This window comes from Mangifera indica, chromosome 16 (assembly GCF_011075055.1).
Source record: "Mangifera indica cultivar Alphonso chromosome 16, CATAS_Mindica_2.1, whole genome shotgun sequence".
NCBI classification, from domain to species: domain Eukaryota; kingdom Viridiplantae; phylum Streptophyta; class Magnoliopsida; order Sapindales; family Anacardiaceae; genus Mangifera; species Mangifera indica.
The window spans coordinates 4,022,088-4,094,176 of record NC_058152.1 but is presented as its reverse complement, the minus strand read 5'-3'; the positions used below and the strand labels follow the sequence as shown (position 1 = coordinate 4,094,176).

The 72,089-nt window shown below is 30.2% G+C and overlaps 3 protein-coding genes across 3 annotated transcripts; all 3 read left to right on the top strand.

Annotated features, from left to right (window-relative positions):
- Window positions 1-25,796: 25,796 nt before the first annotated feature.
- Window positions 25,797-27,201, top strand: LOC123198838 (homeobox-leucine zipper protein HAT22-like). The gene is made up of 3 exons (XM_044613626.1): window positions 25,797-26,373; window positions 26,482-26,561; window positions 26,726-27,201. The coding sequence occupies exons 1-3, from the start codon at window positions 25,924-25,926 to the stop codon at window positions 27,012-27,014; spliced, it is 819 nt and encodes a 272-aa protein (XP_044469561.1). The 5' UTR covers window positions 25,797-25,923; the 3' UTR covers window positions 27,015-27,201.
- Window positions 27,202-41,723: 14,522 nt separating this feature from the next.
- Window positions 41,724-48,257, top strand: LOC123199604 (branched-chain-amino-acid aminotransferase 3, chloroplastic-like). Its single transcript, XM_044614633.1, has 10 exons — window positions 41,724-41,917; window positions 41,998-42,086; window positions 42,271-42,448; window positions 43,616-43,792; window positions 43,897-44,028; window positions 44,825-44,923; window positions 45,539-45,643; window positions 47,041-47,136; window positions 47,551-47,663; window positions 47,997-48,257. The coding sequence occupies exons 1-10, from the start codon at window positions 41,786-41,788 to the stop codon at window positions 48,148-48,150; spliced, it is 1,275 nt and encodes a 424-aa protein (XP_044470568.1). The 5' UTR covers window positions 41,724-41,785; the 3' UTR covers window positions 48,151-48,257.
- A 7,296-nt stretch (window positions 48,258-55,553) lies between these two features.
- LOC123199763 (transcription factor RAX3-like) lies at window positions 55,554-57,068 on the top strand. Its single transcript, XM_044614815.1, has 3 exons — window positions 55,554-55,819; window positions 55,910-56,039; window positions 56,133-57,068. The coding sequence occupies exons 1-3, from the start codon at window positions 55,684-55,686 to the stop codon at window positions 56,899-56,901; spliced, it is 1,035 nt and encodes a 344-aa protein (XP_044470750.1). The 5' UTR covers window positions 55,554-55,683; the 3' UTR covers window positions 56,902-57,068.
- The last annotated feature ends 15,021 nt before the right edge of the window (window positions 57,069-72,089 follow it).

Here is a 72,089-nt window from a genome sequence, read left to right as displayed (position 1 = left end):
ATATAAATCATATGCACCAAGCTTGTTACAAATATAATTAATTCGTGGCCTTCGAAGTGATTTTGTTAGGATGTCAGCAAGTTGATCATTTGAATTAACATGACTTGTGCCAATAATGCCAGATATAACTTTCTCTCGAACAAAGTGACAATCAATTTCTATATACTTTATCCTTTCATGAAAAATTGGATTGGAAGAGATGTGAAGAGCAGCCTGGTTAACACAAAATAATGTCATTTGTGGAACATCTGCAAACTTTAATTCTTGAATTAACTGCTTCAACCAAACAAGTTCATAGGTAACTAATGTCATAGCACGATACTCAGCTTCGACACTTGATCCAACCACAACATCTTGTTTCTTGCTTTTCCACAATATAAGATTTCCTCCAACTAAGACACAATACCCAGAAGTAGATCGTTTATTTGAAGGTAAACCTGTCTAATCAGTATCAGAATATCCAACTATCTGTGTATGACCCTTATTCTCATAGAGGAGACCTTTTCCTGGTACTCCTTTGATATACCGTAGAATCCGAACAACAGCATCCCAATGATGGGTACATGGCCACTGAAAAAACTGACTAACAACACTGACTGAAAATGAAATGTCAGGTCGTGTTATGGTGAGATAATTGAGCTTACCAACCAATCTGCGATACCTTACAGATCATTAAGAGGTTTCCCCTGTCTAGGTAAGAGTTTAGTATTAAGATCCATGGGAGAGTTTATGGGTTTACAGTCTAACATCCATATTTCTTCCAAAATATCCAAAGCATACTTTCTTTGTGAGATAACAATTCTAGATTTAGATTGTGCTACTTCTATGCCGAGAAAATACTTGAGTGGCCCCAAATCTTTAGTCTGAAAATGTCTAAACAGATGTTGCTTTAATTGCATAATGTCATCTTGATCATTTCCTGTTATAACAATGTCATCCACATAAACAACCAAATAGATACTTTGTCCTTGTGAGGTATGTCTATAGAACACCGAATGATCAGACTCGCTTCTACTCATGCCAAATTCCTAAATTACTGTACTAAAACGCCCAAACCAAGCACGAGGAGATTGTTTTAAGCCATATAAAGAGCGTCAGAGTTTACAAACCAATCTAGACTCCCCCTGAGCAACAAAACCAAGTGGTTGCTCTATATAAATCTCCTCCTGAAGTTCACCATAGAGAAAAGCATTTTTGATATCCAACTGATGTAGAGGCCAATGCCTAATGGCAGCCACAGAGAGAAACAGACAAACATATGACATTTTAGCCACTGGAGAGAATGTTTCATAATAGTTCAGGCCATATGTTTGGGTGTACCCTTTCGTAACCAACCGAGCTTTCAATCTATCAACCTTGCCATCCGAACCAACTTTAACAGTATAGATCCATCGACAACCAACAGTGGTGTGTTCAGGAGGTAATGGAACTAAATCCCAAGTATCATTGGCATGTAAAACAGACATCTCATCTAGCATTGCTTGTCACCATCCAGGGTCAGAAAGGGTCTTATAAATATTGTTAAGAATAGAAATAGAAGACAATGTAGACATAAATGCATAATATGGCAGTGATAAGCGATGATAACTAAGGAAATTATAAATAGGATGAGGATTATGAGTGGAACGCATACCTTTGCGAATGGCAATGGGAAACTGATCAGCAGAAGACAAGACCTCAGTACTAGAGGAGGTTGGTGCAAAAAGTAGAGGCACATGAATCTCAAGAGTTACCTCATGAACATCTTCACCAGTAGGACCCGTACTTGGCTGAAGAGACTCCTCAGTGAGAGGAGTAGACTCAGACGGAGAATTAGGAAAGGAGATAATAGAAGACAATGAAAGAGTTTCTGTGATAGGTGAACCACCTGGAGAAGAAAAATAAGGAGAAGACTCGAAAAAGGTAACATCCACAAAAATACAATATCAACGTGTTTTAGGAGAATAACACCGATATCCTTTCTGAAGACGAGAGTACCCAAGAAAGACACATTTGAGAGTACGAGCGATTAACTTGTCTTGACCAGAAGATAGGTTATGAATAAAAGTACACCCAAAAATACGAGGAGAAAGAGAATATAGAGGTTGTTCAGGATATAAAATAGAGTGAGATACCTGATGTTGTAAAACTGAAGACGACATTCGATTTATTAGAAAGCAAGCAGTGAGGACTGTCTCAGCCTAAAATTGAGAGGGGACATTATTATGTATAAAAAGAGTACGAGCAGTTTCAAGAAGGTGTCGATTTTTTCATTCAACAACCCCATTTTGCTGAGGGGTATAAACACAAGATGACTGATGTAAAATACCTTGAGAAGACATAAACTTGGTAAAAGGAGTAGAGAAATATTCAGTAGCATTATCACTACGAAGGATACGTATAGTGGTAGAAAATTGAGTTTTTATTTCAGCACAAAAAGTCTCAAAAATAGAAAATAACTCAAATCGATTTTTCATTAAAAACAACCAAGTGTAACGAGAATAATCATCAATAAAAGTAACAAAGTATTTAAATCCTAAACCGGACGCGACTTTACTAGGACCCCAAACATCTGAATGAACTAACTCAAAAGGGGATGCAGCCTAATTATTGACTCACTTGGGAAATATTTTTCTAGTATGTTTTCCAAGCTGACACGACTCACATTGAAGAAATGATAAAGAAGACAAACTAGGTACTATTTTTTATAGTTTGGACATACTAGGATGTCCGAGGCGGTTGTGAAGAACTGTTGAAGACTCAGTAACTGGGCAGGCTACAGACGCAGATGGTAGATGTAAGTGGTAGAGACCCTGTGACTCACGTCTTGTGCCAATCGTTCGTCTCGTACTGCGGTCCTGTATAACAAAAGAATCTTTAGTAAAGATAATGACACAGTCTAAAGAATGAGTGAATTTACTTACAGAGATGAGATTAAAAGGGCATTCAGGTATATAAAGGACCAAGTTTAAAGGTAAAGAAGGAATAGGAAGTGCACGACCTAAGATTGTTGCTTGAGCTACAGAACCATTGGCTAACGTGACAGTGGGTAGAGACTGAGATTTAGTACAATGAGAAAGTAAATTAAGGTTACCAGAGATGTGGTCAGAAGCATTAGAATCGAGAACCCAAGGTCCATAAGAAGAGGACTGAGTGAAGCATACGACTAGGTGACCTAGATGTGCACTAGAAGCAATGTTGGATGAGGACTACTTCGATGTTTGATACTTGAGATATTCTTCGTAATCAGCACTTGTGAGAGTCAATGATGGTTGAGATTGATTATTAGAAGAGTGTGGAACATCCATCTTAGTAGAAGCATTGAAAAGCTCCTGAAGATGAAGCCGGTAGAGAATCAGTCTGAAGAGAAGAGAAATACCAGCAGAAACTGATTTCTAATGATAACAGTGATAGATGATGACAAAACAGAGCGTGGATGGTCAGAGGAGGATCACCGAAGCTTTCTGTAATTAACAGTGCCAATAGTGAGACAGCACGCTCTTCGGAGAAATATATCAGAGGTCATAGCCTGAGTAAGAACAATAGCTAGCGCGTGCAAGATATTCTGGCGTCGGATGATGACGGAGTTTCCATGGATGGAATCGTCGATGTCGTCTGAGTCCAATAAAGAGGGCGGTGTCATTCCATAATCGCCAGAACAGGAGATCGATGACGGAGAATACTGAAAGGACAAGCCACGCATGTAGGCACGTGCAATAGTGAACGACAACGGGACTTCGATCGGTTTGACGGCGAGACTATTCCGATCCCTCCAGTGTGAGCATAATCATCGAAAAATGATACAATCACGGTGATCAGAGAAACAACCGAAAATGGGCTTTTTATCATCGGAATCTGAATAAAGGATGCCGAAAAAATTCAAATTCTTATTCTTAGGCTCTGATACCATGAAAATATAATTTTCTATATATATCATATTCAATAGAATTACAATTATATAGGAGATTAGGATAGCTAATTTAGGAAGACTATTAACTACTCTTATCTACGTTTATGAAGGATATTATAGCATTCCTATTCTATATGATTCTCTATGATTCACTATTTATACAAATATCTCAACATATCTCAACACTTCCAAATCTAAGTGAAGGAAGAAGATATCGTGAAGATTGCATTTAAGACACTCCAAGGGCACTATAACTTTTTAGTAATGCCCTTCGGATTGATGAATGCACCAACGACATTCCAAGAGATAATGACCGAGATTTCTAGGCCTTATTTAAGAAGATTTGTGCTCGTGTTCTTTAATGATATACTAATGTATAGCAAAAGGTTCAAGGATCATTTATGGCACCTCCTAGTAGTCTTAAATCTGCTTCGTGGCTATCATTTAGTGGTTAATCAAAAAAAAATGTAACTTTGGCACCTCCTAGTAGTCTTAAATCTGCTTCGTGGCTATCATTTAGTGGTTAATCAGAAAAAAAATGTAACTTTGGGTAGGAAGAAGTGGAATGTATGGGGCATATAGTATCAAAGAGAGGTATGGAAACTAACCTTCACAAAATTTGAGACATGAAGTTATGGCTTATACCGAGAGATATCAAAGAACTCAGAGCCCTTGACTCATTTGTTGAAAAAGAATACTTTCAGTTAGAGTGAGGAATCAAAATAGGCATTTGAAGCGCTTAAGACAATAATGATCATAGTACCTATTTTGGCAATGCTAGATTTCACCAAGGAATTTGTAATAGAAATAGATACTTCAAGAACTAAATTGGGGGTGGTTTTGGTGCTCAATGGTCGACCAATTGTCTTCCTCAATAATGTTTTATCTATGCGCAATCAAAATAAATTAGTATATGATAGAGAGTTAATGGTGATAGTTCTAGCATTCCAAAAATGGTGACATTATCTTTTGGGGAGGCATTTCAAAGTCTAAACGAATCAACAAAGCTTGAAGTTTCTCACAGAGAAATTGGTTATAGGCCACGATCAACAGTGATGGTTGGTGAAAATGCTCAGCTACGACTTTGAAATCATCTATCGACTAGGTTATGAGAATAAAGCAATGGACATTCTATCTAGAAATCCTAAGTTTTCAGAGGAATTACAATCCTTTTGAGGGAAAACTTATGGGAGAGGAAGGACTTCAACAAGAAATAGAAGCAAATGAGAAGTTACAGAAGTTGACACAAGAATTGCTTTGTAACCCACTAGTGTACACCAATTATTCATTAAAAAGAGATATGTTGGTCATTCCTAAAGGATCCAAGTTCATCTCTTCTCTACCAAAAGAATTTCATTCGACTCCCTATGGAGGCCATTTGGGTTAGTTTAGAACCTACAAAAGAATAACAGCGGTGTTATACTAAGATGGCATGAAAAACAATATAAAACAGTTCATGTAGAATGCGAAGTCTATCAATCTATGAAATACAAAGCTCTCTCACCTATAAGGTTGTTACAACCACTACCTGTTTTGGAACAAATATGGAGACATTTATCCATGGATTTCATCATGGGATTTTCGAAGGTTAAGGGAATCGACACCATTTTGGTAGTCATTGATAGGTTATCGATGCATAGGCATTTTTTGATGATTCAACACCCGTTTACAACTAAAAATGTCACTGAACTTTTTATTAGAGAGATAGTTCGCTTTTATGGCTTCCCACATTTGATAGTGACTGATCAAGACAACAGTTTCATGAGTCATTTATGAAAGAAACTATTCAAAGCTATTAGATTTTCATTAAAATTAAGTTCAATGTACCATCCCAAAACAAATAGGCAAATGAAGGTGGTCAATTGAAACTTGGAAACATATTTTTGTTGTTTCTGTAGTGGATAACTGAGAAATCGACCTAAGTGGGTTTCCTGGGCAAAGTACTGGTATAATACTTCATTTCATGGTTCAATGGCATGGCACCTTTCAAGGCAGTCTATAGATATGATCCACCACCACTTCTTCGTTAGGTAGAGGAAAGTTTCAGGCTAGCCGAAGTAAATGATCTTGTATGAGAATGAAATTTAGTCTTGGATGAACTTAAGAGTAATTTACATAAGGCATAAGAATGAATGAAGATGCTGGCCAATAAGCATTGTAGAGAGGTCGAATTCAATGTTGATGATTATGTCTTCCTCAAGTTACAACCCTACTATTTTTGCTCGTTAGCAACTAGACTAAATGAAAAGCTAAGTCCCCATTTTTATGGTCCACATAAAGTACTAGAAAGGATTAGACAGGTGGCCTATAAATTGAAACTTCTAGAATTAGCAAAAATACACCTTATGTTTCATGTTTCTCAACTTAAGAAATAATTGGATACTGCAGTGAATACTCAACAATTTCCAACAAGGTTGAGTGAAGTAGTTTGAGTGGTAAACGAGGAAGATACACACATACATATACACACGAACACTCATGTGTGAGTGCGTGTGTTTTTATTTTTTTGGCCAAAACACTTATTCCTACCCAAGGTATAGTAAAATCCTAAACTCTCACCTTTCAACTTTCAAAAACTCAAACTCTCATCCATAAGTAAATTTATATTAAGAATCTCGGTTAAAGTTAGGAGAAAAACCGTTATTTACTAAAAAATTTAAAGTTTTATCACATTTTCTTTCCCAGGTTTAAAAAATTTACAATTTCCCGCCAACCTAAAGTTCGAAAACTAACAAATACCTTCCCAAGGTTTGTTCCTCTTCTCTTCGGAGTTAATTTGTCGTTTTTGACCGTCAATCGTCCTTATTCTCATCTTATCTCTCCTTTCAGTCACTTTCTCTTCCTTCTCCGACTGTCTTCAATCGAGACGAAGACAAAGTATCTTTTTCTGAGAAATGAAGACAAAGTGTCTTGTTCTGAGAGATGAAGACGGTGCGTCTTTATCTTAGGCAAAGATCATTCATCTTCGGCTCAATAGAAGATGGTCAAAGAAGGAATAAAGAGTGATTGAAGGGAGAGATAAGACAGAAGGGAGGACGACCAACGTCGGAGATAGTGAATCAATGTTGGAGAGAAAATAAACAAACTTTAGAGGGATATTTGTCAATTTTCAAACTTTAGGTTGTGGGAGAATGTATGATTTCTAATCCTAGGGAGAAAAATATGATAAAACATTAACTTTTAAAATTTTTTAATAAATAATAATTTTACTCCTAGTCCTAATTGAGATTTTTAATAAAAATTTATTTATAGGTGGATATTTAGATTTTGAAAGTTAGAGAATGAGAGTTTGAGATTTCACTATATCTTAGTTGAGAATAAGTCTTTTGACCTTTTTCCTTTTTTAAGTAATACAACTTCTTTGATTCCATAGTTGTACTAGTAGAGTCACTAGTCTTTGAAATTTTTTAGAGAGTATACATTTAAAACTGTTGGAAAAGAAAAAAATGGTTAAGTTCTATCAAATCTCATGTCAAAATTTTGAAAGAAAAAAGACGAATAATATTTTTGAAAGAGTGTGTAATGGGCCAATCAAAGTTGTCACACTTCTAGTGTTTACCTACTTGAGTTGACGCACGGTTATTGAAAAATGGACATAATAATAACATATTAGAAATATCATAGAATTATTCATTATTTCTTAGAACATAAAAATTGTGAAGAACCATTTTCCAGTGTTAAAAGTTGTATGACTTCTTATTGACAGTTAATTAAAATCTATACAATCCTTATTTTAGGGATATTGAGTGGTTAAAAAAGAAGGTACATATATAAAATATGTATTTAAATCTCTTTTAATAATATATTAAAATAAAAATCTTAACCTACTTTATTTAATGATTGTGAAATATATTATTAGACTCAAAGTTTAACATGTTTGATGTAATCGATTCAATCTAAAAGAGATAATCTAATTTGAATAGAATTCTTCGTTATCAAAAGAAAAATAAAATATAAACAAATAGGATGATTCGCACATAAATTACACCTCTCCACTAAATTGATTGCTACCTCCATATTCGTATTTAAATACAACTAATTTTTCAATCACAATCTTAGGAAAACAACATAATGGAACTTGAAACTAAGACCCACTAAAACGTGGGTGTCTATTTCAATGTTTACATAGGCTGAGGCCCAAAAATATGGTTTAACCCTAGATCAAGCCTAGACTAGGGCAAATCCGAATCAAATAGATATAAACTTATAATTATATATCAAAACTAAGGGATATTAATTAAAATCGGCAAAAAATTTTTCGCTTAAACCTTTTTAGGCAAATGTACAGCAGTTTTACCTTTATAGACAAATTTAGTTTTAATTTCAAAAATACCCTCTCCTGATTTATTAGATAACCATCATGTTTAATTACATTAGACAGAAAAACTTTTTTCTGACAAGCTTTTAGCATCGTATATCTATTACATTATCATTCAAAGATTCGAAGATTCAAAAACTTATTCAAAAATCAATTTATCAGTCGAATTGAAAATATTAGTAAAGTGAGAAGTTCGGTGAATTAGGGTGCGTAAGGTGCGTATGGGTGCGATTTAAGTGCGTAGGTTATTCAGTTGCCATTTTTGACCTACCTGCGTTGTATGCCGAAAACACGAACAACCAACCCATCTATTGTCTTGTTATCCTTCTATTCACATTGGCATTACGGACGTCGATATTGTGATTGAGAATGTCATCTGACTTGTTTGAGAATCATTGGATGCTATTGTTAAGACTGAAATTGTGATTGAGATGATTGTCTTAGTGTTAGGTTTATATAGGATATTTTTAGTTTAGAGTTTTTTAGGTTTGCATTATATTATATATTTTTACTGTATCTGTATTTGGTTGTGTTGCCGATGACGAAGAAGAAAGGGTTTGGCTCATTTCGCACACATGTATGCATCGAGTACGCACCCTACACGCACTTGTTAGGCACCCTTCACATACCAACGCACCTATTACACACCTTTCACGCACCCACGCAATTGTTACTCACCTTTGACACACTTACGCATCCTTTACACACCTGTTCATTGTATATGAACCTGCTCACTATATACGCACCCTTTACGTACCCATTCACTGTATGCATACCATGTATGCACCTGCTCATTGTATATGCACCCTTTACACACCTTTTATGCACCTGCTAACTGTATACGCACCCACACACTTTATACGAATTCTATGCACACTTAATCATGTTGTACTCACCCCATACACACCCAATTATCATAAATGCAACCTTAGCTATATTGCAAATCTCTGTTTTCAGGGGTCTTTTCAGGGAATTTCAATTAATAATGAGCCTGGTGAATGGCGTTACAATGATGCCCATAATTTTATAGTTATAATCAAAGTTAGAAGTAATGTAGAAACAATTAAGCATATCAGGACTGCACTTACTCCTTAACAAAAAGAAATGTTCAGAGAATACTGTTTAGGGAAATTTCTAAGTTTATAAATTTTGAAACATAATTCTCCTCTGATGCATTCTATATTGTTTCGATAGATTGATAAAGGAGTATTAGGTAAGGAATTTTGATTCTGCCTGAATGGAGTAGATTGCAGATTTGGTCTTGTTGAATTTGCTCTGATAACATGGTTAAAATTTAGTGAAGAGATGGATAGAAGTGATACGGTAATAGGAGATTCAAAGCTAAGAAATAAGCATTTTTCAGGGGTTAAGCATATAATTTATAGTAATTTGGTAAAAGTTTTTAATGAAAAAGCATGGGGGAGTAATGATGAGGATATTGTAAAAATAACTATTTTGTATTTACTTCACTATGGGTTAATGACAACAGATAATAGAAAGACTATATCATAACGTACATTCAGTATTGTTGATTATTAGAATGCTTTTAATATGTATCTATAAGGGACACCTATTTGGAAGATGACTGCAAAATATGAGTCAGATTATAGAGAAACAATATGATGAACTTTAAAAAACATATCCTCCATTTTTAGAGGATATCTCAGTCATATCATATTTGATAATGGGATATGCAATGGCATTTCAAGTAATATAATGTTAAATTTATTTTATATTTACGTTGAATATGTATTTATATTAAAAATATATCTAATATGACATTGTTAATAATGTAGATTTGGATATATGAAATGTTGCATAATTTAGGGCACTTTATAGTTTGTAAGTCTAGGGAAAGTATTCCTCGAATGTTAAGATAGAAAAGTTTAGAAGGTTCAAATTGGGAGGATGTTTACCCAATTTTTGAAGCTTTGGAAGTTTGTTATTATAACAACATATCTAATTTTATAAATTTAAATATCCATTTTTAGAAATTTTGTGACTAACTAATTGATCACAATTTGTAGGATGTTGTGACTTCTATTTTGATTCCATCAGTAACTGAGCAATAGTTATTGTGCTACAAAGATGTTATAGAGTATGTTGGTGAAAGCAAATAGTATGATAATGCTCGTGTTCCTATAAGATCTTCTCCAAAAATCCAATCTCCATACTCAAATCTTCATAGGCATCGAAGCACACTTATTTGTAGTCCTATCATATCAGCTCCGTTTATGCATAGCCCCATCATGGCATCATTTCAATCAACTAAAGAAATAGTCCCCCAAGTCACTACCCCTGCACCCACATCAAATGTTGAAGATAAACTCGATTAACTTTAGCATCTTATTGAAGGGTTTATGCAAAGAGTTGATGAGCGATTTGGAAATATTAAAGAGCGACAAATGACACTAGAAGCACGTTATTGTGTGAAGATAATCAGTGGTTGATGGATCAAGTAGGTAACAACCAATCACTGATTATTTGTTTATTTATTCATTCTATTATTATTATATTATTAATGGTATCACTATATATTTATATATGTTTATTTCAGCATATTCATTCTTACTTAGTGGTGTCACGACATGCATTTCCATCAACTAAATGGACTTATGTTGAGACTTCCTTCAATGGGTAGTTGTCACGTGAAATCAAGAATTTGCAAGAGGTTGGACTTGATAATTACCAATGGCCATGGTTACTATTAGACCCGATCAAAGGAATAACTGATCTAGTGAGAAACCATCTCATATAACAAACCATCTCATGGGCTCATGTGGATATGGTTTGTTATATTTTAATCTTATTGATTAATAAATTATGTGATTGGTAAATTTTTTGATTAACTTATTGTTATTTTTACAGGTTTACATTCCAATCAATTTTGATTGTCAGCATTGGGCATGGGCTCATATGGAATAAATGATCTGAATGCATAAGTTCTAACCATTTACAACTCATCAGCAACTTTCTTTGGTTCTACTGAGAGCTTTTCTTAGGCGATGGCACGTTATCTTTACCTTCTATCCATTATCAGTGCAACGAGTTATTGGCAGGTTAGAGGTGTAGAGCCTCAGAGGGAGCCACTGACAATCAAAAGATGCACGAATGTACCTTAATAGGGTACAAGCTCGGGTGATTGTGGGATATTCACTATTTATATTTTGGAATATCTTGCAACTAGACGCGAATTTAATTTTAATGCTAAAAACGTATCCTTTATGCATTGTATTGTAGCATCGAAGATATGGAAATGTGGAAGGAACTCATATTCATAGTTGCATTATTTGAATTATGATTTACATTATTATTTTATTTATATTATTTTTGCCACTTTTTAAGTTGTTCTTGTTAGATTGTGATTGATGTTGATATGAACTTTTTGCATAAATTTGGTTAATGTTTGGATGCAGTGATGTTAGAAGTAACTGAAGTCTTGGTTGATTACATGTATATATTGGAGTGTTTGATTTGGATACAGGTTGGGAAATATTAAATATATAGGGGAAATGCTGTCAAATTTTTTTTTTTTTTTAATAAAAAGATGTGAAAATATAATTCTGCAAGTAAATATACAACAATTTAAGATAATTTATGCAATAAATATAAGGTAATTTATGTTTTTCTAACAAGATACAAAAAATCTCATAATATTATAAATAAAGTCAAATAGATTAGAGAAGAAGAGGAAAACACTCAAAAAGTGTAAATATAGCTAATTATATTTCAAAAGCATAAAAAGAAACAACAAAACATAGAAGAAGCAAGCTCTCTCATTTTAGAGTCTTCTTGCAAACCCAACACCTAATAAAGGATTCGTACAAACCAATCGTGTATGACCTTTCTCATGACATCGATTGCATTCAACTTGACGGGTTTCTTTCCCTTATGATAACCTTCTATTATGTTTTGAAGGATGGCCAGAACGTCGATATTCCATCTGAGGTGGATGGACTATATATATTTCTTTTGATTGCACCCATTTAGATGGATCTTCCAATGGTTTAACACTCTGCTTATATACCACTTTCCAATAGTTGGTTGAATAATACTTATTCACCCAAGAATAACAATGCAAAAGGTTTTGGAATCTGGTAATTATTACGTGTGTGCATACTATTTGTGATAATTGAAATTTCTTACAGGTGCATTCCTTTGTAGAAAGATCAACCATAGCAATAGATTTACTCGAACTATGCACTTCATATCGGTTAATAGTTATTTGCTTGACAATCATATTGGCTGATTTTCAGATATGACTAGCCACATTTACTTCAACCCATGGAGTCAGACGATGAGTACAAGCATTTGCCTAATCAAATGAATACAAAAATATTAGTAATTTATACATTCAGACAAGTATTAAATATTAAACACAAAATTATTCCAACCCGTCATATTGCGATGAGTACAAAACTATTTCTATAAGGTTGAACATCAAAATTCAAGGAGCATCATCACTGGCAACTTTCGTGTGTGTCGTGCCAAAACATTAAATGATTTAACAATATTTGTAGTCATGATATTATATCGAATGTCGGGAAAGTAAGCGCAAGCCCATCATTGATAATCAATACCTTTCAAATAAGCTGCTGCTATTGGAATTTCAACTTTGACCATCCTCAAAGCCTCAAAATCTTTTATTCGATATGTTTTTACAGCTCTCTAAAATAATTCTTCTATATGTTTTGTTTGTTTATACCGACTTCGCATATTTCCCTTGATATGGTGGTTGCACCAATTGTGATATGTATTTGGAAACACTTCTTTCACATAACGAATGATAGCATGGTATCTATCTGAAATGATTGCTAAATTAGCGAGATCCCCAATACACCTATATAATGCTCGAAGGAACAAGCTCCAAGTTATTGTTTCCTCATTTCCTCTAATACCAAACGCTAATGAATAAATTTGATTATTTCTATCCTTACCTACTACAATAAAAAGTATACCCCAATATCAACTTTTCAAGAATGCCCCATTAATACAGATAACAAGATGACAATAATCACGAAATGCTCTAATAAAGCATCCTAAAGCCATAAAGAAGAAATGAAATCGATTATTCCCATCAATGTCTATTTATGTAATGGTGTCAGGGTTTCGTTGTTCAAAGTTATAACAAAATATCGATAATAATCTAAATGACTCTTCTAACAAACCTCTTATCTCATTCAAAGCTCAATTCTTAACACACCAAGCCTGCGTATAAGAGATATTAATTTGATATCTATCTACTATATCTATAATGATATCTTTCAGCCTATAGATATGGTCACCTATAGTAAATAATGTTTGTAATATTTTTCTTAGTGTCCTTTTACCTGCTTGTCTATGATGAGGTCACGAGGACAAGTGTGTGTTTCTAACTTGTGCAACATAAAAATATCATTGTTGCTTAACTTCACTCCTCTAGTTTTCCATTTGCACTGTTGATGCATATACTTTATATCTCATCTTTTTTTATTAGAACTCGATACTTTGAATCACCATTTTTCAGTGCATCTTTACATGAGGTATCTATTAAAACTTATTTAGAAGCAAATTGATCTTTGACTTTGAATCTGCCATCGTGTGGTGTAGTTGCGTGAATTTGACTTACCTCATTTTCTATATCTCTATATGGCTTTGGACCACCAAAAAAAGGATTCAAACCGTGATGTATAGAACTTTCATGCACTAACCCTGATGGACCAATCCCTACATCATCAACAACATCATCACCTCCTTCAAGACCATCAATATCATTGCCACAATTACAATCAATACCACTATCATCATGACCACGATATTCATCTTCTTCGTTAGAATAAAAATTATTTATTAGTAAGTTACCCATTTGATAACATCCTTCGGATGGATCTCTTCCGTCATGTACCCAATCTTAAGAAGAGTTCCAACTAACACCAATCTCAATATTATCACGGTTAAAGTTTACATTTATTCTGCTTCTTTCGAATGTACTTTCTCGTTGCTTATATATATTATCTACGGAGTGAACTTTCGTGGATGGGAAAGGGTTTTGATGAACCACTTGGTGAATCCCTTGTTTTGTTTCTGGATGTTGTTGTTCTTTGTTAGCTTGTACTTCTTCAATATGTTGTTGATCGATTAGGTTTGTCACCACTTCAAGAAATAAGGAAAACTTTCTCTATGACCTAGATAGCTTCATCATCATCTGAATATCATAATCATCTTTTAATAAATATGGCAAATCACTAAACTCTGTTGGATTTGGCATATAAATTTTTATCTTAGAAGAACTTTTATTGATACTTAAACGAGAAGATACTTGTAACATTCCTCCCCATAATTACTACCCTCCGAAGAAGAAATGTTACAAATTAATATCCGGAACATCTATTTTATTTTGTTTTTTAAAACTACTTTAAACAAAAGATGTATATATTTCATATAAAAACTCATATGAAAGCATCTGAAGACATGAAGTAATCATATACAACTGTACAACTATCTCAAGAAGGTCAAAAGTTAACAAAACATGCGACTATATGTATGTAACATAAACCAAAGATAACCTGCTCCAGTCGAATCTATCTTTGATGACCTAACCCTACCTCACAGCTACCACGATCACATGTACCTGCAATCATGAAAGAAAAGGAAGTGAGAGATAAGAACACTTAGTAAGGGGAAAGAATTAAGTAAACTATCTCCTTTCCTATTATAACTCATTCTCAAGACTCAATCTCACATCATAACCTTTATAAGAAATCGAGGGAATAATCTAGTTCATTCTTTACTATTTGGATCATACTTTGTTCCATCTGTTGTCTATTTGATACTTTCGGGAAGCTGACTATAAGGATTTGACACTTTTCTAAACTCAAGCTCTTTTCTTTTCTTTCACTACACCATTTATGAATCTGAATTAAACTCTACTGTTAGCGGACCCTACTGTGGGTCTATGTCCTACTATAGACATGCCCTACTACAGGTGGTATAGTGTAAAGTGCCCCCTCATACTTCATAGCATGCATGTATGCGTTATATCTTACTAATCTTGCTTCCATCTAAAATTATCCATAAGCCACTAGACCATACTCTCAAGATGACCCCTGAATCTTGAGCCTCAAATTCTTTTTCTTGCTTTTCTTTCTTTTCTTCTTCTTTTCTTTTTCTCTCCTTTCTTTCCTTTCTCCCTTTTCTTTTTCTCCTCCTTTTCTTTCTTTATTTCTTTCCAAAACTGTAAATCACTGTTCACAAGACTGTTCACTTAATAGAGCAATCTTTTTCTTCATGCAATTTAACAGTACAATGGTCTCTAATTCATACAAGTTATATATCATTGAAACGAGGATTCAAAGAGCTTTCCAACAAGCTATAATAGCACTCATGATTGATCAAATAAGGCAGTCAAAACATAGGATGAAATTAGTGACAAAAAATTGTATTCACTATTTATTTGGTAAGATAGTCTTTTTGTTCATGCAATTTAAAAGTTCGAACGGTCTCTAATTCATACAAGTTATATATCATTGAAAAGAGGATTCAAAAAGCTTTCCAACAAGCTATAATAGCACTCATGATTCATCAAATAAGGCAATCAAAACGTGGGATGAAGTTAGTGGCAAAAAACTATATTCATTGTTTATTTGGTAAGGCAGTCTTTTTGTTCATGAAATTTAATAGTCTAAATGGTCTCTAATTCATATGAACTATATATCATTGAAACGAGAATTCAAAGAGATTTCCAACAAGCTATAATAGCACTCATGATTCATCAGATAAGGCAGCCAAAATGTAGGATGAACTTATGGGCAAAACGATAAATATTATTCAACTCTCTGCCATGAATAAACTAATACACATAGATGCCCCAAATGGAAAAACAACATTTCTCAACTTCAGAATCATCATTTATAATATAGAGCCAAGGAACCAAAAGCATGAAATATGAAACATATCAAAGATAATACCTCTTACCTTATTTTAAGTCAATCTTTGCTAAATTGACTCCCTCATTTTTGTCTTCCTTCTTTGATCACCAAAACCACCTTAAATCAACACCAAAACACACTAACATCTTCATATAACATGCATCCAATATATATAAACATAGAAAAAAAGAGAAAAGAAAGAGATCTTTTGGTTACCAAGGCTCCAAAAGTGTTTCCTCTTCTTTTCTTTCCTTACTTTTCTTCCAAAACCCTTTAAATCATCCACTTTCTTTCTAAAAACGAAGAAAAAGCATGAAGAAGGCTACTTTTTCTGGAAGAGACGGAGAAGATGATAGAAAAAGTATAAGTTTCCTTTTTTTTTTACTTTTCTTTCTTTCTTTATATATATATATATATATCTTTTTTTTTTTTTTGTAATTGCTTTGTATATATATATATACATATAAAACATATATATTTAAAACTAGAAATGTCTCAAAGCAAGGCTAAAAGATATAAATACCCCTGGAACGTACCTGAGGGTATTACAACACTACTTCCACAAATCCATCATAATTGATTTTTCTACTTGCTAAAACTAACGATTGAACTCTACCAATATATTTAAATTATTATCACCTTCTTTGCACCATTGCCCACCAAAGCCAAGCATGAATATCACTTTTATCAATTTTTACAATTAATTTAAACAAGTGAAAGATCAATTGAAGTAAGTGAAAATGAAGAAACTGAAATATAGTTTGCTCCTAATCAATTAAATAAATAATGAAGAAGTGAAGTTGTGTTGATGGAGTAAATGTATTCAAACAGGTTTTATCCTTCTCCAATATCTTTAAGAATTTCAATATTTAGCATGCAAAGTCTCCAAAACTCTAATTTTGTGATTCAAGCTTGAACTGGATAACTTTAAATCTAGGTTTCTCTTCATTAACCAATGAAGTTTAAAATTAAAGATGGTTTTCACTCAATTTTTTTGTGGTCACTGAGGACAATTGAATTGTTGGCTTGCAATAAGCTATTCTTGTTAGGGTGCCTGTTAAATGAGTTGTTAAGTAGTGTCATTGTAGCTAGGGTTAGATTTGAATCAAAATAAGCTTGAACATGACTCATTTTGGATGAAGTCAAATTCGAGTTCGAGCTCTCTGAGTTCGCTTTAAGGTTGTTCGAATTCGGTTTGTTTAAAAGGAGATGAGTTGGAGTTCGACTTGAGTTTTAGTTTGGACCGAACTTTGAGCTAGGTTTGATACTAAAACGATATTGTTTTGATTTGTATTGGTCAAAATGATGTCGTTTTAATTTATTTGTATTAAAATTTTCTTATACTCATAAATTTGATGAGTCAAACACCCCTAAAACTCGAGTTTAAAGTTGGGCTAAAAAATATTTAACTCTTAGTCTTGAGTTCACTTGAACTAAGCTCGTTTCAAATTCGTTTATACTCGAGCTCAAATAAGTTGGATTCGAATCCAACCTTAGTCATTGCTATCGATATTATTAAGAGGTCATCAAGTGTGACATGCGAGTGGAACTGAATATTATGGTAGGCAAGATATTGAGACTACAATTTAATCAAGAATAATATTATGTATACATATTTTAATATACAGTTTGATTATATAGATAATATGTTATCATGTGATTGAATATTATTTTATCTTTAATTCAAAAATATTTAATTATATAATTACATATATTTATATATTCAAATTATATATAAAATATATACACATAATTTTATAGTAATGGCAAAGTATTTACTGTTTTGAAGCTTTTTAACTTTTAAAATTATATATAGAAAAAGGGCAAAACACTATTTCCCATCTAAGTTTTAGTTGAAATTCAAAAGCACACTTGCAACAGTTGAAAAGCCTAAACTCGCACCCATGACCCAACTTCTGTTAACTTTTTTTGTTAAAATGGGCAGGTAAAATGATTATTTTACTATTTATATTTTAAAAACAGTAATCACACCCCCACTCTTCAATTTCAGCTTTCGAATCCCTTCTGGTGTTGTCTCCGGCCTTATTCTTCTTCTGGTGCATTGGAAAATCATGTTTTCCAATGCACCAAGAGAAGAAGGAGGCCAGCAATGATGTTGGAAAAGATCTGAAAGCTGAAGTTTAAAAGTGGGGGTGAGATTGTTATTTTTGAAAGTTTTGGGGGTAGTTGTGTTTAAAAAAATGAAAACTCTAGTTTTGGGGGTAAAAATGTTTTTTTTTTAATTTAAAAACTTTAGGTAAGGGTGAAATATTAGTTTCTAAAACCTGAAAAAAAATAAAATTTATAATTTTTTATATAAATAGTAAAACAATCCTTTTATCCCCTATTTTAACAAAAAAAAGTTAATAAAAATTAACTTATAAGTAAAAGTTTAGGGATTTCAATTGGTATAAATGTATTTTTTAATTTCCACTAAAAATTGGATGGATAATAGTCCTTTAGCCTACAAAAAAATATATTATAAATACTCGCAAAGTCTTACCCATATACGTGTCTAATTTGTAATAATTACCCATTTTTGGGGGGATTTGTGAACAATCTGCCTGCCACTAATTTTCATGGTTGTTTCGCATTACCATGTGCCGTGTTTTTACAGGCATTTCCCTCCTCCGCAAGCAGCCATTTTGAATCAAAGCATTAAAACACAATTCCATCAAAAAACGAAAAAAACAAAAAAGGGCCCAAAGACTTTTTTCAAACCAGGGTTTACTTCATTCTCAAATTTTCATTAGTGAGATTTTAAAAATTTAAAAATTTATTTGTTTTTAAATTTTTATTAGAATTTTTAGTTAAATATAAGAATAAAAAAAATTTTATTAATAATATTAAAAAATATAAATCAATGTTATCTCTCGCTTTCATTCGATAAATAGAAAGGAGGAAATAGTTGTACTGTCATCAAAAACTGAAAAAGAAGTCGGTGATGATGTAAAATCGATCAAAATCAAATTGAATCTTTTGCTCAAATTTAGTTGATTTTGATATAGTTTCTGTGTCAAGAAACTACTAGAGAGGGAGAGGTTGATGGAAGGTCAAATCTTAGGAAAAGAGGTGGTTAAAGATGAAAGGATAAAACGTTGAAAAAAAGACAACAAACCTGAAATGTATGGGGATTTAGACAAAATTTTGTAAAATCAGAGGGGTTGAAGATGAAATTTTGAAATGTATGAAATCCTATAGCTAAGGAGAAATAGTCAAATTTTAAATCTGAAAAATATGAGTTTAGAGAAGAAATTATCAATTTTTAAAACTTTAGAAAGGAAATAAGATAATATAAGAATTTTAATAGAAATTTAAAAATAAATAAATTTTTAAATTTTTAAAATCTTATGTATAAAAATTTGAGGATAGATTAAATTTTAAATAAGAATAAAACTTTTGACAAATTATAATAATAATTACTTCTTTTTTAATTTTTATTTTAAGAATATGATATAGGCGTGGTACATATATATAATATGATTGCTCCATTTGTATATGATTGAAGGGATTTGTATTAATAAGGGTGGACCAGTGGGGCCCCAATGCCATGACTTTGTGCCACAGGATAGCCGGCAATCTCTCGACTGTTTTTGCTTCTTAGGCAACCCCCAAGTCAATTTTGGCCAATTAAATAGATACGCACCACCATGCTACAAGCCTCTTTTTGTGGGTCCAATTGTCATTTCCTATTGTTTTGTGTCATTCTCTAAACAGGAGGCGGAAGTAAGCCACCATAGTGGGGGTGACATGGGCCTTGGTCTTGCATTTCACAACTGTCCAAACGCGAGCAATGTTGCCTATAAACTGTTTGAGGAAAAGCTCAACTTGACCCCACCAACAGGCTCCGAGAAAAAAGAGAGAGTTCAAGTGGGGCACGCAATTCCTAGCTTTTTATTTTTGCTTTACTGAAAGTCGGTGCATTCTGGATGCCCCTCTGACTAGATATCTCTCCTTTTCAAACCCCCCCAAATAGGCATTTGTGTTCATGATTTATAATTTTTCACCCACTTTTTCTTTGAAATACGTGGATGTCGTATGAAGTGAATGGTATTTTTACTTTTTAGCAATAACCTTTTTATCGAACCATAAAGATTACGTACGGCTGGGAGCTGACAAGCCCACACGTGCTTGGTATTTATTTGCACATGATTTTTTTATGTTTGAATCTAAAACTCCAAAATGTTAAAATATCATTAATTTTTATTAAATAAATTTTTTATCAAAGTTTTAATACAAACAGAGGTGCATATTTATAAAATTTTAAATATTTAAATATTTATTCAAAATATTAAATTATAAATAAAATTATTTATTAAAAATTTTTTAAATTAAAGTTTTTAATTTTTTAATAAATGATAATTTTATCCATAATCTTAACTGAAAATTTTAACCAAAATTTTGTCATGAGTGAGTATATAGATTTTTAAAATCTCACAAATGTATATCTGTTTTTACATTAAATTTTGAGTGGAAAATAGTACTTTGACCTTAAATAAATTAACATGAAGACCCGTGTGTATTCCATCTAGACCTTGTAGTTTGTGTTATCAGATTATATCAGTATTATATCAATTTAAATTTTATGTTAAAAACTTTTAACTTTAATTCGATTCGAATTAAAATCATATTGAAATTTTGTAATCATAACCTAACCCTTAAATATTTGAATTGACTCGAAATTATCTACTATTTTAACTCTCTAAAATGTTTTTATTATTTTAATTTCTTTATCAAATTACTTCAATTTATTATTAATAAAACATACAATATAACATTTTGTCTTGTTTACAAATATTCTAAAAATTACACACTAAAACTTTTAAAACACATCAATAATCTAATTAATTAATCACATTCTTACTACTTAATAATAAAAATAAAATATTTAAATAAAAATAATAATACGAGTAATTACAATTATATAAAAATCAATTATATATAATCTGGATATTATCTTTCAACTTTCTATAATTTATATCAAACAAATTCTATTAAAGTAATATTCTTTAAAATATTTATTTTAATTCAGATCATATTGAACTACTTTTATATGAACCATAACATTATTTAATTTAATTTTGAATTATGCCGAGTTAACTTGAATCGAAACCTTAACCTTAACTCAATTTTTTGTGTTGAATTAACATAACGTATTAAAAATTATCAATTTTTTTATCAATTTGATCCATAGAACCCTAAATGAGGGTTTGTATGATAAAGTGAATGGACTTAGGGTTTACCTGTTGTTGTGTGATCACGCCAATCTTGAATAGATGATTTGACTCAAATATGAAATATATCAGCTTTAAAAGGGTTTTTTATTATGAAGAAGAAAGACGACACGTCGACACCTTGCGCCAAATTCTTCCTCTACCTCTATTATTGCCAAATTCTACGCTCCATAATCATCGAATCCCCAGGGGAATCAATCAAATGCATGTCATACCAAATCATTGCCGGCTCCTTTCTGTCTATTGATCTTTTCTTCTGACACCTGTCTCATTTTATTTTAGCATTTTATTAATTTCGCTTTTTTATTTATCCCTTTTATTATTATTATTATTACTTTATCGTACGGATTAGTATCTAATCCAATGCTTAAATTACTTTAATAATATCGTAGAAAGTTAAATATAATTCCATTTATTTTAATTTAAATGACACTGTGTCAAAGTCAATGTCTATCTACTTTGCTTAAATATAATTAATGGGTATGCTGACTGCTGTTTGCTTTTGGTATCCCTGACCCTCAATCTTTAAATCCTAAACCTTAAATTTTTAAAAAATAATAATATTCATTTAATTAATTTATGTACCAATTAATACACTGAACAAATCATTGATCAACTTTTGATTGATCGACTATTTATCGGGATAGAGCATTGGTATAAAGGTTGACCAATTTTGATCATAAAAAAAATAAGAGAAAAAAATATAAATTAAAAAAAAGATATAATTTTTTTAATAAATAATAATAATTTTTTGATTTTTTTAAATATTTTATCATTAATTTTAATAAAAATAAATTTTAAATTTTTAAAATTTTACCGATGAGATTTTAAGATTACACAAAATCTTAGCTGGGAGTAAGCCTGCCTTTTGACCCTAATAAAAATAAAAATCAGCATCATGCTTTTTTACTTTTCTTGCATTATATGTCATTTGCAGAGAAGAATATGAAATAAAATAATAACAATAATAAAATTAAAAAGAAAAAGAAAAAGAAAATCTCACTGACGCAATAATAAATGTTCATAAAGAGAGCTTAGAGACGTCAAAATCATGAGCTGGAATTCAGAGAATTGTTATGATTTTTAGTCAAGGGTAGAATCTAAATTATTTCGTAATATACCTACAATAAAATTCCTTCCTCAAATAATTCAACTTTTTTTTTTTAATTATGTTTATATATTTTTTTTATTCTATGCTCTATCATTCAGGAAGGATTCACATTTATAATTATATTAAAAGTATTTAAATAAAATAATATATTAATATTTTTTTCATCTCTATTTAAATACAATAATTATTTATATATTTATTTAATTTTATCAAATAATAATAATTTATATTCAATAATCTTTAAAATAATCAATTTTTAAGATAATATTTTAATTTTAATAATAAAATATTTTTTAAATCAAATGTCTTTTAAAAATAATCTAAATGACCAAAAAAAATATAATTTTAAATTTTATTTGACGACATATTAAATTTTATTTTATTTTATTTAATAATTATTTGAATTAATTTTATTTAAGACTATTGATTCAATTAAAAAAAAAAAAAGGTCTGATTCCTTGCGTAAAAAATTCAAGAGGTAGTTGTTATTGGCGGTCCCTACCCTCGCTGCCCATGCGTCATGGTGCACGCACGTACACCTGCTGATTACTAAGCGTACAAAAGATGAAAAAAAATAATAAATTCGAAATTCTTTTTTTTTTAATTAAAAAAATATTTTTAATCAGAATATTTTAAACAGAATTCGGTCATCGAGTTTTTATCGGATCGCCTGGAAACAGGTGCACCACACTTTGCTGATAGATGACTGGTCCAAGGGACTATCCATTCTGTACAAATGATTTTCATGATGTAAAATTAATTATAGTTTAATTTTTGTTCTTCATTAAAATCATCACAAGCACGTTACTGAATAGCATTATTCATATAAATAACATGTTTTTTTTTTTTTTTTTACCAAAATGGGTGTTACAAATGTTAAAAATTTCTAAACGTATATTAATATTAATTATGATTTTAGTTTAATAAAATTTGATAATTAAATAATAATTTATTAATAGATTTAAATAATTAATAAAAATAAATTTTATATAATATTTTAATCTTAATATATAATATTAGTGTGACTCTTAAAATTTATTAAATTTTAGTAAAGTCTATTAATCTATTATATATTAATCAGGATTATCTTTAAAACTAATAAAATATAGTTTTATTTATTGAAAACTATTATTTAGAGATTTTTTTTTAAATGGAAAGTCATCACTTTAATATAAGTAATTTTGAAAACTTTACGAATACGGATTATATGATGCTCTTGGTAGTTTTAAAACCCTAAAATTTTTAATTCAATATTTTATATTTTACATATAAATTCTATTGAATTAGGATTATATGATTTTACGTTTATTCGTGTAAATGAAATCTTATTGAGCTAAGGTTTATCATGTTTTATGGGTGACCTAACTTCTCATCAAACATAGCAGACAGGGCAACATTGGAAGTGCAAATACAATGTATAGAGAAAGGATTAGGAGCCAAGAACTCTACATCAACTTTCTTGTTAAGCAATGATCCGGATTCTTGTTGATGAATCATATTCTGGCTGCATTATAACTCTTTGAAACTCTCCTTTATATTATTTTCATATCCCACCATCATTATCATGCAATTCTTCATAGTGCATATCTCTATCCATCTCATCCAATCTCCAATAATCATAATAAGCCATAAAAAAAACTACCCATCTTCTCCATTATAAAAGGAATTTCAAGTTTAGTAAACAAGGTGACATGATACTCATCTCCACCCGCTTAAAACCAAGCATGAAGGTGGAGACGGTTCATGCATGTGGTCTGTCATCAAGGGAACTTGTTAATGTCCCATCAATCATGCCCTTTATTTGATAAAATAAATAAAATTTATTTTCTTTAATTTAATTGAGGAAAAATCTCCTTGACTATTGTATTAGAAAATTTATGAGTTTTATCTTATTTTGGTGTTAACAACAGATCCTGATTCAATATCATTTTTTGGATTTATATGAAGATTGTATAGCTCCTTGTTGGGTTTTTAGATTCATTCCTATGTGAAGAAACATACATTTATTTAGTGAAAAACTTCAACCTATTATATTAATAAATTAGGTCAAAATAAAGGTTTAATATATATATATATATATATATATATATATATATATATATATATATATATATATATATATATATATATATATATATATATATAACATACTAAAATCAGAATAAACAAGAGAAGAGAGAAGAGAGAAAAATGTTGTCTTGGGTTTTCATTATACGTCAGTAGTAAATTTTCGTTTTGACTCATCATTTTGTTTTCTGAACAATGGAGATAGTAGTTTAATTTTTAAGTAAACAATTATTTATATTGAAATGTAATTAGTTGTCTAATACAATTCTTTTTAGATGATTCTTAGTAAAATATTTTTTCTATTTCGTTTATCGTTTGATTGCTATCAAATTTTTATAGTATTTTAGCCACATTTGATGCTATAGTTTGGAAGGTAAATATTTGTTTTTAGCATCTGTAAAGTGAGATATAAATTTTCAAGTTTGTTATGATATTTTTCTGTAGTTGTGTTTTTTTTTTTTGTTGCTTTGGTGAGTCTACTCATTCGTATGCTAAAATATACTATTTTTGACATAATAAATTAGTTTATTTAGACAAAATCCTATGATTTTACTCTTCATGTTAAAAAGATTTTTACATTAAATTTTTTAATTAATTATTTGTTATCACATAATTTAATCAAATCCAGGAGAGTTTAGTTTGATTATTTTCTTCCCAACACTTCCGGCGGTCAAACTACTCAATCTTAATTTTTTTTTTAGTTGATTATAGAAGCAAGCAAGTAATCTTTGGATGAATGCATAGAACATATATGGGGTAGCTAGCTATCTATTTGTGTTTCTTAAAGAGTGAGCAAAGAAAAAGAAATTATAAATAAGAAATGACAAGATTACTGGGACAGGATTTAAACAAAGGAAAAGTTAGACACAATTGATAGTCCAAGTAGAGGTATGAAAAAGTAAGCAAGATATCTGCAGGGAAAGAAGCATGTATTGGGGGAAAAAGTAAGTGGTAACAGTTGAGTTTGGCACGTTAAGGGGTGGCCAACAGCTGACGAATCATGCTCCTGATGTGTTTCCCACTGCCATGTGAACTGTGGTATTCTTAGTATGAAAGAGATAAGAGAGAGAGAGAAAGGGTCTTTTTCTATTGTAGAATTTTCTTTAATTTTGCTTTCTTTGTTGTAATAATAGAAGGTAACAGTAGTGGGGTTCAAATAGTCAACCTTTGTATAGGGATAAAAAAGGGGCTTTCATAATTTCTTACACCAGATTCTTTTCTTTACTTATTTCATTCCTCTGATTTAAATCATACCCCAAGCCAAGCCACCCACCCACCCACCCAACTCTCCCCTCCTTAATAACACCCAGCCCTTCTCCGTCTTCATTTTTTCCCATTCTCATCTCAAAAAACTCAACTCCTTCTCTCTCATTTTTCTCACTTACAACAATCATTAAATGGGTTCGGATGATGGATGTAACACAGGCCTTGATCTGGGTTTAGGTTTCACTGCAACACCCATTAATCAGAACCCTTCAAAACCCATCCCTAAGAGGCCACAGCCACCATCCTCTGAGCCATCTCTTACTTTGAGTCTTTCTGGTGACTTTTATCACGGCGTTGCTACCAAAAAAAGTGGTTTTATTGATGTGAACAAAGGTCTTGAAGAGGCTGCTGCTGCTTCTCCTCCTCATAGTGTTGCTTCTTCATTTTCTAGTGGTAGGATCAAACGAGAGAGAGATCTAAGCTGTGAAGAGGTCGAGGTCGAGGTCGAGGCCGAGAGAGTTTCTTCAAGAGTTAGTGATGAAGATGAAGATGCCGTTAATGCAAGGAAGAAGCTTAGACTCACCAAAGACCAGTCTGCTCTTTTGGAGGAAAGCTTCAAACAACATAGCACTCTCAATCCTGTAATAGTCTCTCCCTTTCTTCTTTCTCTCTCTCTCTCTCCAATTGTTATTTTCTTGATTAATATCGTTAAAAATATAATCTTTTTTACTGTGATCCATCAACAACAGAAGCAAAAACAAGCATTAGCACGGCAGTTGAACCTCCGACCAAGACAAGTTGAAGTGTGGTTCCAGAACAGGAGAGCCAGGTAAAATTAATCACTTATATCACAAATCCAGTAAATATCCAGAAGCCCCACATAATAATTCTTGTCCTCTCCCCCAAAAGCAAAAAAGAACTGAAAATAAAAGATAAGATTATGTTTATTTTCTTTTAAATCAAGAGTTTTACTGTTATTATTTTCATCTACAGGACAAAGCTGAAGCAAACGGAGGTTGACTGTGAGTTCTTGAAGAAGTGCTGTGAATCACTGACTGATGAAAACAGGAGGCTGCAGAAAGAGCTTTCAGATCTCAAAGCTTTGAAACTAGCGCAACCCTTTTACATGCAATTACCGGCGGCGACACTCACCATGTGCCCTTCTTGCGAAAGGATTGGCGGCGTTGGTGATGGAGCATCTAATAAGCCTCCATATTCCATGGGTGCTAAACCTACTCATTGCTATAATCCCTTTGCCAATTCTGCAGCTACTTGTAATTAGTTGTTGTTAAATAGTATTAATTAGGATAATTAAACAAGAATTAATATATAGATGAATCCAAAACCCCTCCTATTTTTTTGTTCAAGGGTTGAAGTGAAAAAAGGTCTTAGAGTGATTAATTAATTTGCAGAAGTTTGTAAATTCCTAAAAGAAAACATTTATATATTGTCGAAATATTCATGTTTTATTTATTGTTTTTCATTATTTTTTGTAATTAGGGATTTGTACGGATAAATTTGTAATATAATTATCATATCTATAATTATTATATTAAATATTAAATATGTTAAAATTTTATAAATATGATAAAAATTTTAATTAAAATTTTTTTAAAAATTTTAAAATTTTATTAATAATTGCTTTTAATTTTTGAACATTTTTATTTGTTGCCTATTATTTTGGTGATCCAGCGGGTCTTGTCTGTTGATCTCAATCTTGGGACAACGTTAGACATCAATTAGGTTTGAAGATATTTGGCTTCGTATTTACGTGTTAATCATGAGATAATGTATGTTTAGTCACATATTGACTTAAACATGAAATCAAAGCTAATACCTAATACTTTATTGATTTAATTATTATGAAATAGTAGTGGCCCCATTGATTGTACAAATTGGCTTAGATGACTTGGAGATTAAGTAAAGACTTTGTTCATAAGACTTGGACAAAAGATTTCATGATTTGGGTTTTTTTTTTCCTTTTAACAAAATCAATTATTTTTTTAATGGTCAAAGAATTATTTTTCATCATGTTTTTAAAATTACATATATAAAATTTGAAAAATTAAAAGTTTTATTTATCTATATAAAATCTTAATTAAAATTAAAGATTAAATCACTATTTAATGAAAAAAAAAAATCAAGAGAGAAAAAGTGTGTGAAAGAGGAGGAGGTTACCTCACGTGTGTTGCATCTTAATTCAGTTGTTAATAAAAAATAAAGAGAGAGAGAGAGAGTCAAGAGAAAGAAAGAGTCAAAGAGATGGGTGGTGAGTGGTGAGGACTTGAAAGGCGTGTTGACAAAGAAAGGAACGGATGATTAAACTTGACTTGAGAGGCTCTCTTTTTTAAGCTACTTGTGGGGTCACTTCCCACGTGATTTCCTCGTGCCCTTTCAACCCTCCGTCATCTTACAGGTATATTCCTCTTTTGCAATAAAACAACATGTCTTAGGTTTATCGCCATAATCAACGGTCTAAATTCATGGGTTTTCAACGCAATTTTATCTGTTTTACCTTTGTATAATTAAATTAATAATTAAAATCATTTATACCCCCTTATAATTATATAAATTTATACATATTTAATATATATTATTTATAATTAAATAATTTTAAATTAATAATAAGATAATATTTAATCATTTTATAATACATATAAATATATATATATTTATGTATTTGAAATAAGTGATTGGCGTAGACATTACCTAATGAGAAAGCTGTCGTTATGGTTAGTCCAACACATCATGAATTTGATGCCCTCAAATTATGGTGTGGAGTGGACCAATTAATCATCAGATGACTTTCCTCTGAAAATGCCGAACTTTCCTCGAAACTACTTCCTGACCTTATATTCTCATCATGCCTTCCATCATCAACTTTTTTTCTTTTCATTTTAAAAATTTTAATTGAAGTTGAAAGCAAAAGCTAAATATAATTTTGCTTTTTTCTCCCCATCTCCTTCCTTTTTACCAAACTCAAATGTGTGTATAGTAATTGAATCACATATTATATTATATTATATTATATTATGTATTAAAATTTTAATTTTATATTATATATTAAGTATTATATCATATAATATAGTTTTTAAATAATATAATAATAAATATTATTAAATAATAAAAAATTAATTGACATATTATTATTTTCAAAAATATCTTTAAAATTTTAAAATTTTTTATATGTACTTTATTATATCATCATTTCATTTTAAAAGTGTATTAACTTGTATCGGTAATATATATCATATTAGAAAATACATATTGTATTAATTTGATATATCTCATGATATGTATTATTTTTTATTTATATCGTATTATATTTAGGGTTTGACCCAAACCAAGCTGGTTCAGTCTCAAAAGCTGACTCAATTTGATTCGGTTTGGTTTGAATTAGTTTACTTTGAATATGATCCTAGTTCGAGTTAAAAGATTCAATTGATTTTAAAACTGTGCCAAACTTGAACTATAAAGAGTTCGATTTGGTTTGACTCACGAGTTTGATAGATGACTTAATTCGGTTAGAATTTAGCTCATGATTCAATTCGAATTATATTAAATAATTGTTAAATTACGTTATTTTATCAATGAACTATATATCTGAACCATAAATTTAAATCAAACTCAAACTAAACTATTTTTATTCAAATTAAACTTGAATCAAGAAATATTTAAATTTGATTTGATTGAGACCAATATTTAATTATATTATAAAATATAATTAGCGTATATGAATATGTTCGTTCCTTCAATTGGGAGTCAAGTAGACAAATCAATTTTGATATTGTGAAATAAAAAAAAATCAAATTATTAATTTTCTACACAGGGGTATTGTTATATTAAAATGCCGGTAAAGTATGGAAGAAAATTATAATAATTAAAATAGGAGAAAGTTTGTAAAGTTGCAGGGAAATGTGATTTTGAAGTCTCAAATCGGATGAGTTTTGATGATTATAGATTTGCTTTACGTGCGCACGCGCAGATAATTAGGATAAAATAGCAAAAGACATGTGTCTTATGTTGGATAAATTGTCGGCCTGTCAGATTGACATGATATTATTATATATAAATTATTTATTTATTTATTTATTTATTTTTATTCTTCTCATCATTTGAGATTGAAAGTAAGGATTTCTTATTATTATATGTTAATGTCAAATGATACGACTACCAAAAGCTGATTTAACTAAAACGTGTTACATGAATGAATGCCATCATTTGGGTTTATCCTATAGTTTAAAGGCCAAATATTTGTTTTCCACTGGAACTTTGTTGAAGTGACACATTGCCCACACTTAAAATTTGAAAAGTTCAATTTCTCACCAATTTGTCAATTCTGTTAATCTAAGTAACTTGATTTTACCTTTTTTTTTTTTTTTTAAAGATTAAGATTGCAATGAAAATCATAACATTAGAATATCTGCTTGTGTTGTTTGAAATAGAAAATCATAACATTGTTTAGTAGATGAATATCTTTAAAATAATCGAACTTTGATAAGGGAATCAATGTATGTCAATTGATCATGAGAATCACATACTCACATATGATGGTCGCTCTTAGAGATGTTGATAGTCCCGATATTATCTTGAACAAAGACATAAGTAATATGGTTAAAATTATTATAGTTTTAAATGATCCCATCGAAAAATAGTGACAAATCTCAAATGTCAAAGCTGTTTGTTGACAATTTTGTGCAACATATGAGTGCATATATTGTATACATCTATACTAGGCTAACATGCTAAGAGAATTTTGTATGGATGGCTACCCTTATGTCTATAAAACATATCCTCTAACAAATGATGATATGTATGATTAGAGATGTCAATCTAGCCTACAACTCAACCTAGCCCCTATAATTTTGGCAAGATTAATTAAAATTAAAAATATTTAAAAAATTTTAATTTAGTGGACCTATTTGTAAAAGCATGCAGGTCGATCCGCTAAGGGCTCATGGGTCTTATCCAGGGTTGTGTGTTTTTGTTTAACTGGCCTGACATGAAAGCCCTCAAAGTGGTAGGCCTTGACCTAACTTGATATGTGAGCTCGATAAGTAGCATCGACTCAACCTAATATGGCTCGATCTAACCCATTGACACTAATACATATGATCCTTTGATTTAAAATCACCAAACTGTCTTATACAAGGATAAATATGATTTGACACCAACTCATTATAGTTCTTCAAAAATGATTATCATAATAGTGGTGATTGGTTATATTAATAGATTTACAAAGACTATAACAGATTAATAGATGATTCATCACTTTCAAGTATGAGAGTTGATATCTTTCTTAGGCATACTGGATAACATCAACGACCACTCAAATAGGTGGCTACAATAAGATTGAATTGTTGTTCAATCTAATATCATCTGATCATTGATATAGATGTTAGTTAATACATATTCCGAATTCATTAAGGTAGACACTAATTTTATATCTCAACCTTGAAAGGATTTCATTGATGAAAGGATTGTTGTTTGGTAAAAGTCAATCGATGACACTTTATCAATTGAGTGGTTATAATGTCTTACTAGAGCCCAATCTTAGTATATGTTTGGATGACTGATAGATTGTAGATTTGACATGAATCCATTCACTACCAATATAACGAAGAACATATATATCACACATAAAAGGGGTAGATCTCGATTGTATAGGTATTGGGTTGTATAAGGTGTATCATGTATGGTATTTGGATTGTTGGTCCTAAGTTCTGTAGAATAATTGGACTTAAGTATGACTATATCTACTTAAAGGGCCAAAAGTAATAACTTAGAAATAGATGGGTTGGAATATTATAATGAGGTGTTGATTTTATCGAATTTGAATAAAGATAAACTGAAAATTGGATAAGTAACAAGTCACATGAATGACTGTGCGTTCATTATTTTGGGTTGATCTTGTCTAATAATATAATCATAGATCTACAAATCTAAATAATCACGAATTTTAAGTGATATCAGAATATAATATGATTCATGTGAGTGACCATACATATACTATGCACAATCGTTCATTATGTTCTATATAAATGAATTAATTTTTTGAGACTTTTATTATTTTCACATAACACTCTCTAAATTCTCATCCTTTTAAAAATTCTAGCAAATCTAAGAACCCTTCCATAGCCTCTTCGCCTGTCTCATGTTGATACCAAGATTCTATCCTACACTTGGAATGGGATCGACACATCTTCGTACAATAAAGACAAAAGAGCCACCAACACGAGTATGTTATTTTACAAACCTCCTATGGTTGAAGTCCTATAACATGATTGTGTGATAACTCCCTATAAATGGATCCTAATTATTTATAGTTGAAATATGTTTTTCAATATATTTGAATAATTTTACCATAACATTATCAATAACTCAATAAGGCTTCTTGATAATTCTTTAGAGTTTCACTTAAGAAGGCCAAAAGCCTCGAATGAAATCTCTAGCAAAGTCTTGATCAAGACTTTAATGCTTTCAATTATTAGACACTCATTCAAGACTCCTATACTTCTCTTCTCAATGGCCTCAACCCTAATTTTACATACCCAAAATACCCTTGTAATGTCTTCAAAAATTCCAAGTTATCCATTCATTCATGGATGTCTCTCCAAAAGGTTATTGAAGAAATGTCAAAATCTGTTAGATTTAAGAATAGATTGTTATTACTTTACCTTTGCTTGTTGAAGCCTTGGTTGTCGTCAATAGAAAATTCACTCTCAAGGCAATTAAATAGATTCTCTCTATTTGCCTCTTCACCACTGGCATAGACTCACTCTAAATAATTCATCTTCTTTTTAACCGTTTTTTCATAAAACCCACTACAACTATTGCTACATTAGAAAAAAAATGGGAATTTGAATGCTAAAGAGATTGAGGAGGAGGAAAAGGGTGATGATGAAAAAGAGGACAAGGAAGAGTGTTTAGGCAATGTCGATTGTGAGGGGACAAAGTTATTGTTTCTAAGTTTAATTGATAAATCTTTCTTTTTTTAAATTTATAAAAATCTTTTATCCTTTCATGTGTTAGTGTGTTATTGACTAAAATTTTAAATATTCTTTAATCATTTTTTTATGTCTGTGTAAAGTAACCCTTTTATTTTTCATGTAATGATTTTCTTTAATAAAAATAGATATCAAGGGAGAAATTGAACTTTTAAAATTTAAACGGTGGATCTTTTATTTTCTTCAAAGTTGGGTGTGAAAATAGTCATTGGGCCTAATTTTAAATGGGATATTTGATTAGTGTTGCTAGGTGGACAACCTTTATTTGTATAGTTCCCCCAATAATTTAGTGACTTGAAAATTGAGCAGATTGAAGATACAGACATCATGTGATTTGCCGCCCACCTTCCAGACACTTCAACTAACCACGATAAACATAATATCAAAATTAATTTCTTATCTTAATTTTATTGAAATTTTGACTTGTTGGGAAGTTGTCTCACATTTAGGATGCCTTGGTTAAAGTATTCCTTTATATTACGAGACGAAAAATTATTACAAAAATATATTATTTAAAAGTTTATTGAGTTTGGATAATTATTATATTTGATAAAAATTAATAAATATAAATTCATATAAATAATTATTGTATTTGATTAAATATAATAAAAATAGTAAAATATTATTTTATTTAAATATGTTTGAGTATAGTTATACTAAAATATTTTTTATATTATTTGTTCTATTGATTGAAAGTGTAGATATTTTAGTCGTAAAAAAATTAATAAGTAAGACTATAATTGTGACAAAATTAAGATTACTGTGGTAATTTATTAAAACTTAAGGTTATGATGGTAATCAAATTATCATTTATATTACCTATGGTATCACTATGGATAATAGAATATTATCAAAAAATTTTATTACTTAAAAATAAAATAAGATAATATAAATAATAAAAAATAAATTATCAAAATATATTTTATTACTGGTAACCAATCGTTTCCTTAAGGATTTAAAATAAATTGTTGTTGATGTTTGAGCCGAGGCAAGATATATTATCATAACATCTGTTAAAATTAGTTAATCAATTACATAATCTATGCTAAGTGCAGTGAAGAGTGAAAAGTGAATGTAAATTGAACACAAAGAAGTTTTTAATGTGATTCAGTGCATTATTTTAGAGCTTATGTTCATGGTTATGTTGCTGGAAGCTCTGAAAAAGTGTTGCAACAAGGTCTAAACTAAATTTATAATAGAGATTGTTTTAAGAAAAACTTGATTTTGGATAATTATTAAAGGAGAATAACTGAATTTTTCTAAGAGTTATCTCGTCGATCTTAGGATGGAGCTTCTTTGATCTTTAGTGTTAGATGCGAGATATATGCGATTCACAATGTTTTTTTTTTTTTTTCTCTTTACTCTCTCCTTTAAGTAATTATTTGTATTTATAGGATGAAGGTGGAGCATTTTTATCATATCAATTACATTTCAAATTTAAATTTTAAAAAAAATTCATATTACATTACATGAGGACGAGATAATCATGCTCTCGAGCCTATGTAAATCTTATCTTGGGCTTTATCTAACTTTCACCTATCATATATATATTCATGATGCTCAGACATATCTTTGTACTTCAACATACCTTTAACATATTTTAAATTACCATGAAAAGCTTTACGAATAGTTGTTCATATTCTATGAACATGTGTCTATTTTCTTTCTTATGCATAGCCTTGCATTACGCGTAAACGGGCGTGCACTTTGACTTAGTATGAACGTGCACGATCTCTTTTTTACAATCATTTATTTCGATTCATCTTGCACAATGATATTTCCATTACCTAACTATCATTGTTTAAAAGTCTAGATTAAAAATCAAAACTATTTTACACTAATTATGAGTAAGAGTTGTGATTTATAGATGTGAAATTAGCCTATGAATAATGTTATGTATACATATTTTTTATACACAAATATACATACATAGATATGTTATTATGTGATTGAATATTATTTTATTATTAGTTCAAAATAATATAATTATATTATGATATATGTATATATTTATATACTAAAAATATGTAATTAAAATTTTATTGTTTGTTCATTCTGTTGCTTGATTGCCGGGATATCACTTTATATTTCTCATTATTTTACCTAAATTCATGCCTTAAATTTTCATTAATGTATTATTTTATCGAGAGAGAGAGAGAGTCAATTATGGAGATGTGGGCCTGATGAAAATCAGTTAGGATGATGGGGCCCATTTCATCACATGGCAGCCCATATTGGTAGGGAGTGTTTCACATTAATTGCCAAGTAGTAGAAGCGAGCGAAGACGGAGATGTGAATGAATATTAGAAAGTGTGAAGAATTACCAAATCATCCATAAACTAGTAACCACTACAACGGGAAAATGATAAAGGCAGTCTTATCTTTAGCGGAGTTTAGACGATGCCCTTTCATTGGTTAAGCATAGACGGATACCCCATTACAACAAAATTTTTACAAGGTAGTGGAAATTTTTGTCTGAAAAAGGTAAAAAGTTTGTCTTAAAAAGTAAAAAACGTCTTTACAAGTTCAAAATTTGTTTTTAAAAGTTAAATATTTTATCTTTAAATTAAATATTTGTTATATATCAATCACATTATACAAATATTGTTCATTGAGTTCATCAATATTATACTTTTCTTAATTTTGTAAATGACCTAGTATAATTCCTTCTTCTCAAATTCTACACCACTTGTTAACTTAACATGCTTCCATGGTCCATCCCTGCAAGAGATATCAATCGCCGTCTTCGATCCATTCCCGTTACAAAGATAACAATGATTCTCCAACGTTTACTTTCTAGAAAAAATCTTCTCTCTATTCTCATACCTGTGAAAAAAATTTCCTTTTCATACCCTTTAAATACAACATAAACATATTAAACAATAAAATAAATAAAAACTAAAATCAACGCACTATTTTAAATATCACAAATAACATATATTAACTACTTTCATATGTACAACAAAAAATATAAATAAATTTGAAATACATAAATAATCTAAAACTACAAGGATATATTAGTATGTTAAGCAAATATGTTTATATAAATAAGTGAGGACCAGGCAGGCTGAGTTGAGAAGGAAACATATATATCTTTGTTTTAAATTGTAATGATTTTTTGTTTATATCTTCTTTTTTGTCTCTTTTCTCGTTTTTATTAAGAAATGTCTATTCTGTTAGGGTAAAGGTACGCCAAAGATCTTAAATTTAAATCAAAATTATTATACCTAAAATTGATTCTTTTTCTTGTGGGACATAACTCATGCAACCCATGTGAAGAAAATTCATGCTTTGAGCGAGTAGATGACCCATGTTACCGACATGCAATGCATGACATTGATTTTCATGGGCAAAATATTTGGTTTAAAAGACCCAAGTATCTATAATAAGAATTGTGTTTGCACTAGGAATAAAAGTGAATTGTCCATCGCCGCAGAGAACGTTTAGTTCATTACTTTACATTATCTCGACCAACAAATTGCCGCAATGTCACCGTCGCAATGTAGCTTGAGTTTGTCATGTCAGCTGACCAAACGGCAAAAGACTTTTTCCTGTGCATTTTTTCAATAATATTTTGGTATTTATTAATTTGCCATTTTACTGACATGACATGATTGCATTGTTTATAATAAAAAATCTTGGGAATTAGTCTTCAATGCATGAGATTAGTCTGCAGGTAGGGTTAATTTGCCAATTAATAATATATTATCGCATAATTAAATAATTTTTAATTAAAAATAAAATAGCATTCTTTCTTATAAATATATTATTATATTTAAATATTATTACATAAATATTTTTTAATATATAATAAATATATATATATAATATATCATCATATGATTGAGTATTACTTTATTATTATTTTAAAATTATCTAATCGCATAATAACATATTATATACTTATCTTTTATGTAATCAAAAGTGTGTATACATAGTTTTATTATATATTTAATATATAAATTAATACTCACTATTAATCTTTATACTTTATAAAGTAATAATAAAACTATGTGTATCTACTTTGAGTATATAAATAGGTATATATTTAACACGTATTATCATGTCATTGAGTGATTTTGAATTAAATATAAAGCGATATTCAGTCATATAATGACATACATACGTATATACCTATTTATGTACTCAAAGTGGGTGTGTATAGTATTTCTAATAGAGTAAATAACTTTTTTCCATTCAAGGTTTAACCTAAAAGCACTTTTTCACCCTAATTGGCATAAATAATGTTTTTCCAGCCAAATTCAAATTATGTTAAAAAAACTAATAGTATAAAGGCAAAATAGTAATTTTATTATCTATTAATTTTGAAAATAAAAAACAACTTAACCAAAACGTTAAATTTTATAAAGCTCTGTCAAACCAAACATTTTGTTTGTAACAATTTAACTCTTAAAAAACTTTATTGCATTTTGTTCAATTATTTTGGGATGTAACATCGTTTTTGAAATTATTAGGGGGTAAATTGGTATTTTAAAATTTTTTAAAAGAACCCAAATTTTTTTCAAATTTCTAATAATCTCATAAAAATTTCATAATGACTCTAATGTTTTCAAAATTATAATTTATTTTATAATATCCAATTATATGATAGAAACACCTCTATTTGTAGGAATAAAGAAAGAAAGAAAGAGTGATTATGAAAAGAAATTAAAATAAGCGGCTTCTTATACAATTTAATTACTTAAAAAGGTTTTTTTTTATAATATTTGTTAACTTAAAGTTATATAATTATTTTAAAAGATAAAATAATAAAGATAAAATGATAATTTTATACTTTAATACTATTTGTTTTATTAACATTGTGTGAAAAAAATGTTATTTATACTTGATTATAAATAGTAAAATATTATTTATACAAACTAGTGTGGAAAAGTGTTTTAAGGCAAACCTTGCACCTTTATTTTACTTTAAGAATAAATCCAAACTATGTAAGGATTTCTCAAAAGTGAATTTACTAGGTTCAGCCCAAATTAATTTTGCATGGGCCGAACAATATAGACCATTTTTCAAATCCGACCCGCCCGTTTTCTATTCTGAAAATGAGAGTTTGGCCGCGATCATGGAACCGCCCTGTATGTTCAGATGGTCCACTCATCAATTATGAATGCTTGTTTTACATTTGATTAATTATTTTTCTTTAAGAATGGAAACAAATCACTCAAATGTGTTCTGTTGTCACCAGTGTCTTCACTTTACTTTCAGTAACCTGTTGAGCATAACATATAAAGAATGATGGCCGATTCCTCATCATTTAGTCGGCCGGTGTACCCAAACGTAACTTGAATTATATTTACTTATTTTAACTCGTACATAATTATACTATTTTATAATATTTTTATAACTAGACTAGATATCAATTATATAAAGAAGGTGATTTGATCCAATAGTGGTTGAATCAATTGATAACCGGTGTTTTGAAAAAGAAGAAAGAAATGGTTTGTGCAAATGGGTTGAGATTCATTTGATTGGAGTGGGTTGGATAAGAGAGTTTGGGTTAAGGTGTAAGATATAAGATGGTTTGAGATTTAGGCCTGGCTCATATACTTTCCTTGGACTAGTGGGTTGGTTAATAGAAAAAGGAAGATTGGGTTGCCTTTTGAGTAAGTTTTATGTTGATATGGGCTGGGTTTGATTTTTGGCAATTGTGGTTGGACTGTATTGGAAATGGGTTTGGGTTTGGTTTATGCGGTTTTTGGACTAAGTTGGGTTTCTGGTTTGGGTGGAAAATATTCTTTTAGCGTCATCCCTTCATCTTCTTCCTTCATGGCTTGGGTGGATTTTCAATTTCATTTTACGTTAGAGGGGCGTTTGGTTAGGGAGGAGTAATGGTTACACTGATGATTTATTTTTATTATTTTTATTATATTATTTAATTTATAAATAATAAAATATTTTAATAATATTTTATTATATGATATATAGTATAAAAAGTAATATGATTATTATGTCATCTTAAGTATTAAAAAATTGTCAATATAATATTGATTTTATTATAGCTATATCTTTATGTAGTAATTTTTTTAGAACAAAAATAATCCCATTTTTAATTAACATAATAAATAAAAAAAATATTTTAAAATAAGGTATTTAAGTAAAATAATATATTAATATTCTTTTATTATTTTTAGTCAAAATAATAATTATTTATATTTATCTAATTTTATTAAATTTTATCAAATATAATAATAATAATAATTTTAATCTAATACTTTTTAAAATAATTTATCTTTAATGTGAACTTTTAATTTTAATAATAAAATATTTTTCACATTACACCAAAATGATTAGGTTTTTACTTGGCAAATATAATATCTAATTACTGTTTGTGATATTCAATGTCTGTAAATTTTTCCCAGATATCATCAAATGTTGATTGATTTCGTCATTCAATGAGCCGGTTGCCTTGCTTCCATTCCATGCTTGTCATCCACATGTCATAAATAACTTGTAACCAGATTTTGAAATACACGTGCATATTTGGTTAATCCAAAACAAAACAAAACAAAGTTGGTAGAAACACCAATAATGGAGCTGCAAAAGACTAAAGATGACAGTGAAGATGGAAATTACTTACTGTAAGTGCTTTTGTGGGTACCTGTGTCTGTCCTGCCTATCCAAAAACATATGTTGTTTACGAAATATATGTTCAAACAGGTGCAAATCCAAAAGTTTAATACCTATACCTATACCTTTTTTTGGCCGATTCCAGACAGGTAGGTGGGTCAATCATATAGTATTAGTCTATTAAGGAAGCAATGACAAGATGAATGAATAGGCACTGTTCTTATGGATAGATTCAAGTTAAATCAAATTTGTTTCAATAGAGTTAAGTTTGAGTTTAGTTTGTTTAAGAATAGTTAAACTTGAATTAAATTTTAAGTTGGTTCGATATTAAAATAATATCGTTATAATATATATTAGATAAAACGATAATGTTTTAATTGATTTGTATTAAAATTTTTAAATTTGTAAAGTTTACGTGTCAAATACTCCTAAAGTTTGAGATTGAGTTCAAACTTAAAAATATTAAACTCTTATATTTAAATTTAAATTTAAATTTACTTAAATTAAACTCATTTCAAATTTGTTCCAACTGCATTCGAACTCTATTCACTCCAGCCGTAGCCAATGTCATGATAGCTGACAGTATGGTAGGAAAGTGTTTTAATCCAATATAAACGGCTCATTTTAGAATAAGATTCTTTTGGCTATTTCCAGGTACATGTCATTGTCATGAGGCTGCCAAAGTATGATTGATGGGATTAGGGAACTTGAAACTAGAGTTCTGGAAGAATATCTTTATGGATTCTCTTGCAAATTGCGGTAACTCCGTGCATGGTGGATCTCTACTTTTGGCAATTGCTTCATCTTTTTGTGGAACTCTCTCTCTCTCTCTCTCTCTATATATATATATATAAAAAATGTGTATGCGACAATGCTATACTAGTTACATTTTAAAACATAAATATATATATATATATATATATATATATATATATATATATAATATTATTATATAATTTAGTATTATTTTTTAATTCAAAATTATTTAATTATTTGGTAATATATATCTCTATTTATGTATATAAAATAGGTATATATAATTTTATTGATATAGAGCAATAGTAGATGTATTTATTTTAAGTACACAAATATATAAATATTTATATTTATCATTATATGATTTATGATTTTAAATTAATGATAAAATAATATTTAATCATGTGATAATACATATAAATATATATGCAATTGTGTAACTAAAACAAATACACAAAATTTTATTATATAATTTTATATAATAATATATTATTATTTATATATAAAATTACTCATATTATGTTTGATGGATAGATACATATCTATCACTTAATCTTCTCATCTTTTTCAACTAGCCAAAATACCTATTCCCACCTAAGGCTTAACAAAAATTCAAGGTGACTCCACTAACTTTTAAAAATCTAAACACCTATTAATCTGTTAGTTTTTATGGTTACAGTTAAACTTAAAATTATCATTTAGATATTTTTATTTAAATTAAAAAATTGATTTCTTTTTAACCTCTTAATTTTTAAACTAATCATTTACACCCCAAACTTTGAATGTAGCCACCCCTCTAACTTTGAAACATTGTATTTACACCAAAAAACTTCATTTCATCTTTTTGGTGACAGTTCTTCCTAACGTTTCTATTTGGCATCATCTCCCCTCCCATGGTGGTTTCATGGTGTAGAAAACACTAAAAATCTAGCTGAAATGGTCAGATTTTCTTGCATGAATTTGTGTAAAAATTACACAGATCCGTGTGATGATCTGTGTGTCACCAATGCACAGATCTGTCAGACAGTATCGCATAGATGTGGGCATTGTCTATGCAATGTTGTCCAACTGATTAGTGCAATTTTTTGCATAGTTCTTTACAAGAAAATCCAATCATTTCGATTAGATTTTCTATAGTTTCTACGTCAGAAAACCATCATAGAGGGAGTGGAGATACTGCCGAAGAGGAACGTAAAAAAAACAACCATCGAAAATCTACAATAAAGTTTTTAAGGTATAAATGTAATATTTCAAAGTTTGAGTTAAAGAAAAGTGGTTAGTTTTAAAAATAAAGGAAAAAAAGAAATAATTTTTTTTATTTAAATAAAAATTTTAATAATCAAAATTAATATATAAATGAACATTTAAATTTTTAAAAATTAACAGAAATTATTATATTTGGACTATACTTGTCACTTTATTTTTTCAGCATATCTTGGGTGGGAATTACAGTTACTCCTTCGGCCTTTTCAATTTAACTGTTATTGTGATTTTAATAATAATTTAGGGGAATTCTAGCTTTTCCAAATATTGCAAGGCAAATGGTCCTGACAGGAAAACGGTGTTTCCAAAATACGGAACTACCAGTACAACTTAAAAACAGAGTAAGAGTCAAATAAAGAGAGAGAGAGGTTAAGCATTCACCAAAACCCAGGCCAAACAATCCCATTGCTCACCAGAAAACAATTCACTGAGAGAAGAGAAAATGGAGACCAGCGCAGTGTTAACAGCCCTTCAGCCAACCAATTACGTTTTACGTAACACTTCTAATCTCCACCTTCCCCCTTCCTCCGCTCCTCAGATGCAGCAACATTTCCTTTCTCCCGTTTCTCTCAAAGTAACTGATTCTCTAATTTTACGTTTCACTTTTATTTTTCTGTCTCTTTAGTTTGCCTCTGATTTTCACTCTCGTTGCAGCCTCTCAAGCCAATTTCTTTCTCCTCTTGCAATGTTAATCAACCCCCTTCTCCTTTCTCTCCTTGTGCTGTTTTATCTCATACTTTCAGGTTTGTGTTTGTTGTGGTTGAATTGGATATTGCGGAGGCTTCGCATGCAAATCTTGAAATGGATGTAGCTGTGTTTCAAAGAACTGTTACATTGATTTTTTCCTTTTTGTTTTTAATTTTAAGCATTATGGTAAGTATTTATTTAGTGTTTTCTGGTCTGCGGGTATATTGGTTTGTTGTATAGCGACCAAAAGGCTGATTTGGCGGACATAGACTGGGACAACCTTGGATTCGCGTTTCTTCCTACTGATTATATGTATGTGATGAAATGTTCGCGGGATGGAAACTTTAATGAAGGTGAATTACAGCGTTTCGGCAATATTGAGTTGACCCCGTCAGCTGGTGTTTTGAATTATGGTCAGGTTGGCTTTTTAATGTTTGCAGCGCTAAATTTTCACCTGAATTTTATCTTTAATAATTCTGAGTTTTTCATGTAGCATGTTTTCGGACGGCAACTAAATTTTACAAGATAGGAAATGCAGAATCAAAATGGTATCTCAATTGTGTATTTTATCGGTGGTAAATTACATTCTTTTTTTAAGTTAAGCAAATTCAAGGGAGCTACCTTATGCAATGAATTAATTTCCTTGCACATTTTTGTAGATGATATTTGAAATTCTAATTTTTGGATAAGTTGCTTTTTATGAGAGGTTTTCTTCAATGATTGATTTTGAGCTATGGAGATTTTTTTTTTTTCATTTTGTCGGAACAAAAACTTTGTTTTTAGAAGGTATGAAGTACAAGTTTCCTCACCTATAGTTAACCAAATTCTTTAATTTGTTTTTTTTTCTTTTTTGGTTAAAATCTTATAGAATAAATTTCATTGATCTGCTCTAGATTTTGGCTAAAGTATAGCTGGATTTTGGTTTTCTATATTTTTTAGAGCTTTCACTTGAATTTTGACATTTGATGGAAACATCCTTGAAATTCATTTTAGAATTTGCCTAAAGTCCGCTGGAGTTTGTCAAAAGCATCTCTGTAGTAAAGATCATCATCCAAAAAATAAACCACTCAGGTCCATCATGATTTTTGCTAAACCTCTTGTCCTGGAAAATTTCCCAATATTTTATTTTAGGTAGTCAGAGGTGGACTAGTTAGGTAGTCTAGAAATGAATAACTGATTGGACATTCCAGCATTTGAGAATAATTTTTTTCTACCATTGTGAATTCAAAACTTAGCGAAGATAGCAGATAGTGGAAGACATTGTCTGGGGGAGTTGCAGTGCTCTTTTCATTAAATTAGCTGTTGAAGCATTTTATATTGGGGAGTTGCAGTGCTCACTTCATTAAATAATTTGCTGTTGAAATATTTCTTATTTGTTAAATATTAAATGATACTGTAGGGGTATGGTTGGTAAGACCAATTATAGGTGCATAAGATGTTAGTGGAATCAAAACCGTGTTTTTGTGTGTGTGGAAGGAGGGGGGTTGTTGTTGGATGTGTGAGGGAGAGGAGGAGAGAGTTAGTGATTTGAGGATTATCTATCTTCTCATCTTTTTTTAAATTTTTTTTCCTTATTTGTAACCAGGGATTATTAGAAGGTCTGAAAGCCTACAGGAAAGAAGATGGTAGTATACTCTTATTCCGACCAGAGGAAAATGCACAACGGATGAGGATGGGTGCAGAAAGGATGTGCATGCCATCACCATCAATTGAACAGTTTGTGGAAGCTGTCAAGGCTACTGTTTTGGCAAACAAACATTGGGTATAAAATGGTTTAATTTTGCACCATGAATTTTTCACTTTTGTTAGTGACTTGGGTGGTTAGTAACTGCTTTTGAATCTTTCGTTGCTAATTTTTTATTTCAGATTCCCCCTTCTGGTAAAGGTTCTTTATATATCAGACCTTTGCTAATGGGAACTGGGGCTGTTCTTGGTCTTGCACCTGCTCCCGAGTACACTTTTCTGATCTATGTATCACCTGTTGGGAATTATTTCAAGGTTTGTTAACTTTTTGTTGCATGCAACTTACAACTTAGTTTGCAACCCAAGACTTGGTGTCTTTACCTTGTTCTCTATCACTTCTCCATTATCTGCTTTCTGTGATATCTTCTTCCCTCATGCACATACACACTGTCACACAAACTTGTACATATGTAAGAAAAATAATAACAACTGAATGCTTGCTTCAATATCATGTGGAGAAGTGTTGTTACAATCAATTATGGTTTGCTATCTGCTTATAATTATGACTCATTACAGAATTTAGATTCAGCTGCAATTTCTGAATTTCATGCTCAGTCTCATTTGAAGTGACAATGCAATCTCTTTTCTTTTTCCTCTAATTTTAATATCATTAATATTGATGAATTCAAGTTTTCTGCTTAAATAAATATTTTGAAGTACTGTTAGCAATTTGCAATTAGCAATTCTATGACAGTAAATATGAAAAATATTCCTTATTTGGAGATTGAAAACATGACACTGTATATAGTGAATTCAATTACTTGCCCTTTATAAATTGTGCTTCTGAAGTTTCAATGCCCAGTTAGTCATAGTACAATTATTGTGGTGGCAATGTGGTAAATTGAGTGACAATATATTTGGACAAGCAATGTTTGTCATTTGTGTGTTTTGTATTTTGGTTAGTTATCGTTAGCATATTTTTTAATGCTTTAGATGTTTTGTATGTGCTATCTTTTCTCTATGGATTCTCTTTGGTTTTCATTTCCTATGGATAACTATGGCACATCCCTTGCACAATTATTAATTATAGTGTTTATTTTTGCAATGCTAGGAAGGCATAGCACCAATAAATTTGATTGTTGAGCATGAATTACATCGTGCAACTCCTGGGGGCACTGGAGGCATAAAAACTATTGGAAACTATGCTGCGGTAAGCCAGCCTTTTAGTAGCTATTAGATTTTCAATATTCTTTTTGAAAAGATTTGTTTTATTAGTAATTTTGGTTTGTTTCGTAAAAAAATCTCTTCATTTTGCTTGCACCCTAGGATTTATGTTTTTCTTGCTTGGTTATTGCTAGGTTTTTCCAACTGATAGGTTGATTAAATCTAGGTTTTATGAATTCTTGTGTTCTTTTGAAATTTTTTCCTCTTGCAACATTTTTGTTGTGAAGGTATAACTTATTTGTAGCATAATTTTCTTTTGTCACCATAATTTCACTTGTTGCTCCAAGTAGGGAAAGAAGATTAATAATTGTTTTATATATATTCTTTAACTGGTGAAATATGCATTCATCTTGTTCTTTCCATGAGGATTTCATGCAACAAAGTGCATAGAGACAATTGCATGCAGTTGATAATGCTTATGAACATCAAACATTACACATCTTCGCTGTTAGTTTTATTGGTGCTTGTGTAGACTCCAACTTGCTTGTATGTGGGAGGTCTATGTGGATGTGGGGCCATATCATGCTCAAGGAAATGCATATCAAAGAACCCCAAACCATGGCTTTGGCATTCTTCCATCTAATTGGTGTGTTATGAGCAGCTAGGCTGGTATGACCATTGCTTACTGAGCTTCAGGGCAGTGGGGTACTGTACTCAAGCTGTTGGAGACACAGGCTTGTTTGAGGCATTAGTCTGTTTGGCTAGAGTATGGGTTTATTGAGGTTAGATATGCATCCTGTTTACCTTGGAGGTGCTTGCCTTTCTGGTTGCCTTCAAGAGGACAGCCTTTGTCAATCTGCCATCGGATCCATTCATCTTAAGTATAATTTTTGCCATGGAGTACATATATAGTAGTTTCTAATGAGGTTCCTTTGAATGCAAAGATAATTGGATTTCTTTTCATAAGGGTTTCATTCTACTCCTCACCCAACGGGATCTTATTCCAGTTTCCCAGATATTGTCTTGATGTTACTAAGTTGAGTACTTTCGGGCTTTCAGACCATTAGGACTTTTGAATGCCATTGCTGAAAGGTTCATTCTTGTAAATTCAGGGATTAATATAAGGGCATTTAATGCTGTAAATCCCAAGAGATATCCAAACATCTCATTACAAGTGTCAAGTGATGTGTATCTATGTAGTGTTGATATATAATTTACCAAATCTTCACTTCATTTACATGTAGAATTAAACGTCACTTGGGGTAAAATTTTTGGGACATCTCTTGGGATGAGTAGTTAATTCAATAAGGGCATTTCTCTTATTGTGATAACACCAAGATCATAAGATGTTGTGAGATAAGGGTGAAGGAAGAGAACTTTGAAGTTTTGGGAATGGTTAGTCTTAAATGTAAGTACAAGCTTTCATGTTGCTGCTTTACATAGGTAAAGGCATGTGTTGATTTTCAAGTGGGCTGGAAGTTCTTGTATTTTTTGAGAAGACCTAGGCTTTTTTGTATTAAATAATAATGTGGTAATCTTTCGTAATTTTTCTCATACATATGCATTTGAAAATAACCAATTTTTCGTATGAAAATTATGTTAAGATTATTCCACTAACTATTATCACGAGAACCACTCAGAAATTATTTCTCTAAAGACTTAATCTTTTGAAATTAATATAAATTACTTATTTTAGTGGTCGAGAATAAAAAGATATCTCTCTATGCTATTTCTCATATTATGACATATATTTACCATTTGTCCGATTTTAGGGTTATAGTGACTTTTTGTTTCCTATAGTTCCTTTCTGTCTCAATTGTACCATGCTATCTGCAGTTTAGTGTATTTGAATTGATTTACTTTTAGGGTTATGTTCTTTGTATGTTATGAGGAAATAGATCATTTATTATGATTTGCTTGTGTTTATAAGTTGGTGGTGGAATTGATTAAAAGAGGGAAAAAAAGCAAAATTGTTTTTGTGTAGCATAGAAGCTTTCAAAATTTGCTATTTCTAGTGTTAGAGAGTGTGGTTTATGCTCTACAATGATCCCGTGTAGTCTTTATGTGTTTGTTATAAAGTCACTGCAAGTACTTTGCAAGCTTTTCTTGATGAAATTAGAGGCAGTTAGAGCGGATACATTCTCATATGTGATATCCTACTAGGATGAAATTATCTCCACACCTGCAATCAAGGGGACGATCCTACCTGGCATCACAAGAAAGAGTATAATTGATGTTGCTCGTAGCCAAGGGTTTCAGGTAATGGTTATGTTGCTATGAAGATATATCTTGATTGATTTACTTCTTTTCCCTTTGAGTGTGACATCATGAAAACTTGGTTTGAGGCTTGGAAACTAGCCCAAACTTCCAAACTCACAGTTTAGGATATTTTAAGTGGTGAATTATTTTCCATGGCAGAATCCAATATGCATGACACAACCCTTCTTGTTGTAGTGACATTGTCCCCAACTTGTAATTTAAGCTTACAGCTCTAAAAAAGTTTCAAAATGATCTCTCAAGTTCCTACATCTTACACACTTAATAGGTTTTATTAATATTGCTAGTGTGCTTAGAATTTCTGTTTTTAGCTTTCATTTGATTAACTCTTAATGGATTTGCACATAATAGGTCCTTGAATTTGTTTAATTTCCCAGTGGTCATTCAAATTTGCAGGTCGAAGAACGCCTTGTGACAGTTGATGAACTGCTTGATGCTGATGAAGTATTTTGCACAGGAACGGCTGTGGTTGTATCACCTGTGGGTAGCATCACTTATCGTGGTAAAAGGTAAAAAGCTCTTAACTATCTGGTGAAAGGATAAAAAACCATGTCTCCATGTTTAATTTATTTAATTACTGGTTTCACTATACATATTAAATGGGGAATTGATTCACCAAATGCAATGTAATAATCAGAATTCTGTTTATATTCGAGGTTTGCTAGTAACAGCCCTGGCAAGATGGCAATTCATAATCAAAATTTTAGTTCCTTGTGGAAGAGTGCATATAATTAAAGCACACCTTTGAACTGCCACCTTCAAGTGCTCTATTGGTGTTGTCCATAGCAGTGTCGACAAAAGTGACTTAATAACACAACATGTAAAATCTTATGTTGGCGCAGGTTCGCATATGGAGAGGGCGTTGGTTTTGGAGTTGTCTCGCAACAACTATATTCCGTGCTTACCCAACTACAGATGGGTCTTATAGAGGACAAGATGAGTTGGACCCTCCAGCTGAACTTGTCACACTGGTACAAATTCTTGCTTGCATTTTGAATTTGGTATTGCAGTTGCAGATAAAAGAATCTCTTTAGTATACAGTGGGAATTAGAAATTTCTTTAGTTTGATTTCTTGTCAAGTGATGCCCAGATAAAATATATATATATATATATATATATATATATATATATATATATATATATATATATATGCCAAAAATCATGTTTGATATCTTCTTGTTTCTTTTTAATTATTAATTGTTAGTAGAAATAAATTTGATTGCACATTTCTTCATGTTCATCACATATTGCACTCAGCTACACTTGGTATATCACAAACACATATGCATTCATATTTTTGGACTCCTCTTTGATAGCATATCTGCAACTTACACATGCATTGATATATATATATATATATATATATATTCATATATATATATATAGTGCTAGAGGGTACACATTAAATTATTAAAAGAAAAAGCTCTGTAATATATTGATATTCTTAATCTACCCAACCTTACCTTTAATTGATGAAAAGTAAGTGTTTTATTAAAGAAAGATAAATAATTTTCAATTCCTCTCCTTGTCTTATTCGAAATTTCAATGGTTAAAGTCTAGCTTAAGCAACACTTTATATAATTAATTTTTTTATCTTCCTTCTTGAAAAGGAACGACGATTCCCTGATTTTAAATTTGTCTATTTTTTTAAGTTTAATATCTATTTCTATCTTTGAATTATAGATGACAATTCAGAGCACGAAATTAGGTATTCGACTCACCCTTCTTCAAACGGAGAGGAGATTACTTGATAAAGACTTGGATAAGAACCGAGATGACTAAAATCTTCGCAATCAGAGACAAAGATAAATATATCTCTGATTCATCCCCTTCTTTGTTCATTTGATTCTTTGCATATTTTTTAAACTTTTACATATTAAATTATCCTTAGAAGTTGTGAATTTTAATAAATATGTTTTACATTTAATAAATATTCTATTATTTTTTTAGTAAGGATGAAACTGGAAAAATGTGGAGAATTTTTCCCGTGGAGATAGAAAGGGAAAGGGGAGATTAATTTTTATCGTGGAAAGGGGACAAAGATTTTCTATCATTCTTGTATTGGAAACAAGGTAGCGATGGAAAAAATTTTTCTTGTAAGGATGTCGACGAGGATTAAGATATTTAGGTCTTATCTTGTTGTTATCTCTACTTTGGATTTGATAAAGATAATCAGAAGTAGATTTGTGTGATTTGTATAATAAGATGAAACCTTTTAGTATTGACATTGAAATTAATAAAAGCTGCAGAAGGAAATGAAGTTTGTTCCTACTTTATACTAAAATTATACCATGAAAAGAGGCGTAACTAAGACTGAAACTGCTTAGCCAAAAAAAAAAAAAAAGACTAAAGCTCATGGAAAATGACATTCACATTCCACAACATATTTAATTCAAAACAATGCCATCAAGAATCTGGCAAATACAAAAGTGTTAGCCGTGTGGGAACGGTCTAATAAACATACCACAATCTTCATTCAATTAAGTCTTAATTGTGTTACAGCCATTACCACACAAACTTCAAATGCATATATATATAAATTTATTTTCTGACTACCTGCCTTTTTTTGTCTTATCTATATATGTTTTGTTGACCTTTGCCCCTTCTTTTCTGAAGCTTTTCAACACAGCAAATAAAACAAAATATTTGTGCACCGGTGGCTGAATCCGTCTGATATTTGATTGGAGAACTACCAAACAATCGCTTTAGAAAGTTCTGTTCATTTCTTTCTTAAAAGCGTTTGCAACAGTCAATTTTATGGAGTTTTTTCCTTCCTTCCCACAATTCTCGAGTCCTTAAAATGAGGTCAAAGTGTACCCATTTGTTTAGCTTTGTGATGTTACATTACGTATTGCTGACCCAAATCTTATCTATATTATCTTATTTGTATTAACAATGTGATTTATACACACTTTTGAATACACAATCTAATATAAAAATGATATATTATTATGTGATTATATGTTAATTTATCTTTAATCCAAAATCACTTAATCATATGATGACATATTATTTATTGACTTAATTATTTATTAAAAAATATATATACATAGTATTAGAATCTCAAGTATAAAATATGAGATTTGGATCTCACATTGAAAAATATAAGCTTTTAGTGTGAGATTTATATAGTTTTGAACTCTTCAATCTTAATAGTTAGTTTTTAAAGTGTAATTCTCTTAAGATTCATATTATTTAGTATCAGAATCATTATCACGTCTGTTAGTGGCAATTGTGCAATGTCCCAGTTGTAATCGTGTGTCACGAGTGGTGACGTTGGCACTGTAGTGTTTGTCTGAAACTAATAGAGAGTTAATACATAGCTAATTTATTTAGATGCTGGGCTACAGAGTGTGGTGTTGGATTTGATTATCCTCGATGGGCGGTTTCAATAATAATGTTGAATATGTGTAGGGATCAAGTTATAAACTCAAACTTATATCTTGGATATGATTGTATTTAGTTGCTATAATAGGAAAAATAATCATAAAATTACATTGACACTTGGCATTTACACATGGTTTTTTTTATCTACTAAATACACGAGTAAAAGATGGAAACGGAAGTGACCAATTCCATGGTTCATCAAAGTCGTAGTAACTTTTGAAATTAAGTCGATTGCCTCAGAATTTTGAGTATTTAACTTAGCTAGCTTGCATGCTTTTTCTTAGCATTTCAAAAGCCTCTCATATTGTTTTAGTCCATGAGATTTAAAAGTGATAGGGATGTTTTGAATTTTTCAAACTGACTTCGTTTCTGCTGCAGTCTTCTTTAGACTTATTCAACTCGATTTCTTTTGGCGCAGTAAGTTAATTTTGGAACTATCTATGCATTAAGTTTGAATGAAGATATTTTTCCCCTGCTAAAGGTTGGTGAGAGTGACAATACTTGGGCAAACACATGATGGGCGTGCTAAAGTATGGGTGTGTGTGATTGTTAGTTTCATAGGTGTATTGTTGTTTATTGAAGACTTCAACCATGGGCATGTGCAATGTAACCAAAGGACATATTAAAAGGAGACTAGACTATTCTTACGAGTTAAAACCGTTTCTTTGCTAATTCAAAATTAAGATAAAACCGATAACCTTAAATCATAATATAAACATATGTAAAACTGACTCTTAAAAAGATAGTGTTGGGATATCACATAGACAAGTAAAAAAATTAGCCATAACGTATTGTTCTAGGTAAACCATTGGACTATTTAGGGGATCCTAAAAATAATGCTTCACATAAAGTGATTCCATCGAACAAGTCATCGAATTAACAAAAGAAATTTGAAAAAAAGGGGGAGGCGGATTATCAAAATCATTAACATCTAATTAGTATTTTTATAGATGTCATAACTCATAATCCATAAAATAAAGTAAATAAAATTAATCAATCAATAGACAGCTGTTAATGGTTCATTCTACACTCCTACTTTACCTATCTAAATGTCATTGGAGCACGTGCATGCATGTCTACATAAAGACCTCGATAAAGCATCAATATGAAAGTAACTTGAGAAGAAAGGATACTCCAGATTAGTTTCTAAAAAAGACTGCTTCAAAGTATTAAAGTAATTTCCAGGTCCAATCTTACACACACACTGCAGGAAATTTCAAAGGCAAGAGAAAGAAAGCTGCCCTACCATTTGGACAATTTCTCCTCTATCGTATTGACAAAGTTAATATATTTGTTCTTTAATTAACCACAGTGAAAATTCAACTGCCAAATCCAAACACAGTGAAAATTCTATATTCATTTTTTAATTCCCATCTTTTGACTTTCACTCTCCCATGAATTTGATTCTTGGAAAAGTCAGCTTTAATATATACATATTTTTTTAGTAATGTTTTACGTGCCCCACAAATGATATATATATTGTCATAAAATAATAAAATCATTCAATCATTTAATGATATAAATAAAATATATATCTATTTATACATTCAAAATAAATATATATAGTTTTATTATTATTTTTAATGTTAAACAATTATTATCATAAATCTAAATATATGTGTACATTCACCTTTTCTTAGAAAAATCTTAATCAAGTAATACTATGTAGAGTAGTAATGAGTATCAATTTTTATATTTATAATAACGTGTTATTATATATTTTAATATTATTTTATTTTTAATTAAAAATCATTTAACCATTAATATGCAAATTAATAACCATTGTAAATGTGAATAGTTTCATTAAATATTGATTGCATTATAATAAGAAGCCTAAAAGGCAGGCAAGTGTAAGGTCCTAATTGTAATGCATTTGACATGACAGTTGGCTTTGTTTCTTCTTTTTTCTTTCTCTTTTTCCTTTAAATTAGTATGAATACTATTTATTGATCTCTCTTGTGGGTTTTGATTATAGTTTAATTATTTGGCCCCAAATGATCAATTATATATTGAAATACCAAAAGCAATCTATTATTGTTGCCATGATTTGAAAAGTTTCTTCCAGTACTATTTTAATATTCGGGATGAATCCAATCCATTGACAATTTTTTTCTTCCGAAGTGGAGTCTCTGTGTAGATTTCTTCGCCTTTAGCTTTTTTGGTCACCAACCATAACAGAATACAGATAAACCTTTATTATTAAATTCTATATGAGAGTAGTAAATTGACATTATCTTGCCTTCTAGATGAATTTTGAAAGAAAAAAATATGGTGATTGTGATCTATAAACCATTTAATCATCAATTAGATTATTGTAATTGTTATTCAAAGCATTTTTAGCATCATCAAAAACGTTTTACAATGGTAACATATATGTTTTTAGGCCAATAAAACCTATTCCTATCCAAGGTTTAGTGTATTTCCAACCAAGGTCTCTTTGTCCAAAGAAGAGGTCTTCGTCTCTTTAGGCTAGATCTTCGTCATGAGACAACTCAAAACCCTTTGTCTTCGTCTTTTTATGCTGATTTAGGATTGACGAAAATGAAGATGAAGATGATTTGTCTTCGTTTGACAAAAATAAAGGCTAATGTCGGAAGATTAGCGAGTTAGAAATATGTACTGAAGGCCAATTATTAGTTGGAACCGAGGTGGTTGATGGAGAAAGGAAAAAAAAACTTAGAGAGAAAATAATCATTTTTTAAATTTTTGGTGAAAGAAATTGCTAGATTTTTAAACTGAGGAGGAAAATGTAATAAAATTTTAGTTTTTTTATAATATTTTAACTAAATAACATTTTTACCTTTAATCATAATGAGAATTTTAACAAAAAAATGAGTATTTAGGTTTTTAAAATTTTACCAATGAAAATTTTAAAATACACTAAACCTTGGGTGGAAATAAATCTTTTGACCCTATATTTTTATAATCTAAATTTATAATATACATAATCTGTATAGTTATTTATGTAGTCCAAAGCTTATACACATATTTTTATTGAAATATTATTTAGTAAATCTTATGTAAATATTCTCAGTGACATAAAAAATGCTCAACTTCTAAGAACTTGAGAGACTGCAATGAGAAAACAGAAGAAATACCAAACAGTTTGATTCTTTTGGAAATTTTAGTTGGTATACAAGATTTCCTCGACAATAATTAACCATAAAATAAGACTGACAGAAGTCAACTATTTGTTACATAAAATTCTGTAACTTCGTATATGAAAAAGAAATAGACAAATAATATAAAAAAGATATAATGTATCATAAAGAAAAATGAGATTAAATCTATGACATTATGCATTGACGAAAGTAACATTAGAAGTTTGTCCTTAAATAGCAATTGAAAAAAGAAAAGGCCTAAAGACTTATTCCCATGAATCCCACCCAAGATTTAGTGAATTCTCAAACTCCTACTTACGAATTTTCAAAAACTCAAACATTCATTATTCTGTTAAAATTTTTAGTTAGAGTTAAAAATAAAATCGTCATTTAACAAAAAATATTTGAAAAACTAAAATTTATCATATTTCCCCCCTTAATTTACAAATCTAACAATTTTCTCCACTAAAGTTTGAAAAATAGTCATTTTTCCCTTAGGATTTTTTTCTCCTCTCCAACAACCATCTCTTTTCTGGTTGTCCGCTGGCTTTCCCAGATCTCTTCTTCTCCCTAAGCCAGTCTCTCTCTCTTCCCTCTCTTTAGTTGGCTGATGGCAAGAAAAGAGATGGTCGCAGGAGAGGAGAACAAATTTTAAGGGGGAAATGATCAGTTTTCAACCTTTAAGTAGGGAAAAACTATTGGATTTTTAAATTAAGAGAGAAAATATGATTAAATTTTAGTTTTTAAAATTTTTTTTATTAAATAACGATTTTACCTTTAATACTAATTAAGAATTTTAAAAAAGTAAATATTTGATTTTTTAAAATTTTACTGATGAAAGTTTGAGAATATACTAAATCTTAATGGGAATAAGTCTTTTGGCCTATAAAAAATTACTATAAAAAAAAACAATTAAGCAGATTTCTGTAGCTTCCAATTACTATAATTTATTACATTATAAAATGAATATGAAAAGTATTGAACCAAAAATTTATCGGTTCATTTGGATGGAAACTTCCTTTAATTTTTTAGTGAGATATGAAAAATCACCCTAACTATCATATCAGCCATCTTTTTTCCATTAGTATAAATAGAAAGAAAAGACAAAATAGCTTGAATAAATTTGTCTAATTGGTAGTCCCACTGACCTAAAAATTAAACACAAGGTAAATATGTTAAATAACAAAATTAATTAAAATTAAAACTAATTTATTATTTCAAATGACACAAATATAATATATTAATTACTTTAATATGTATAATAAAAATATAAATAAATTTGAAAATATAAATAATTTAAAACTATAAAGATATATTAGTATTTTAAATAAAGATATTAATATAAAGATGCGGATATAGAGATAGGAATAGAGATGGGGGCGAGACAAGGACAAGGTGAGGCGAGGACAAGATACATGTATCTGCATCCTCAATTATGAGAATATTTTTCATCTTCGTCCCATTCTTCGTTTCTACAGAAGAATCTCCTCTCCGTTATGGTTAAAGATTTTAAATTCAAACTGAAATTATCATATTTAATTTCATCTGCTCAAGTTAAATATTTCTTAATTGAGTAACAGTGTATAATACATATAAATTATTCCACCAAAACAGTGAGTATAGGGTTAGGTATCTTCTGGTGCCGTGTGTAGTGGAAGATGATGATGATCGTGATGATGTACTTTGTATCAGTCATTAATCAAAATTAACGAGGGCGAGGGAGTCAAGGTAGACGGCCATGGAAATTAAAGCAAATTTGCGTTATAGATTCTTAAGTAAAGAAGGACAATTAGATGAAACTTGGTCTTCTTTCCTGGCATTTATAATTTCTTCAATATTAAATGCATAAAGTGCTCTTTTTCTAAATTTACTTTTTGAAAACCCTGTACTCTCCTTGTCTCTCCTTCTCCAGCGATTATAGTCTCTCTCTTCCTCTCTCAGCTTATATATAATAACATTATCATTATCATTATTATCAGAAAAGATAGAGAAGCAAGCTAGTTTTATTTCGAACGACACAATACTCAGACAAAATTTAAACATGGGGAGAGCTCCTTGTTGTGATAAAGCTAACGTGAAGAAAGGTCCATGGTCACCTGAGGAAGATGCCAAACTCAAAGCCTATATTGAAGAGCACGGCACCGGCGGCAACTGGATTGCTTTGCCACAGAAGATAGGTAATTAATTAACCTAATCAGAACAAACACCATAAATCTTCTTTAATTTTCTAATTATTCAATACTCACTTTATCTATTTGCACGTTTAGGACTCAAAAGATGTGGCAAGAGCTGTCGGCTCCGGTGGTTGAATTATCTCCGACCTAACATCAAGCATGGAGGGTTCTCGGAGGAGGAAGATAATATTATTTGTGGGCTCTATTTAAGTATAGGGAGCAGGTAATTAATTAATTGGCTTTCTTTACTGGTAATATGTGGCCTTAAATGGTGAATTAGAAAGTTTAATTATAACAATTCCTCATGGATATGTAGGTGGTCTATAATTGCCAATCAGCTACCTGGAAGGACAGATAATGATATAAAGAACTACTGGAACACGAGGCTAAAGAAGAAGCTCTTAGGCAAGCAACGCAAGGAGCAACAAGCCCGGCGAGCTAGCGGTGTCAAGCAAGAGATGAGGACAGAAAACGAGGGTTTGATGATTTCTGGGTTTATGAATCAGACCCCATATTGGGCAACTGAGTCACCGGTAGTGATGGCGCCACTGGTGAATCCACAGCAATTAGATCCTCATTTCAAGGACCAAGCAACCCTCAGGAACTTGCTGGTCAAGCTAGGAGGAAGATTTTCTGACGATCATCAGCAATCAAACACAACAACCATAGCAACAAATAGTGTTGCATATCTTTGTGATCACGTGTCTTTCTCCCAAGATCAACTCTTTGAGCTCGCTTCGCCAACATCCGTGAATAGCCCTACTGCCACTCAATTGCCAAACACTCAGTACATTAATTGCTCTGGAGCTGCTCCAAATATGTATCAAGGGTATCAGAACTGCCCATTAGAGCTAAGTGATCATCATCAAATGGCCTACAACCAGCAACAATTGCATGGATTGGAGAGCTTCTATGACATGGATGTGGTGAATAGTAGTACCGGGACTAGTTCTGTGGAAAGCACGAGTTGGGAAGATATGAACTCTTTTGTGTATTCGACAATGGTTTCAGACTGTGAAATTTGTCAACAAAATTTGCCACAAGATTCTACCTTTGAAGAGTCGAGGTACTTCTGCCAACAATAATAACACGGTGTGTCTGGGTGGGTGTTGTAAATCTGTTTCTCTGTAGGAAAAATTGGAGGCGGAATATCAGAAAACCTATTGAAATTATTAAGAGATTTGTTGTTAATTTATTTCCAATTTCATTTTGTTAATTTCTTCCTCATAGTTTGATACCTGTTTTAAGTTAACTATCTCTTTTCCAATCTTGGATTTAAGTTCTTCTGTTTGATACTGATTGGATGTTAATCTTCATATTAGGACTTTAATTAAAATAAAAGATTTCAGTGAATAGCTTTTTTTGGCTGATGTTTGAGTTCCTAATTACTATGCAAAAAGCACATCTTATGTTCCCTCCTTTATTCATGGCAGCCTTCTCTAAAGACCATGATAAGGCAATAGTAATATCGGAAAGGTGGTTTGACGTTTTGGCTACAATTTGCTTGGCCCTAGCTACAAGGGCATCACAAAGTGGCTGCATTTGTTTATTTTTATCTTCATGTCTGCAATAACAATACAAATCGTGAAATCACATGCATATCACTCTATCTCATATAATTCCAATTAAATATGAAGAGTTCTGAGTACTTTTTTCTCAAGCAATTACGGAAGTGTGTTCTCCTTGTTCAATTCCTCTTATAAAGAATAATTTCAGAAGTTTATGGAACACATACATGATTCTAATCTTAGGGTATAGAGAATTTCATTTAATTATTAAATAGACATCTAGTATGAGGGTAATATTTAAAATTAATATGATGTATATCCATTTTGAATATACAAATAGACACCTATTTATACGTATTGTCACGTGATTAAATGTTACTTTATTTTTTATTTAAAATCACCTAATCACATGATGTCAAATATCAAATATGTATCTATTTATGTTTTTAAAATAGGTAAGTATAGTTTTATTGAATATTTAATTATCTCAATAATGTATTTTAAATTACTGATATATCATCTAATTGGTTTGTCACGTACTAAAAGATTCTAGTAATGTTTTATCATTAAAATGAGATAGTGAATTATATCAAGAGTAACCTTATTAGTTATTATAATTTATTATCAAATAATCTTAATTTTGTTATATTTTATACTAATGTACTAAATTTTTGGGATAAAAATACTATTACTTTTAATTAAAATAACAAGCATCACAGTGAATATCTTTTGAAAGTGTATAATTAGTTTAATCAAACCCAAAACTAATTTATAACCCCTTTAATATTTTAAGAACATTTAAATAAAATATATTATTACCAAACCAACAGAATAATTATTTATATATATCGATTTTATTAAATATAATAATAATTTATTTTCAAAAACCTTGTAGTATTGAAATTGATTAATTCTTTAAATCAAGAAAGTGATAAATGTAAATTAACTTAACAATTTGATTTGAATTTGTAACAAATGACAAATTTAATTGACTTTACTATCTTATAATATTTATATATTATTGATAGAGATAATAATTTCGAGCTAAATTTAGGTGTCCTGACCTTTCTCAACCCTAATACAGAGAAGATCCTTCAATAGAAATAAGGAAAATGATGAAAACGGGAATGATAAAATCATCATAATCGGAGACGGAGATACATGTGTCCCCTCCTCGCCCTGTCACGTCCCTGCCCTACCCCACCCTTGTCCTCATTCCTTTATATTAATAGATTTACTTAAAATACTAATATATTTTTATAGTTTTAAATTATTTATGTTTTTTAAATTTATTTAAGTTTTTGTTATGCATATTAAAGTAGTTAATGCATAATATTTGTGACATTTGAAATAGTAGGTTGGTTTTAATTTTACTTAATTTTATTATTTAATATATTTATGTTGTGTTTAGAGAGTATATAAGAGGGATTTTTTCCCGTAAATAAGAGGAAATGATTTTTCTTCATAGGGAGGGGACGGGGATGAAGAATTCTTGTTATCTCTGTAACGGGAACAAGCTAAGAATAGAGATTGATATCTCTTACAGAGACAGGAATGAGGATTGAGATCCTCTCCCCCTTGCCATCCCTAACTATTGATTGTATTAATTGTTATTCTTTTAGCAAATGCTATCGCTAGGATTGGATTCCATTCTAATTGTTGGAATTCAAACTTAAATTTGAATCAAATAAGCCTAATTCAAATCAAAGATTGACTTTGTTATAATATAAAGAGTTAAATTCAAGCTTATTCAAATATTTAAATTCAATTTAACTCAAATCGATTCAAAATTAACTTATTTTTTTGAATTTGTAATGAATTCGAGTTTGATTCAAATTAAATTCGACCATGTTCACTAGTATAACCTATTAATCTATTTTTATTGAAAGAAATTAAAGATTACTTTATTACTTATATTACTTTGTTTAATTTATAAATAATAAAAAATTTTGATAAAATTTTATTAATAATAGTGATGATGTGGTAGGCAATATAAGGGATAATCTAATTACCACATCTATTTTAGGTATTAAAATATTATTAATGTAATTTTCATTTTATTATAACTATATTTTTATTTATTAATTTTTTTAGGGTAAAAATACTCTCATTTTCAAGTAATATAAAAAATAACATAAAAAATATTTTAAAATAATTATACCTAAGGGTATTTAAGTAAAATAATATATTAATATTATTTTATTACTTCTAATTAAACACAATAATTATTTATATCTTTATATTTTTATCAAATTTTATCAAAGTAATAATTTATACCCAGTAATTTTTAAAGTAATTTATTTTCAAGATAATATTATAATTTTGATAACAAAATATTCTTCAAACAAAATGCCCTTTACGAGTTTAATTAAAATTTTTCATCAACTTAATTTGTTGTTGGTTATATATATATTTGCATATATTTGGCAACATAAAAAATTAATTAAATATTTGCTGGAAAACCAAGATTATTTTTCCATGCATGAATCTAGCTGGTTTACATCAAATCTCATTTTAGAATCGATATTCAAAGGAAAGTCAAATCTATGTACATTAATTTCTCTTGCACAACTTGAGTCGCTCTCTTAATAATATTAATGGCCTCCTTTCTTGAAGCAAAATCTCAAGTTGATCAAACCTGGTGGCAAGTGTATTCGTAATTGCAATGGAATTCGTATAATCCAGTTGAATTAGACCCAGAAAACCCTTGAGCTAAGGAATACGCCAACTCTATGCAAAACAAATATTTTAATGTAAAGCATTTCAATTATATGCAGCAGATTTTCTGTCTAGACTGGTAAGTCAAAAGAGGAAAGCACTAAGCTCAACAAAACAACCAAGTCGCAAGCATTATCAAAATCCAGGAACAACTTTTTCATGGTCAATCACCGTCTTTATTAATTAATGAATTGAGGTAAAAAAATTTGAAAAGAAGATGGAAAGAGTGCCTATATCGGAACTATTATTGACTTCATACGGCCTCTCTAAAAACTGCACAAGTTTCGGCTCTTCGACAACTGTTATGCATGTTTGACAAAGATTGATACCTACTCGTTAATTTACTTGATGGTAAATGAATGATATAACTTGAGGAAAGAATGGTATTCTATATATTTACTCCATATTTTGTATTAATTTATAGTTTAGTTTGTCATTTTGCACTTGCAATGCAATCAAATTACATTTATAAAGAGTTAGGAGAAAATACAAGTTAAAGAAAACATTATGCCCTATATCTATAAATATTATGGGTAAGGTTGTTAAGTATATTCGAGCTTGAGTTCTATTCGAACGAGCTTGAAACAAGCTTAGCTCGAGCGAGCTCAAATTTAAGAGTTCAATATATTCGAGTTCAAACTCAAACTCGAGTTTTTGGGGTGTTCGATTCGTCAAGCTGGCGAGTATGAAAAATTTGATACAAATCAACTAAAATGATATCATTTTGACTAATACTTATAAAAACGGTATTGTTTTAAGCTCGATTTCTCTTAAATAAGTTGAGCTCGAATTCAAGTTTGAGCTTGGTTTCATTATAGTGGAATCAAGTTTGAATTTAAATGAGTTTAGTTTGATTCGATTCCAATCTAACTCTAATTATAGGTAATTTAGAAGTTAGGTTAAGTGTGAATACTCTCATTTGACATCAACCTTCAATCACGTCGGCCACCTTGTGTTACTAGACATCAGCCACCACCATCACAAAACAACCTCTCTCTTTTTAACGTTTTGGCTGATATCAACCACATGATATTGTATCATCACCCCTCTTCACCTCTTCAGCATGATTATTTTTTGACTCATTCAACACCTTGATGGACCCTTTATGTGTCCCCATGGTTTTGTCTACCAAATACAACAAAATTTGATTTGAGTTTCATCACTCTTGATCATATGAGAACATGGCTTCTCAATCATGATGTCATTAAATTTCCTTCCTTGTTAGAGACATCAAGATTGTTTATTTGCGAGCATTTAACTTTCTCCTCAGGCTTTTGTGGTTTATCCACTCATTAAAAAAAAATCAATATAAAATAATGGCGAAGAAATAGTGTTGTGGTATATAAAATCAAAATGGATTTTCCCAATTTAAAATAGATTTATCTCTCTGGACATGTATGTTTAGAGTCAATCTAGCCTTTCAAAAAGATTGAAAGCCAACCCCAAAAAGAAATTCCTCTCCTAGGTATGGCCTTGAAAAAATAAACTAAAAATTGGCATTTGAAATTTAGATTTCTTCTCCAATGAATTAAGATACCACATGTAGTAGGTACAAATTAATAATTTTCATACCTTGACTTTCCTTGATTTCTATTATAGCATTTCCATGGGCGAAAAACTATTTCCCACCCATTTCCCACCCAAGCTTTGTTAAAATGACAAATTTTCACCTATTAAATTACAAAAAAAAAAAAAAATTTAATTTTTTATCTGTCATTCACTTTTGTTAGTTAATTCATTTAAGTGAAAATTTTTGTATTTTCATTTTTTCCTCCCATTCTTTCCATTTTTTTTCCTCATTCTTTTTTATTTTCTTTTTCTCTTATATATTTTTTTAATTTTCCCTTTTCAAAAGTGGGGTGGGCTGGGAAGGGAGAGGCCCTAAAAAAAGTTTTTAAAATATTATGGGCATTAATGGAAATTTTTACAGGATTTTTAAAATTCAAAAGAAGTTTGGAGTGTGTTTGAAATATTAAATTTTTTAATATGTTTCTTAATGGTTTAAAAAATTACAAGTACATTCCATAAGAACTAATCAAAACATAATATTTTTAAAGATGGTTAGAGTTTTGATATTTTTTAGGAATCTAAATAATAAATATTTAAACTGGTAAAAATATATTGATAATTTGATATGAATAATATTATATGTACTCATTTTGGATACACAATTATGTACATACTTACATATGTCATCATGTGATTAAGTGTTATTTTATTTTTAATTCAAAATCATTCAATCATGTAATGATACATACAAGTATATACACATTTGTATACTCAAAATGAGTATAGATACTTTTATTGATTTAATATTTATATTAAGTGCTAATGATAGTTTCGTAATCATAATAAATAAAAAAATCATTTGCAGGAAAATTAAATAGAATTCATTAATAGAAGTTGATAACGATGGGAATAAGATTTCTTTGAAATTTAAATGGGGGGAATTTGTTTTATTTATTTGGCCTATTTCCATATAAATTACAATTGTACTTACATGATGTGCAATTGGTTTAGTCGATACTTGTATGTTAACTGTCAATGAGATATAATATAAATACCTTCGCAAAATTTTCATCTATAATAATTTCATTTAGCTTATCATAGCCTTGGACAAGAAAGATGAAATCAATTAAGGGTATGTTACGAGAATTTACTTTTAAAACTATTTTTGTAGTTGATATATAGTATTTCTCTTATGAAAAAAATTTTGGGCTACGATAAGAGTACTTTTTGCATGAAGCAGTTCCCTTAATCTTTAAGTTGTCTTTCTTTACATTTATTTCGATATACATAAATAAGATTTTCAATTATTTCAGACTGCTTTAGCAGTACCAAAAGTTGCTTTGAATTTTCAAATCCACCATAAATTGCATTTAATTATTAGTTATTAATAATTCAAGTAGACCCGATACCAAATTGTAGAAGAAAATAAAATTAATATATATTGTAACTGAGATACCACATAGCAAATGGTAATGTGGACAAATGTATACATAATGTTTAAAAATATTATTTAAATACGTAGTGATGGATTACGTTCACATTTGTTGGTGAGAGTATCTTGGAAAATTGCTTTTAAGGTTGCAGACAAATACAAATGACTGAAAAATTCTGGTTAATGCTCCAAACATTCTCAACAAACAGCAACCATACAAACTTCAACGAAAGCAGATGGCAATAAAATATATACAACCATACCATTTTCAATAAACAATTGCTTTGCCACCCACCACCCTAACCCTTGAGTACATTTTTTTCCATGCAATTCATCTGTGTTCTCTTTTCATTCCCATAACCAATCTGATATGGGTTTCTGAACATTGAACTTGCCTAGATGCCTTCATTACATGGAGACGGCATACATAAAGAAAAAAAATTAAGTATTTTGTAAGTAGTCACATCTTATAGGAATATATTATATCTATAAGTGTAGAGATCAAAACTTATATTATACAAAATTAATTGGCTTATGTTAAAGTCCAATTTACAACACTTATATTATTCTTATCTCTAATACCCTCCCCTTCAAGTATAACCATTATACACTATTAGACTTTGGTTGTCAATATAAGCTTCAAACCACACGCTAAAAGCTTTTAGTATAACTTATATTACACAAAAACAATTGATTTATGTTAAAGTTCAATTTATTATATTTATATATCACTCATTTATATTGTTTTTATTAGATGTGTAATTTTAATCTTTAACACAAGCCAACTGTTAAATACAATCACACAATAAGGAACTCCATACCACACGCTAAAAGCTCTTGGTATAATGTCAAATAAAAAAAACCCTAAATTATGAGCATCAAAATCTCTACTTTCAGTGCAGCAAGAAAATACTATCAAATTTTGTATAACTTTTTTTTCTTTTTTCACTAAGACAATATGTTATCAGAATATCAGTGTGCAACATACATATATATGGACCTATTTTAAAACTTTCATCTAGGCCAAAGAGATGGTCGCTGCAAAGGAATAAATGAAATTAAGGTAGAGTTTAGGGTTTGATATCGATAATGAATTAATTATGTCAAATGGTATTATTTGGACTAATTTTTTCTTTTAATTTCAGTTATTTTTCCGAAACATATATAAACTATGGTCAATCTGGTAAGTCATTCCACATATAAACTATACTCACTCTGGTATTTCATTCATTTTCTTAATTTAATTTGCTGGGTGAAATATAACAGTTAGATACCGGAAATTTAGGGGAAAATTATTATCCAGGCAGTTTATTTAATTTATAAAAATATATATTGCTAAACGATAAAGAATTGCAATTCAATCAGGGTACGTTAGATGTTTGGCCCTCAAATGCAAAAGCTACTTCAAAATTAAAAGTAAATTCTAACCGATTACGTTCAAGATTTAAAATCAATGAATAAATTAACTTATTATTCGTCAGTAAAAAGTCCAAGTTCCACAGTTCATCTCAAAGTTGTGGATGTTTGTATATACTTTGAGAATCTGTATATTTTAATTTTATGATAAGCTTTGGAGAGGCATGATAGCAAATCAATGGCGAATATACGTTAACAATCCCAATGCCAGTTTGGTAATTAATTAACACAGTAATATTATATTGTAAATGCCAATAAAGCTTACAATTAGGTGATTAATTTTGTTAAGGCAAGGAGGAAGCATCCTCCTTCAAGAAGCACCAACATAGAAAGAGCCTCTATGCATGCAACCAAAATTTCAAAAATTTTTAAGTTACTTTTGAAGGCCACATTCTGTGGATGCCTTGACTGTATTAAACACCAAATGAAACCTTGGGCATGGCCTTCTGGTCATGCATGCCGCGACAAAAGCCAGAGCTAGCTCGACCTTCTTTTCAGACTTTTTGCATTTTCAGATTAAATTAATTAATCACACTGATTTGTTTATTTAGTGACAGTGACACTCACTAACACAATAATGGTTTCTTTATTCTTATCTTGAAAGTTAGCAAAAATGTTTTTATTGTTTAAAGAACTGTCTCATTATTGTTGTAAATTCGTGATTGACAAACCAAGAACGTATGCTCAAATGTTTATATAAATATTTGAGTGACACCTGTCAAAAATTGGTTTTCTACTACATTAGAAATGTAATGCATTTTTAGTACAAGTGAATATATATATTATAATCTAATTTGACAATTGATACAAAGCAATGGTCTTGTGTTCATTATATAAATTACCCTTCTCCTACGCTTTGAATCAACCCGAATATTATTCTTTATTCCCAAGCATATAATATTTTTTGGGTTCCATCTATTCAACTTTTTTTTACTGGTTTTGTATCAATTTTTTTTTATAGAAAACAGCCTACTATTGATTATGAAGTTGAATGATGTCTAAAGGTTGAAAGGATTTTTATCTTTCTCAAACCGAAAGGAGTTTGATCGGATGTTCAAGTGAAGCTTGAATATCTTCACCTATACTAGAGACTTAGTGGTAAATGAGTGGAATGCTTGTGTTTTTCTTCAAATATTTGTAACTTTCTTGTTAGTCAATTTTTTTTTTTTTCAGTTTATGCTTAATTTATTACTTTGTTGCTGAAAAATCCAATCGTCTTGATTAATTTCATTACAATAGACTTGAGATTTTTTAACCTGGTCTCATGGATATAAGTTATAGTTATAGTTGAAACATGTAAAATTTTTTTGTTCCCTTTATATTTATTGCCCTTTATATTTTTTCCTCCACGGTTATTGAATATGTAATCGAGTTTATTACATATGCAAATTGTTTTCACAAATTGTGACAATAAGCAACCTATATCATTCTCAACAAGTATTAGAGTAAGTTCTGAATTCTCTATATTTAGAATATCTACTCACTAGTTGGTTTAACAAATTTTATATATGTTTTTTTTTTGCTAATTTTGTAATTCCTTAGAATGGATATGTTTCGTGAAGGTGGATTTACCATTAAGTCATCCATGTTCGATGAGACTAATTAATTATCCATAATAGAAAACAATAATGAGAGCTTTATCAAAATCAATTAATGAGAAAGTTTGGATTTATATCGTAAATGGATGATCACCACCTGAAATTGAAGTGGATGGAATAATCAGATTAAAATAGGTGGAACTGTGGAATAATGTTAAACTAGAAATGTCAAATTGGAACTCTAAAGGTATTCATGCAATATTTATTGTAGTTTCAATAAATCAAATGAAAGTAACGACAAATTGTGAGATTGCTAAAGATGCAAAGTACTCATAGCAGGTATTGAAATTTAACAATGCTTGACTTTGAAACTATTTCTGATTTTCATGCAAAGATATGTGTAATATTTCTAATGAATCTTATACCCTAAGAGGTGTTGGGATCCTTCCCTGAAAGGTTTCTTCCCAACGTAGTCTTACTTGAAAATTGTAGAAATGTTGAAGAAATGGATCTAGACGAGTTAATCGGTTCTCTTCAAACATATGAGCTTACCTTGAAGAGAAGGAAGAAAAAGAAGCCAGGTACATGTCTTGCACTCAAACACTCAATAGAGCCATGCATTACTGCAAATGTAGATTTTGAAATTTTGGAGATAATAAGTTTGTGATGCTTACCCGAAAATATGCTAAATTTCTTAGGAAAAACATGAAGATGAAAACTCAAATTTTTATAAAGGGAAGCAAAAGTTCTATAAGAATAATTCGAATCAATTTACTGGAAGAGGAAATACCCCTAGATTTCTTAAATAAAATGGTAAAGAAAAAGGGATTCAATGTATGCATGTATGTATGTATTGGACCCTAAGAGAATCTAGCCCCAAATATGTTAAGATGGGTTCGTTGGTCATCATTAGCATGAGATTGGAAACTCAATCAACTTTTGAGCCCAATGGACATGGAATTTTCAGCGCCCAAAGTCAATACAAGCCCATTGAGTAGATAAGCCTGATATCGGCCCAGAAGATTAGAGGTGGCTAGCTCACTACTTGTACTACGAAGAAGTTAGGTTATTAGGCCTAAAGCTGTCAAACCCACTGTTTGTAACAGGATTAAGTTAAGCCCAAAATTATTTTAAGTTGTTAGAGTTGCCGTCTGACTAGTACCAGAATTAAGTTACGCTGTTAGGTCCAAGATCATTTTAGACTGTTAAGCCCACCCATTTGGTTCATTTGGTTTTTGGGCTATGATATTATAACAGTGAAGATCAAAACTCATATTACACAAAATCAATTAGTTTATATTAAAGTTTAATTTACCACATTTATATACCACTTATTTATATTATTTTTATTAGATGTGAGACTCTTTTTAGTGTTCTACAATAATAAATCTCAGCACAAATTTTGTGCATACAACAATACATACACCATTGCAAAATCTTGATTTGTTAAATATTGATTGCAAAATCTTATAGAAACCCTAAATTTATTCGAGATACTTGAATAATATAAAAACGAGAGCCCCATCCACAGAAAGGTTATGAAATAAAAATGATATTGATCTAACTTTCAAACTGTCGGCACTAATATCATAATTAATTTTTAAATTATATATTTTATTTATATAAATTTTCAACATGAAATCATCTGTTTCACATTGTGATGAACCAAGAAACACTACTTTTTGGATTGTACGGAAATACATGCATACAAAATACAAAATGATCACATGAAGCAATACTTTTAATTTGGGCAAGTATTGGGGTTGTGGGGGTGGCCAAATGACACTGTGCGCGATATTAGGGATTTCCCCACCGCTTTGGAAGCAATAGACAAAGCTAATGTTGGGAGAGTTTCAAAAAGGAGGTCACTTTAAACAATAGACGACGACACATCCCCATAATATGCACCAACCCCTCTTTTAACTTTTGAATTAATGATGTTTCATGGAAGAATCGTCCTTCCCCAGAGTGGGTTTTAAAATACCAAATACTTCACTCTTAGTTTTGTTCCTTCGAGAGTGTCATCGAGTGTGATGGGATGGCTTGAATGAAATTGCATGAATCATGCACCGAATTTTATACCTTTATAAGATAAGTTAGGCTTTGAGTGTCTATAAATTTGGTTAATTTTGTCGACCAAAACAAGTACCGAGTTTTAAGGTTATGTGGCAACCATCATCATTGTTATGATATAATCAATGTTTCTGTTATGATTGCTTCCACCGTGGCTTTGAAAATAGGATTGAATCATCTAATTCGATTAGTTAAGTCTTCAATCATTAACCAAACGAGTTTTAATTTACCTAAAAATTGTTTTTATAATTAAACTAAATTAAACCATTTGAGTTATTCAGTTTGATTGAGTATATAACTGAGTTTTACTTGGTCAACATAAAAAATTAATTTTTCTTATAAATTTATTATGAAATCTTAAATTTAAGAGCTTATTTATTATATTTGAATATATATATATATATATATATATAATTAAACTTATTTTAATATTAAATAAGTCAAATTATATAATTAATGATAAATTATATAAAAAATTTAAATATTATTTTTGAACAATTAATTAGTTTAACTATTGGTCAACCGATTCGACCACTAGTTAAACTAGAGTACTTCTTTTATCAAATGATATCTAATCCGATTTTAAAAACTTTGACTTCAACATTATAATTGTCGTTGTTATCAATTTTTAAATATTAATTTATCCGTATAAATTCACTAGTCTTAATACAATTAACTTAATTATATATTTTTTTATTAATTTAAAACTATCCAATTATTATAAAAACCATACATTAATCTGTTCTTTGATCATATATCAACTACATATGCAGGTGCCTTTCTTTTTATTAATTATCATATTATTAAAAAAATTGTGGCTAAAGTGTTGTGTGCTTAGTCAGTGTATTGTTTCAAATGACATAAACAAGCCTTAACACGCTTTGAATTTAAGTTGCCAATGTTGCTCCCTTTTGAAATATAGCCTTTAAAAAGAAAACCTTTTCAGCAACATTGAGAAAACTATTATCAAATTTTACGTGTTAAAAATTAGTTCAGACTTCGGTCTTTGAAAAATAAAATTTAAATCCTTCTTCTTTTACTTTATGCGTAGATAGAACGGGTGGCATGCAAAAAGCTACACACAAATTAGCAAAAAGGAAATATGTAAAGCAAATATGCTTAATGCTGTTTGTACTCATTATAACATATTTGTACAGGATCTCAACTATCCTTCTGAGTTCTGAATCAAGGCTTCAAAATATAATTTCATTTGCCTATTTCGTATTTAGTTACTTTAATTAGTGTGATTTTAGATGGGGAAGTTATCAATGTTAGATTAGCAGCCTTTTTTCTAATAGGATATTAACTCCTAATAGAATATGAATAGTTATTTTTTAGGATTTTTTTCAACTAGATTCAAGATAAATTTATATTAGATTTATTGTTAGAAATTTTCTAATGTAGACCAATATTAATTATGTTTTTGGTTTAATAAAACCGGTTAATTAAATAGTCCAATATCAGTCCACAGAAGAGAAAAATAAGTCTAATACACTTAAAGGTTATGATCCGAATAGACAATATAGGTGTAAGTCTTGAGGTTTATTTGACTCTTGATGGGGGAATCAATTAATCTACTCTATACCCCATTCCAAAACTTGATGTAGTACAACTGCAATATAACTTATCTCATTGAAAACTATCATTTAATGGAAGGACAAATCACGTTAAGAGATAATCTTGATAACTTCACAGATTTAAATTGCATGACAATTTATATATTCCTTAAACTCTAAGATATTTAATTTAGTATTTTATAATATATACGTAAATCATATAGTTTAGGATTGATTAGTTTAATTCAAGTTTATTCAAAATAAACCTAACATATATTTCTTTTATAAATTCACATTTATTTTGAAATTCATAATCCTTTGAAATTTTGGATTCCTAACTATAAATCGGTGATAAATTGGGTCATTTACAAATGTTTCATTAAAAGGTTGTGCTCAATTCTTAGATATAGTGATAGCGAGAAATTCCTGATATTGTTATTATTTCTTGTTGTAATGAAGTAAATACTTCAGTGTTGCACCTGCTGGAGATAAGCATACTAGCACATGTAAATGGTTGAACCACATAAACCTAGTGTGTTCTGTTTGATGTTCTCTATTTTTTTTTTTTTATTGTTCCTTTCTTGAGTGTTCTAAAATTAAACCTATTAGTCGTGTATTTGATCAAATATCAAGTCTAGGTAGAAAATGTAAAAAATGCAAGACTAGTGTTCTATGGTTTATAATTAAGTAATAATGACATCTTGTTCAACCAATTGAGGTGAGGTGCCAAGATTCAACAATCTCAAATTTGAATTATGGAATAGAAGATGTGAGTAGCCCTTGAGAAGGATGATTGTGCAATTGCTCTAAAAGAAAATGATAAGAAGCCAGATGAGATGATAACAAAATCAAGGAAAATCACATGTTGGTCATGATAGAAATTAATCTTGCACTAAATGAAGTAGATTTTTTTTTTTTTAATACTATATGCACCAAAATCAATATCAACGGATGTGGAAGCTAATAGTGCAGCTTAAATAGTGATGTGGAATAGGAGTTTGATCGGTACTAATTCTATACCAAATTTTGGGTGTATGTAGTAGCACCACTGTTTTTTTGGGTTTTTTCCACATATCACCAAGCTTATAGGACAAACTGCAAATAATATCGGAGAGAAACTCTACATCATACACTATTTTTTATACGAAAGAAACTATACATCCTAAAGATAGAGGTGGGTCCTCTTTGTAACAACACTTGAATGACTTCAACTCGTTAATTAACACATTAGCGACTATTAAGTTGAAGATTGATGAAAAAGGAAAGCTATAGTATATTGTTGTTTTATTCTCTGCCTGATTTGTGGGATACCTTAGACATAAACATAGTATAAATTCAAATCTCACTTATGAATTTGTAGAATCTTTGTTACTTACTAAAGAGTCATGTAGAAAACACAAAAGTGGTTAATTAGGTAATGCAATGGTGGCTTGACTTTTCGTTTGGATTTTCAAACGATTTTTGTCTATTCATGGCTAGAGAGGAAGGAAGAGAGACCAAGAGGGAGAGATAAGACGGAAGGAAAGATGGTCGATGGCCGGAGACGATGGATTATCCTCAGAGAAAAGAGGAAAAAAATCTTAAGGGGAAATCATCACTTTTCAAACTTTCAAGGAAAATTGTGAGATTTTCAAACTGAGAGGGGGGGGGGGGGGGGGAATATGAAAAAAGTTTAGTTTTTTTTTTAACTTTCTGTTAAATAACAGTTTTATCTCTAACTCTAACTGTGATTTTTAATAAAAATTATCTTTTGAGTAGGTATTCGGGTTTTCAAAAGTTGAAAAATAAGAGTTTGAGATTTCGGTATACCTTGGGTGGGAACAAGTCTTTTGGTCCTTAGAAATACAAATAAAGAAAATGTCAAGTGTAATCTTTTAGGGTCAAATTCGAATGGTTCCCAAGTAAACATTATTAAAATTATAGATTCATTTGAAAATGTAGAGCTGTTGTCAATAAATGCATGAGAAGGTATGGAATATTAATGCCTGTTAGATTCAACTACTTTCATTCATATGACACACCTCACCTAAAGATTGGTTTCACACTTCTAAATCATGTGGGGATATTGTTTACATGGTGATGAAAACACATGTTAATAGTGGGAGTTGAAGATGTTCATCTTACCATGTTTGATGGTTCTACAATTAATTCAATTTTTGGTGTACTGCATATGTAAAATCCTTAAAAGATTCTTTTATCATTGAGACAGTTTGATGAAGATGAATGTAAATTTTTTTGGAGGAAATAATAAGTTAAGGATAGTTAAACAAACATTATTGTTTAAAAAAATAAAAAAAGAGTTAGTGGGTGGTTTGTATCAATTGATGTAAGAGATTATTATCGGCGAAACTATTATTGTTGATGTTGTGACAGAATTTGCTTCAATCTAACATAAAAGTTTTGGACACATGAGCAAACAAGGGATGAAGGTACTTTTAGACAGAGAATTACTAACATGCCCAAAATTTGTTAATTTAGATTTTATTGAAAATTGTCCCTATGGTAAATATAGTAGAATCATTA

What these genes read in the sequence shown, in the direction of transcription:
- LOC123199763 (XM_044614815.1), top strand. Translation starts at nt 55,684, where the DNA reads ATGGGGAGAGCTCCTTGTTGTGATAAAGCTAACGTGAAGAAAGGTCCA. An exon ending in TGCTTTGCCACAGAAGATAG is followed by an intron (nt 55,820 to 55,909) that starts GTAATTAATTAA and finishes TTGCACGTTTAG; the next exon opens with GACTCAAAAGATGTGGCAAG. An exon ending in TATTTAAGTATAGGGAGCAG is followed by an intron (nt 56,040 to 56,132) that starts GTAATTAATTAA and finishes ATGGATATGTAG; the next exon opens with GTGGTCTATAATTGCCAATC.
- LOC123199604 (XM_044614633.1), top strand. Translation starts at nt 41,786, where the DNA reads ATGGAGACCAGCGCAGTGTTAACAGCCCTTCAGCCAACCAATTACGTT. An exon ending in GTGTTTTGAATTATGGTCAG is followed by an intron (nt 42,449 to 43,615) that starts GTTGGCTTTTTA and finishes ATTTGTAACCAG; the next exon opens with GGATTATTAGAAGGTCTGAA. An exon ending in ATCACTTATCGTGGTAAAAG is followed by an intron (nt 47,664 to 47,996) that starts GTAAAAAGCTCT and finishes ATGTTGGCGCAG; the next exon opens with GTTCGCATATGGAGAGGGCG.
- LOC123198838 (XM_044613626.1), top strand. Translation starts at nt 25,924, where the DNA reads ATGGGTTCGGATGATGGATGTAACACAGGCCTTGATCTGGGTTTAGGT. An exon ending in AACATAGCACTCTCAATCCT is followed by an intron (nt 26,374 to 26,481) that starts GTAATAGTCTCT and finishes CATCAACAACAG; the next exon opens with AAGCAAAAACAAGCATTAGC. An exon ending in TTCCAGAACAGGAGAGCCAG is followed by an intron (nt 26,562 to 26,725) that starts GTAAAATTAATC and finishes TTTCATCTACAG; the next exon opens with GACAAAGCTGAAGCAAACGG.